General features: G+C 51.1%; 1 protein-coding gene, 1 long non-coding RNA gene and 1 pseudogene across 7 annotated transcripts in view; 1 reads left to right on the top strand and 2 right to left on the bottom strand.

Annotated features, from left to right (window-relative positions):
• The first annotated feature begins 6,028 nt into the window (after nt 1-6,028).
• LOC115302337 lies at nt 6,029-13,545 on the top strand (annotated as a pseudogene).
• A 10,483-nt stretch (nt 13,546-24,028) lies between these two features.
• On the bottom strand, nt 24,029-64,851 carry NOX5 (NADPH oxidase 5). Of its 6 annotated transcripts, none has more exons than XM_029952396.1 (17): nt 64,545-64,851; nt 59,476-59,599; nt 57,659-57,809; nt 53,607-53,817; nt 51,956-52,190; nt 50,145-50,298; nt 49,767-49,945; nt 48,650-48,834; nt 46,958-47,046; nt 43,308-43,450; nt 40,934-41,131; nt 38,832-38,876; nt 38,333-38,457; nt 37,978-38,062; nt 37,211-37,310; nt 32,076-32,242; nt 24,029-25,163 (listed from the first exon to the last, which is right to left on the bottom strand). In XM_029952396.1, exons 1-17 carry the CDS (start codon nt 64,577-64,579, stop codon nt 24,945-24,947), a joined length of 2,445 nt encoding a protein of 814 aa, XP_029808256.1. In that variant the 5' UTR covers nt 64,580-64,851; the 3' UTR covers nt 24,029-24,944. The 6 variants fall into 6 exon arrangements, with proteins under 6 accessions (XP_029808256.1, XP_029808255.1, XP_029808258.1 ...); XM_029952395.1 differs by having other exon boundaries at nt 46,958-47,090; nt 48,652-48,834; XM_029952397.1 differs by lacking the exon at nt 24,029-25,163 and adding an exon at nt 30,482-31,073 and having other exon boundaries at nt 46,958-47,090; nt 48,652-48,834.
• A 4,288-nt stretch (nt 64,852-69,139) lies between these two features.
• The window catches only part of LOC115302087, a 5,911-nt gene continuing 4,744 nt past the window's right edge, over nt 69,140-70,306 (bottom strand). Inside the window, exon 3 of the long non-coding RNA XR_003913412.1 lies at nt 69,140-69,507. This is a non-coding gene — a long non-coding RNA (uncharacterized LOC115302087). The remainder of the gene's footprint in view (nt 69,508-70,306) is intronic.

The raw sequence follows: 70,306 nt of genomic DNA, 5'->3' as shown, positions 1-70,306 counted from the left end.
CAAATCTGGTGGCTTAAAACCAATGGAATTTACTGTCTGAGGTTGGCAGTCTATAAAGTGGGTGGGCGGGGCTGTGTTCCTATGGGAGTCTCTGGGGGAAAACCTATCTCTTTGCCTCTTCCAGCTTCTGGCCCCGCCCCTTGATTTGTGGCCCCTCCCACAAGCCAGCCTCTTAGAGTCTTCTCTCCTCCCTGGCTGTTTCCATCCTTTTATCTTTTCTCTCTATTTGAGCTTCCCGATTGCTCTTACAAGGATCCCTGTGATTACACTGTGCCCATCCAGATAATCCAGGATAATCTCCCCATCTCACAATCTCTAATCACATTGGCAAAGGTCCCTTTGCCGTGTAAACTGTGATGATGTCCAGGGATTAGGACGTGGGCATTTTTCGGCAGGCGGAGGAGGGGTGGGGTGGAAGGGGTGGTAATATTGCTCTAAATACTCTTCTAGCCACCCTTTCTCCATCTCTGGCATGCTGGAACTTTCTACATGTAAGGCTTGGTGCAGACTTCTTCCAACCCCACCTAAAAGGGGACACCCCGCTCTTCAAGGGCTGGCACAACCCCATGTCTGTTTCTCACTCAGCTCTGCAAACTTCCCTCCTATCGGCACAGGGACAACTTCTGGAAATCAAGCTCTTCTGCTAAGAGGTTAACTCTCCCAGCTGGGCCTTCCTACCTCACCAGGCTGTGAGCTCCTAGAAGCCAAGGGCCAAGGCTTCAGCTTTTGTGGTCATCATTTTGTACCCAATAGGCCTGGCATGGCACCGCCTGCCATCAGAGAGAAAAAGATGGATGGGGAGCTGGAAGCAAGGGAGGTGGCTGTTTCTCTGCAGCCCAGCAGGCCTCCCTCTCTCTTCCCTGAGGGGCCTCCACGCATCTGGGGCTCAGCCTGGGTCCTCACTCCCCTTGGGTGACTAAGTTTTCTAAAGGCCACCTGGGAGCAGAGACTTTGCAGGAGGGTCTCACCCTATTTTTCATCGAGCCATCCGTGCCCTCGTTTCTACTCAGCACGATGCTGGGGTCACCACAAGAGGAAGCCCAACGTCTTTCGGGATTCCGCTGTGGGTGGAAGAGGGGAGGGCAAGGGTGGTTTCTGGTGCAGGGAAGGAGTTCAGATACTGCACTTCATCTCAGAGACAGAGGGGTGGACTGGATGGCCTCTCAGGGTGTCCACACCACCACATCCCCACCCCCACAAATCTGCTGCTTCCTGCCTCTTTCTCTGAAACCTCCAGACCTGAAACCCCCCTGGGCAAGTGGCCATGGAATTGTTGTGCCTTCTGATTATAAAAATAGCACCTGTCTCTTCTTATTAAAAAATTGTAAGTCTCGGAAAAACATAAAGAAGCAGGAAGCTATGATACCCATAATCCAGATGCCCAGAAGGAACCATGGTTGACATTTTAGCCTATTTCCTTCTAGTCTTCTTTCTACACACATATATATTTGTAACTCCTGTGAGAGGCTTCCTTCTGGGATCCTCAGGGAGGAGGCGGCTGGAGATTCACTTAGGACCTCCAGGTGTCCCCAGTGGGGGGATGTTGGCCACGCCCCATGCTGCTTTGGCCCACGCCACTGGGGAAGAGGTCGAACAACCTTTCTCAGAAGTGGTCCTGGGACCTTAAGGAACATTTCAGGGATGCCTGGGTGGCTCAGTTAGTTGAACATCCGGCTTCGGCTCAGGTCATGATCTTGCAGTTTGTGGGTTCAAGCCCTGCGTTGGGCTCTGTGCTAACAGCTAGCTCAGAGCCTGGAGCCTGCTTCAAATTCTGTGTCTCCCTCTCTCTCTGACCCTCCCCTGCTCATGCTCTCTCTCTCTCTCTCAAAAAATAAATAAAACATTAGAAAAAAATTTAAAAATAAAGGAACATTTCAGTTGTGTGTTGGATGAGAGCAAAAGGCCGTCTCCAAGTCTTACAGAATGAGAGTCCTATTTTGAGGGGGTGGGAAGAGGGTGTAGGTGTCTTACAATATTCCATGCCCCCCTCCCCCCCCAGCCATCCTGCTTGGATGTCTTTCTCCTCCTCTCTTTCCTGTTGCCCCTCTGATGCCTCACCTCTTCCTGCTCAAGAATTCAGCTCATTCCCTTCCAGAACTACCTCTCTTCCTGAAACAAGCGAGAAACTCTTGAATCTACTCCTGTGCCTCCCACATCCCCAGCTTCTGGCTCTGAATGACCATGGCTTTTCTCCATGGCTTTTCTCCATGGCTACCAGCTGCTCCTCTCTGGGAGACAAGTGGGTCTCCACAGGAGGGGTGCAGGGGATGAGGGAGGAGCCCTGTTCCCTGAAGTGCAGGGATAGAGGGAGGTGGGCGGAGGGTCCCAACCAGAGCTGCCTCACCCAACAATGGATCTATACAACAACTCAAGACGAATTTCTCCCAGGAACAAAAACACCCACAACCGTACAAATAATATTTGACACACATAAGAAATTAACATTCTTCCTATTACTAAACTCGCAACTCTATTTCCGGTGAGCAAACAGCCTGACCTTACTGGCTGGAGAGAACATTTACCACCTCTCTGTCAAGGTTAGATGACAAAGATAGCCTTCATTAACTTGACAAAAAAGCATATTGCTTTAATTGCTTGGAAAGGAAACTGGGGTGGGTGTGGGGTGGAGGCACGGTGTGGTGGAAAGTCTCTTTTCAGTCCATCACACACATATTTTTAACAGGCTTGAAAATACACAATTTTGTGTCTTGCTTTTTTCACACGATAAACACCATCCTAACTTTTTAAAAAAGTCCCTAAACACCCCGTCTTACATAAGCACCATTTAAAATTATTGTGTAACAGTCCATTGTAGAGCACAGCCTGGGATGTTTAGGGGCAGAGAGTCAACATCCAGGATCATTCTTGCTAAAGTCAATCCTTAAGAGGCCTACGAACTAGCTTGGGAATTGCTGGAGACTTTCCAAAGAGATCACTAATAGGAAACAGCTTACATTAAATTGGAAAGGCTGTCCTCGGACATCAGAGTTGGGTCCAGAGAGCGCTGAGGCCAGAGCTGCTGTGACCATGTGAGCTGGGGCAAGCCTCATATCCTGGGAGGAGCCAAGGTCAAAATAGTTTAAAAAAACAAAACAAAACAGATACAAAAGGTACTCTAGCCGGGTGATTGTGTTCAGAGCCATCAATCTGTTTCCAGGGAGTAATACCAATGGCCATTTCATCTCGGACAAGGGCAGACAGCTGTATTCCTGGATGGGTATGAACAGGTGTAGGAGCAGCAAATTCCTAATTTTAAGCTCTGACCATCTCAGAGACTAGGTAGCCCTCAGTCCTCAACCCTGACTGAACATTAAGGGGGGAGAAAAAGCCCAAAGGAAATGCCCAGGACTTAATCACATTCTGATTAAAGAATATAAATCAGGAGCACCTGGGTGGCTCAATTGGTAAAATGTCCTGACATCAGCTCAGGCCATGATCCGTGGGTTCAAGCCCCGTGTCAGGCTCTGTGCACTGATGGCTCAGAGCCTGGAGCCTGGTTCGGGTTCTGTGTCTCCCTCTCTCTCTGCTCCGCCCCTACTCGCACTCTCTTTCTCTCTCTCAAAAATAAACATTAAAACATTTAAAAGAAAGAAAGAATAAAATCAGATTTGCTTTTTGCTCTGGAGAACCCTCGGGAAAGACAAAGCTCTCTGTTCAGTCTGTGCAGCTTACACAGCCTAGAATGACTTTCTGAAGGCAGGGGGTGGACTATATGGCCTCCAGTATGTGTCACATCCACCCTCACCAACTCTTGGCAGCAAATCCTTGGATGTCAACAATTTTACAGAGTATTTTATGCCTTTTTTTTTTTAATTTTGCAAACCTATTTTCAGGTCTCATCATCAGGGAGCCTTGGTTAATAGGGCAGAAATCTGGGGTTATGACAAGGAACTCTGCCTTAGGTCTTTTCAGAGGTGTCTAGCAGTCCTGAGTTTCATCCAGATGTCTGCATGGGACCTTCCAGGGCAGGGCCGGGCTCACTGCCCCATTAAGATTCCTCTGTTGTCTTCCTGTGGAGGCCCAGCCCGACCAGATGTGGCCTGGAACTGGGCAGGAAGCCACGGAAGAGGAAGCTAGCTCCGTGCTACATCACAAGAAGCTTTTGGTAGCCAGCCCTGAAATGGTCCTCCTCCCCAAGTCATGTCCCCCACCCCCACTCAAACATGCAGTCAGCCAGTTAGAGGCCTCCACACTACCTCCCAAGTCTGTCTTGGATCCACTTCTCTTTCTCCCCAATACCAGCGTCCCGATTTCAGAATGATCTACTCACTGGTCTACCAACCTCCAGTCTTTCTGCCTTGGGTCGATTCCTCATGCCCCAGCCCACATGATCTTTGTCATCTGAGAACTTCTGTTTCCAAGATGGTGTCAAGTGAATAATGCCCCCTTCTGTTACTGGAAATAATTTCTTTAATAATCCCTAAGACACAAAACAGGTGGAACAGTGGCCCCCAAAGGATGGGTCTTCAGCAGAGGCGCTCATAGGAGGAAGCAGAATGAGGACACCAGGGTGCAAAGTCTTCAGGATGGCATACAAAACACACATCTGGAAGGGAAGGGACACACCCGGACAAGCAGCCCATAGAGCCCTCGTTTGCCGCAGCAGGGAGCAGGTGCCCGTGCTGGTGGCCTGGGCTCTGCTGGACCGGGACTAGCCATACTTGAGGGATGTAGTTTGTCTCCATAGCAACAGGGGAAGAGACTTTGCACTGGGAAGAGCCTCACTATCAGCAAAGAGAATTCAAAGCTAGGTGCCCTTCTATCGCCCCTGGGTCATAAGGAAAATTTAGCTCACCTGTAAGACAACCTCGGCCACTCTCATACAAGACACCCAATGGGAAGTTAAAAAAAAGCCACCTGCTTCAGTGACGAGTAATCTATACAAAACAGTGACAAGAATAAAAGGAGGGGTGGGACAGAAAAAACAAACAGCAGGCAAAGAAGATGCACGAAAAAATGTTGCCATAGAGCAGATGAAAAATCTAACCAGAAAAGTAAGAGAACACGGGGAAGCAATCGCCTCCACGAAGAAAGTACAGACATTAGAGATCCTGCAAGGGGTCATGAAACAGTAGGAGGAAACGGATCCTGAGCCGGAATGCTCAGAAAAAAAAAGACAGCCACCCAAACTTCATTCTTAAAATAAGCCTAAAATGTGAAGGAGTAAAAGGGACCATAAATTCTGTTAAAACTTCAGTGAGAAATCCCAAGAGGAGTAAAAAAAAATATATAGAAAGGATCAGTGGGGAAACAGTAGCTACGAAGGACAAAGAAGAGCTGTGTGTAGGCACAAACCACTTCTGAAAGGGCACACGAGAAATTGATCGGATGGCTTGCCTCCAGGGAGGGGATGGGAGCGTTGGAGCAGGGCAGGGATGGAAGGGGGAATTTCCACTTTTCCGTCTTTTAAAAACATTGACTTGCATGAACCTAGTGGCTCTTCAAAAAATATTCTAATCAGGCAAATCCCCAAAGCCCCTGGCACGCATACACATTTACCAGTCTGATTATGTTATTTACTCGGCTCCCTGGAAACCTTGGAATGGCTCTCCTTGGCCGTGAGGATAACGAGGACACATCCATCTCCAGACGCTTTAGCGGTAGGGGGACCACAGAATCTCTTGTGCAACAGGGCAGGGTGGAGGCTGGATGGGGTGGAGTGCTAACGCGTGTAACCTGAGACTCAGGTCACCCACCTGTGTGGGTGCTCCTGACCTGACCCTTGCTGCCCTCTCCTGCCTCCCCGCTCAGCCCCCAGCTCTGGGGCTCTGCGCCCAGCCACGCTCCAGACTGCTCCCTGGGGCTGCTCCTCCGGCCCAGTCTTCTCCTCCTCCCTACCCCCCATGCTCCTCTAGGTCTTATTCTGCCCAATGCCCTTTGGATCTGATGCACCTCTGAACACTTAATGTATTTTACTAATTCTAAACTGCACGCTTCCCTCTCTACATTTGCACGTCTGAAATTAGAACAGGCCTTAGAGTCCGCGGCGTGTCCTAGTTTCACTGGCAGCAAACTTGGTGGGCCCTAAATGAGTGGCATGTCCCACAACAGAAGGCATCTGAGATTTGACGACACGCACTATCACTTTGAACTAGAACTGTCTCGTTCCACGGCAGGCTTCCGGTCAGTAACTGGGGGTATCGTCAAGGACAGCACCAGGGGTGATTTTCCGTGGGATTCCCAGCAGCGCTTCCAGGGAAACAGTAGTTCCGGGGTAAATAAATTCTACCACGAAGCAGAAATTTTCAGGAAAAAAAAAAAATCGCGTCGGGTTAGGGGATTTTTCTCTTGACAACTTCTAAAAGTAATTTCCCCCCCTGAACGTGTCTCTCGGTCTTTCAGGTCTCCAAAGAACCCAAACTTGATTATGGAATGAAATCAAGTTCCGTATCAAATACATCTTTATGTTTCTAACAGCAGGACTTCAGATCTATAAAGGAAAGTGAAATAAAAGTGAAAGAATATATATATTTGTATTTGAGAATTTCCATCTCAGCCTTGACTTGGGTCACAAGGTAGAAGGGACAAAGTGTAAAAGAACGTGCTCACTCACTCAACAAACGTCCACGGGGCCCCCATGAATGTCTGCTGCCCTGGTCCCATGCTGAAATATAACACCAAGTCTCTCCCCGCGGAGCCGACAATCTAGGGATGGGTTCGAAACAAGAGCATAGGCACAAGCAAAAATACGACATGTCAGAAGTGGTGATGATAATGAGGCTAATCCGAGAATATAGCATTTCACTACATCTGTGGGTCCCCAAGCTTCTCTAATCATAATGAGCACCAGGAAGCTCATTAAAAACTGATCCGTGGGCCCATGCCAGGCCCACTGATGGGAGATCTCCAGGGCAGAGACCTGGCAAAATTATCTGAAAGAATGCTTCAGTTGATTCTTGCAATCACCGGCTGCCTAGGCTGCATCTGAGGTTTTGAAGTTGGGCTGCATGATGGAATTACATGGAAAGTTTTAATGTGTAGGACATCTGGGTCCCTCCCCTACAGACTGTGACTTAGTCTATCTGGGTGAGTCCTGAGCGTTTGTATTTATTTAAAAGCTCACCAGGTAATGTGAGTGAACTGCGGAGGTTGAGAATGGAGGGCTGTGCAGTCTCAGTGATGTTTGGAGATGGGAAATAGGAGCCCGCTGCCCTCACTATCCACCCCTGCCCAAGAGTCATGAGGCTCTGGCACCCGCCTGCCTGCCTGCGCCCAAGGCTAAATGTCTTCAGAGCTACACCTGGGGACAGTCTGACGGCCTGTGCTTTGCATCTGCTTTTATACTTTTGCGTCGGCTATGCTTCCTGGACAAAGTCAAGTCTGGGAGATGACCCCTACGGTCATTTCAGCAGGTCCTAATAATGCCTGTGCACAGCTGTGACTACCCAAAGGACACTTCCAGTCACTGAGCACAGACTGCTTTCCATTAGCAATTTCTCTGCAAAGCCCCCAGTGAATAATTTCCATTAGTAACACTATTTTGAAAGCCTATCAAGTCTACCAAGTGCTATGCCAGGAACCCAGTATGTAAATGTCCTAACTGGTCCCTCTTAAAAAAAAAAAAGAAAAGAAAAGAAATGAAAATGTTTTCCTTTTCAGCTCAAAATTTCCAAAATGATTACATCCCTATACCTGGCTCTGAGGGGGACTGAAGGAGAAGATTGGGGTCCTACGGACATTCAGGGGAGGAGCTTTGGTATTCTCTTTTCTTAATGACTAGCCTCTGAAATCACTCCCACTCTGACATGAACTTGAAGGGAGGCTCCCCAGCTGGCCTTGGTTGGAGCTGGGTGACATCTGTGAGCCTCAGTTACTCCATCTGTCAGTGTTATTGTAACAATCAGGAGTGCGGGGTCCCTGGGTGGGGGGCTCAGTTGGTTGAGCATCTGACTTCTGGGGCTGTGATCTCAATCGGTTCGTGGGTTTGAGCCCCGCATCAGGCTCGCTGCCGTCAGCCTGGAGCCTGCTTCATATCTTCTGTAGCCCCCCTCTCTCTGCACCTCCCCTGCTTTCTCTCTCTCTCTCTTTCTCAAAAGTAAACAAAACATTAAAAAAAAAAGATTCAGGGGTGCCGGGACCGAAGCACCAAGTACCAAACCTCGCACGTAGTAGGCAGTTCTGGTTGGTGCCACCTCCCTCCGCCTTCCAGTGTTTTGCTCCTAAAGAACTGATTGCGTCGGGACATTTTTATGTCATTGCTCAACGAGCTGGAAACGGCAGCGTGCTGATTATAACGCTGGTTTGCAGGGAATAAGCAATGGTGTTGACATTTGCAGAAAGCTTTCTCGCTAAACTTTAAACACTTTGCAGATCTCATCCCGCCGGCATTGCCTGTTAGTGATATTCCTATGGCTATGATGGACGCGCGGAGTTCAATCAGACACCCAAGGAAAGGGCAGGATAATTGGTTTCCTTTAGGGTTCCAGCAAAGTTAGGTGGACACCAAGTTCATTTTAGCATGAAGGAGGCTAACTTGTATTGAGCGTTACCTGTCTGGTGTATAGGAGGAGCTCAATAAATGTTGACAAGCGGAATAATGTGAGGGAATGATTAATTAATTGCATAGGCCAGAATGAACTCTGCATTTTTATTGGGTACCGTTTGTTTTGCTATGCACAAAAGGCTAATTTCAAATATTGATGTATTTATTTGAGCACAAAACGGCCACCTTCTCACTGTGTTCTCATACGGCCTCTCTTTGGGGCATGTAAGAAAAAGAAAGTCCTCTGGAGTCTCCTCTTTATTTTTAATTTTTGGTTTATTGACATATTTTGAGAGAGGGAGTGAGTGAGCAGGGGAGGGACAGAGATAGGGAGAGAAAAATCCCAAACAGGCGCCACGCTCAGCACAGAGCCTGATGTGGGGCTTGATCCCACGAGCCTGAGATCATGATCTGCGCTGAAATCAAGAGTCCTGGATGTTTAACTGACTGAGCTGCCAGGTGCCCTGGTGCCTCTGCTTGTAAGGACACTAGTCCTGTTGCATCAGGGGCCACCCTAAGGCCTCACTTAACAAGAATTAACTTCTTATGCTGATTACATGACCACTGGGAGGCAGGGAGAGGGGACACATATGTGGGGACCACGATATTACCCTACAGTGCAGGAAGCCCTGTCATTGAAAAAGCTCCTTAAGGGGAACTGGAGCTTTTGAAGGGTTCATGGGGGGCGCGGGGGAGTAAAACACAACAGCCCAGCTTTCTCTCTGTTTCATCTCAGGTGCACAGGGAAGTTGGCTCAGTATGGCTGCTGAGATGGGGGGCCCAGCCTGCAGGGGAGAGGGAGGCAGAGGAGGAACCCCGTACTTGGTCGGTCTGACGTTCGCCGGTGCCTCAGGTCTGCAGTCCCCTGTCCGACACCAAGTCCAGAGCCCCCTCTGTGTCCCCTTCTCTTGCAGAGGCCTAAACGGGGTGGGGACAAGCACAGTGACCAAGAGGCCAGATCCCAGAACTGGAGGGCAGCTCCCTCCCTCGCACCCTTATGGTGCCCCCTCCTCCAGTCTCTGGCTTGTGCCCAAGGCCCCGACTGATTCTTCCCTAGGCTTTTAGGCAGAATCTTCGTGGACTAACTGAGCCTGGGGACGCTGGAGTGGTCGCTGTCCCCGCAGGGCAAGCAGAGCATCACGCCCAGGGAGAGTGCCCCATACCCCACCCTGCTCCAGGCTCACCACCGCACCCCCTTCCCCCCCTAATGTCCCTCAGCCACTCTGCCTGGCCTGCACCCTGCCCCTTGAGTGTAGACCCTTCCCCTGCCCTTGCACCCCCTCTGTACCTCAAACCCCACAAGGGGACCACAGGGTCCAGGGAAAAAGAGGGATCGAATCAGGTAATTGCCATCCTCTTGCTCAACAGACCACCCTGAGCACCACTGATGACAGCACTCAGCAAGTGCAAGGCCACAGAGAGGCTTCCGTATTTTGTAACATTTTTTTAATGTTTATTTTTGAGAGAGAGTGAGAGAGAGAGAGACAGAGAGACAGAGAGACAGAGCATGACTGGGGAAAGGGCAGAGAGAGAGTGGGGCACAGAATCAGAAGCAGGCTTCAGGCTCCAAGCTGGCAACACAGAACCCAGTGTGGGGCTCAAACTCATGAACTGGGAGATCCTGACTGGAGTCAAAGTCAGGTACTTAACCAACTGAGCCGCCCAGGCACCCTTTCCGTATTATTCTTAAGTCAGGTGCCTGTAGTTAAGACTCAACGTGGGGGGGGGAACACCTGGGTGGCTTAGTCCTTTAAATGGCTGACTTCAGCTCAGGCCATGATCTCACGGTTTGTAGGTCCAAGCTCCGCATTGGGCTCTGCGCTGACAGCTCAGACCCTGGAACATGCTTCAGATTCTGTGTTTCTGTCCCCCGCCCCCACCCCCCACCCCCGCTCATGCTCTGTCTTTCTTGCTCTCAAAAATAAATTAAAAAACATAAAAAAAAAAAAAAAAGGCTCAGCGGGCCATGAACGTCCTGCCTGCCTGCCTCCTTCTCAGTCCAGGACTTCCCTTGTTCCATCACCCAGGGAATACACAAGCACATTTTCATGAAGATGCTGAAGCAGTACATGACTGGGGTTACAAAGCAAAGTGTCAGTATCGTACGGTGCCTCCTCCCTGGTAGAATCACGGCTTCGGGTTTGTATGCACCATCTCATCCCTGTGGCTTGGGGAAGTTCCTGCATTTACACATATCGGAATACACACACCTGAGTAGACACAAACACGGCTTTCTTACATAGATGCCTCTGTGTACATGTACATACGTATAATTTTTGTGATGTTTCGAAATAGTCGAGGTCATACCAGGGTGCTCTGCAAATTGCTATTTGCACGCAATGTGTTTGGGGGACTGTCATCACATACACACAGGTCTCCGTCGAGTCCTGTCTCACGCCAACAGCCCCACGTTCCAATCTGCAGATTTCTAAGGGTTTTTTTATCCTCTCAGTACTGACACCTCTGGCGTTTCAGATTTGTGTTTTGGGCTCACAAACAAGGAAGTGACTGTTATATTAGTTATCTGCTGCCGCTTAGCACATCACCCCAAAACTTGGTGACTTAAAACCATAATGAATACTTATTATCACTCACCGGTTTTGCCAGGCAGGAATCTGGGAGCTGCTTGGGGGGGTGGCTTCTGGATCTGCATTTTTCACGAGGCTGCAGTTGCTGGGTGTCAAGGAGGGCTGGAGGGTCCCCTCACTCACGGGGCTGGCGAGTGGGTGAAGGCGGATGGTGGTGAGCCTTAGTTTCTCCCCATGCGGGCCGGGCCGTTCCATGAGGCTGCCTGAGCGTCCCCACAACATGGCGGCTGGCTTCCCCCGAGGGAGTTATTCAGGAGGGAACAAAGCGGAAGCAGCAATGCCTGTTAAACCTAAGCTCAAAAGAGGCACCTGGGTGGCTCAGTTGATCAAGTATCTGACTTGGGCTCAGGTCAGGATCTCACAGTTCATGAGTTCAAGCCCCATACTGGGCTCTGTGCTGACAGCTCAGAACCTGGAGTCTGCTTCTGTTTCTGTGTCTCCCTTTCTCTCTGCCCCTCCCCTGCTCACGCTTTGTCTCTGTCTCTCTCAAAAATACATAAACATTAAAAAATATTTAAAAACTAAGTTCAAAGATCACATGTGATCAGTAGCATGTATTTTCCATTCCTGTGGGGGCTGGGGGAGGGAGCTGGGGTGGGGGGTACAGGCGGTCTGGAGGAAGAGACTGCCCTCCATTGGAGGGGACTGGACCAGACCATCGGACAAGCTGGTGGTCCCTCAGTGACCTCTCTGCGCCTGCGCCTTCTGGGCCCGTCTGGGACCACAGGTGCCCCTGTTTGAGGGCCGCCCCGTGTGCCGGGACAGAGCTCATAATCAACAGATTAAGTGGGGAAAATGGGGATTAACTTCAAGTGCAGGTGTCAGAATCTCTTGTTGTGAGAGAGGAAGCCCCAGTGAATATGTGGACATGACCGCCCACAGGTATCTGTCTGTTAAGGAGAACATCAGTGCAGGCGACTCAGCTCCTCAACAACAAACCAGTCCCTTAAGAGAAATAGGACTGGCAAGAAGAGATTCCTACACTGGGCATGCTCCATGGAGTGGACAGAAAAAACCTTCCTGTCTCCAAAGACTCAGACTTCCTTGGATACTGATAAGAAATTTGGTAGAATTCGAATTGGATTTCAAAGAAGAGAGGTGTGGCGTAAACCCCGTGCACAATAAGGATCGCGTGTCCAGCAAAACTATAGGAAGTCGCTCTCTGACACAGAGGTGGTAGGAAACTGTGGGCCTGCGTTTTCCCATGAGGACTTACAGCAAGCAGTCAAAATCCTTCTCTTCTAATAAAGGAAAAATATATCTTTCTGAATTAATGCTTGAGAAATGCCCTTTTTCTGCTGGTTCAGGTCTAGCACCAAATGACACGTATTAAACAGCAATATAGCCTCTGTGAGCCCACACTCAACGTTTTTTGATACATTTGATCCATCCTTGGTTTCAATACAAGAGGAAGATCAGCTTTGAGAAAGAAGTCAGCAAAGTATTGAAGAGGGGGTTGACCCCTCTCCCAATGCACAAATATATACATCTGAAGCTAACCACACAGGTTAATGCTTTTTATTTTATTTATTTTTATTGTTAATGCTTATTTTTGAGGGAGAGACAGCACGAGCAGGGGACGGGCAGAGGAAGAGGGGGACCCAGAATCTAAAGCAGGCTCCAGGCTCCGAGCTGTCAGCACAGAGCCCGACGCCAGGCTTGAACCTACGGACCACTAAATTATGACCTGAGCTGAAGTCAGATGCTCAACCTACTGAGCCACCCAGGCACCCCATGTTAATCCTTTTTATACTGGGACCAAAGTGAGCTCCTGAAATGACTGAAGTAAGTGGGGCTGATCCTGCCATTCCGCACGCTAATGTGACTCAGCAGGGGAGACACTACCACCCTGTGTCTGAAGTCACGTAGGCAGAAGCAGCACCGGGTGTCTGGAGACAGTCCATGCTCACGGCAGCAGACAAGGAGCTTGGAGAGTCCATACCCAGATTGATTACATACACTACTTCGTGCCTGATTTGCTGCAGATTACAGAGAATCCCTGTTGCTGGGGAGTGACGGACCGTTACAAAGCATAAGCCTCCTTGAAGGGGAACCTGAAGGCACATTCTCACTCAGGGACTCTGAGCCAAAGGTCTGCCTCTTCTCCCCGAGCCTCCTCCGGTGCTGCAGCAGATCCCTGTGCGCCTGGATTGTACAGCGGAACCACAACATCAGTTTTGATGCCCACCCCCCATGTGTATTTCACTCCTCCGGGGTAACAGGACTTTTGGAACATTATAAAGATCCCAGTTCTGGCATGTTTTTGAACCATCGCTTACTATCTCACTACACAGGACTTTGTCTTTTAATCTGCATCATCTCTGCCGCAGAGTAATACGTAGATGCATTACATATGATGGAATTGATGGGCTCCCTTTACCATCAATGTTGCAGGAGTTTTGTTTGAAAGAGTATCATTATAAGCAAAAAGTTAGAATTCGCTGGTTAGAATGAGAACGAGTCAAGGCAAAGTAAACTCTCATGCCCTTAAAGGGCATTAACTAGATCTGCTTTTATGCGCATCAGACGATATAGACCTATAGCCAGTACTATATGTATCAGTGTTTGATTTTTTTCAGTACAGTATATAGGCTTATTATTAGTATCCGTCAGATGTGATCTGCTGTTACTCAGATAAATGTGGTGCATATTGAGACAACAGAGGACAGGGTGACAGGTGTTCTGTGAGGCCACCGAAACTTTTTGTCCATTGAGCTAACAGTTTGGTTTTTAAAGACTGTAATAATTGAGTGAAGCAACTCTGAGGCATGTGCTGTGAAGAAGTCTATTTATTATGGAAGAACAAATTGTTACTATTGGATGAGTATTTCAACAGTGTGACTAATGTTTGAAATTGTTATTTTTTTCTAAAACTTTTTCTATGACTTTCCAAAGGTAATGATGTTTGTAGTTACTATAAATCAAGTTCGGAAGTCCAAAAAATAAAGACTGCCTTCCTTTGAGAAAAAAAGTGCAGTTTTCTGGCCACCAGGGCATAGTGTGGTTCACTTAAGTATTGGTATAGTTTGTAGTCAGTCCCCTGTCTCTTCTGCAAAAGATACTGTTAAGTAAACCAGGTTTTCTAAGTAGTTGTTCTTAAATTTTCAGGCTTTGAAAGTTGGCAGTAGAATTTTATTTAAGGGCCCTAGGTATTAACATTTTTTTAAATGAATGCTTTCACTTAACGCATTGGGAAAAGCTGCAATGTAGCCCTGTGTGTGATTTAAAAAAAAATTAATGTTTTTATTTTAGTTTTGAGAGAGAGACAGAGTGGAAGCTTGGAGAGGGGTTGGGAGGGAGAGAGATACACACAGACTCCAAAGCAAACTCCAGGCTCTGAGTTGTCAGCACAAAGCCTGACACAGGGCTTGAACCCACAGACTGTGAGATTATTACCTGAGCAGAAGACAGACCGCTGGCTTAATGGACTGAGCCTCCCAGGCACCCCTGATTTTTTAGGTTAACACATGCAGTCTGTTGATTAGTTAAAGTTGCATCTTTTCATGGACCCGCGATGAGTTTGTGAACCATGAAGGAAACGAGCCTAGAACATGTCCAACCAAGTCCGATAAACAGTAACTGCAGAGATTGCTGATGTTGAGATTACTGGTAAACCACAACAAACAATTTGGATTTATCTCTTTGTTGTAAACTCTTATAGCTGAATTGCTTATGTGCAATTTAAAGAATTTCAGTGCAGTTAATTTCTACTGGAAAATCTGAAACCTACATTGTAGATTTAAAAGGTCCTGCACAGGCGCGCCTGGGCGGCTCAGTCAGTTGAGTGTCAGGTCATGATCTCACAGATGGTAGATTTGAGCTCCACATCAGGCTGTGTGCCAACAGCTTAGAGCCTGGAGCCTGCTTTGAATTCTGCATCTCCCTCTCTCTCTGTTCCTCCCCTGCTCAAGCCCTGTCTCTCTCTCTCTTTCTCAAAAATAAATAAACACTTAAAAATATTTTTTAAAAAAAGGTACTGGGCAACCATTGTATCTGTAAATTATCTAGCACCTTTTTGTCACCTAGAATAGCGTGCTATACTACTCAAGTGATATTTTGCAAGTAATACCAAGTTCCGGTGTTTGCTTCTTAGTGCTGAACTGCATTTACAATTCTGTCCTGGGCATGTCACACTCGTCCAATCCATGCTTGTGTCTGTTTGTTCATGTGCTCCATACCCCTAGCGAGTGCTCCTTGCTTTCCTTACCTGCTGCTACCGGAAGTTCTTTTACATCCTGATGGCCATTGCCAAGGCTACAAAAAAGAAAGGCTCTATTTGTACGCTACACTAACTCTTTGTCTGCTAACCTACATTCCTGCTTGCTGTGCCTTGTTCTGCTGCATTCTTATGCTCATAAAGTATGTTTGGTGTTCTTGTGAACAACAGCAACAACAAACAAGTCACATGTCACTTTGGCCACATTCTGTTCATCAGAAACAAGTCACGAAGTCCGACACTCAAAAGTGCAAAGGGGTGCAAAGGATTTGGGAACATACTGTAACACCATCAGTGCTGCCCTTATGCGTGATCTTTATGGACTTGTGCGATGGTATCCTTAGAATAGATTTCTAGAACTAGAAGGACTGGATCAAGTGGTATATGCACTTTTAATTTCCATCGTTCCTGTTTGAGGCAGAAACTGTTCATCCTCCTCCAATATCCATCATCTCTCTTTGTCCATTTAGCACCGGACCTCCTGGCATTTAGCTGGCACGGCTCCAGTATGTACTGCCCAGCCTCGGTTGCTGCTATGTGGACACGTGTCACTAAGTTCTGCCCAATGAGAGGTAGTGTGTGAAACTTCTGGTCATGCCCTTAAATTAAAGGATGCTACTAGCATACTTCCTTCCTTCCCTGGGGAGGTCGTGGGGTGACCCAGAGAAAGAACCCATCCCCGCCTCACCTCATGGAGCTGCCCTTCTTCCCAGGACTTCCTACCAGTGACACTGCCTGCCTGTGTGTCCCATCTTGGCCACCTGTCTGTGGTCACAAGTACGTGAGTGCCCATTAAGTGCTAGGCGTTGTGCTGGCAGTCCCATGAAAACCTGCTGTATCCGGAGCTCAGCTTTGGAGGGCCACGAGGGACAACATGTCAGGCTGGGCTGCAGTCCCCTCACCTGGAGAGCGGGGACAAGTCCCAGGGCCACTGCAAAGACCGAATGAAGTTGCATGAGTATCGGATTGTGCCCACAGCCCGTGGAGGCAGCAAAGCCTCAGTGTGGGCAACTGTTATAAGAAAAGCTATACAGACGCCAGGGTGGCTCAGTCAGTTAAGCATCCGACTCTTGATCTTGGCTCAGGTCATGATCTCCCGCTTCATGAATTCAAGCCGCGTGTCGGAGTCTGCGCTGATGGCCATGGAACAGAGCCTGCTTGGGATGCTGTCTTTTTCTCCGCCTCTCCCCTGCTTATGTGTTCTCTCTCTCTCCAAAAAAAATTGTAAAAAAATCAAGAAAAGCTCTAAAAGAAAGCCTCCAGCACCCTATCCCATTTCCTCTCTGTGCCTTTCTGTCCCCTGTCTGTGGGGAAGTCTGTGACTTCCATAGACTTTAATACCCATTTCCCCAGGGAAAACCAAACCAAACCAAACCCTGTTTTCATAAAAGATCTCATAAGTTCTTTCTCACTGAGGTAAGAATGATTGGTATCCTTTCATGCACATCTCCTGCTACATGTGCACTCGAGCAGGGGACCTACGGTGACACGGTGACTAGACCAGAGGCATGAAAAGTCTAACTACGAAATTTCAGGCAGCAGCCAACCTAGATGGGGGCCCTTGGGCCACCTGAAGGGCCTCTGTTGAGGCTGCTGCCAAAATCATGATTTTTAGGGAGCCGGCCCCGACCTCCTCTCCACCTCTCCCCTCCCTCCTAGTATCTGCTTCCCTCTCTTCTGTCTTCTGCTCCCTCTGTGTCTTTTCCTTGCCTAACTGGCCATCTGAGTCCCTGATGATTCAATGTGATTACATTTCCACAGACAGGTGTGCGTCTTGTTTAGTCAAATTAAAAATAAATCACTTTGCCCCACATAGTCAACGCGTCAATCTGTTGCTCTCCTCTGCTTTCCAGGAACGGATTGCTCCAAAAGCGAATGGCTTAGGGGTCACGTGAGTGGGGAAGGCTGAGATGCAGTGACAGAGCCCTTCCAGCTCCCCCACCAGCTTCCCTCCCAAGCAGACAGGGAGTCCGTCATGCCCGCAACCATGCCCATCACGGAGTGCATGCTGTGTCCTTGGGGCCGGTGACAGTTAGCTGTGGCAGAGATAAGGCTTGGGGAGGGCGGTGCTCGAATTTACTGACACTTCCTATGTGCGAAGACTGTGTCTTCTTTCTCATCTGTTCTCTTCTTCCACCGGAAAATCAGGATTCTGGTCGAGGGAGCCTGGGCACTTTGGTCATTCAGGGCGTAGTTTCTTCAGACTAGAAGCCTCACATCTTTTTCTAGTCATTCCTTTTGATAGGACGAAAGGGTCTAGGGGTTAGGCAGACCTGGCTCACCACCATGGGCACATTGCTGAGCCCGTTTCTTCAGCTCAAACATAGGGCCAGAAATTGGGATCAAACTAGATAATATATTTAAGACACATTGTAAGTAGGCAGCTAAAAAAGGATGGTGGGTAATTCCTCCTTTGTAAGACACATACACTTCACCGTCTTAGAGATTTGGTCATCTTTACAGGTTGGGGAAGCAGTGTTCCAGGGGGGGAGTGTGTGTGTGTGTGTGTGTTTCTTGATGCAAACAATGTCGTGGAGACCTGAGTCTTGGTAGAAATCTCAGCACGTGAGAGAACCAGACTCCATCGGATGCTGTCAGGGGGCAGATCAAAGACAGTCCGCTTCGCGCGGTGTGGCCTCCCTCCACATCCCATCTGGGCTGGTCTGTGATTTGCTTTAACAGATAAAATGTGGTGAAAGTGATACGGAGACAGTTCTGGGCCTACCCCTTAAGAAGCCCTGGAAACTAACAATTTTGTGTTTTGGGGGCGGGGGATCTTGAGCCCATATGTAAGAAATGTGGTCTCTCTGTGCGGGAGAGACCACATAGAAAGAACATGTGGAAAAGGAGAAATGCTAAGAATATATGAAGAGAGGGAGAGACAGACCGTGGGACAGAGGCTCAGCCACCACCGTGTCCCACTGAGCCCAGCCTTCCAGTCATGGCTCTGAGGCACCAGCCCTTTAAGTGACCCATCCCGGACCCTCCAGCCCAGTCCAGCCCCCACGTGACTGTGGTCCTGGGCGACATCATGCGCAGCAGAACTGCCGAGCAGAACCCAATCGCCCTATGGTCTCATGAGAGATAATAGCACGGTTGTCTTAAACCCTTAAATGTGTATCATACGGCAATAGATAAATACGCAGTTACCGGGATTTTGGAGTTATCATTATGGGACAAACCCTGGACGCTCATCAAGAGAGGTGCACAGGCGCTGCCCTTGGGAGCTTAGTTTGGGCAAGGAGGTTGCACACAGGGAAACATGAAGACAGGCGACATTTATCAATCCACATTCAAGTGTGTGCTTAGAAGCGGGCGCACGGACTGCAGATGATGGCATTGGGAGCAGGAGGCAGGAAGCTTCCTAGAGGAAAGGAGTTTTGAGCTGGGCTTGAAGGAAAGAGCGAAAGGCAAGAGATGAAAGGCCTGAGGATTGCAAGCAGCGTGGTAGGAGAGTTAGGTGCATGGGGAGAAGGAGCTGAGAAACTTGAAGTTTGGTGGTGGCTGGATATGAAAATAAGGGGGCTGGGGCGCCTGGGGGGCTCAGTCAGTTGAGCATCTGACTTCAGCTCAGGTCATGATCTTGAAGTTCGTGAGATCGGGGCCGCGTTGGGCTCTGTGCTGACAGCTCGGAGCCTGGAGCTGCTTCAGATTCTGTGTCTCCCCCCTCCTGTTCACACTCTGTCTCTTTGTCTCACTCTCAAAAATAAATAAACGTTAAAAAAATATAAAAGAACTGAAAGGAGATCTTGTCAGGTCAGGCCTGTGCGAACCTCAGAAAAGCTGGTTATTTCCTAATCTTTACTTCCTCCAGCCCATTTGGCTTGCCACTGCTATCTCTTGTGGGCTCTTTAGCACCCACTGGAGGAGGCTGGGGGGTAGGCGGGTCTCCCCCCAGGATGGCCTGTGGGGGTGAGAAGTGAGGCTGGGGGAAGGTGGGGGGCTCTGTGTGGTTGAGGAGGGGAAGACTTAAATCTGTGGAAGCAGCAGCCCCCGGGGCTAATTGGTTGGTAATTAGCAGGTTAATGGCTCACTTCAGGGCTAATTCAAGGCTGAAATCACAGCAGGAAAGGACTTTAAAATCCCCACCTCCCCTCCCTGTTTGGTGGGGTTTTGACCTCCCCTACCTGGGAAGATCTCAGTTATGTTTGCCTCCTCGGCTCTGGGGGGTCAGGGCCAGAAGGTGATGGCAGGCACCAAGAAATGTCACCTCCTAAGAAAACGAGCGGTTCTGCCCTTCCCTTGAAGAAAGAGGGGCCCAAGTGCCAGTTGTAGGGGAGTGGGGTACAGGGTCCCTGCTCTGGGCACGGAAGGACTGACAGTGCCGGGGGTCCGGTTGCTTACCACGCCATCTCTTTTCAAATTTTAGGCTGGGCCCTGAATTTGTGAGTCCACCCAGCTTACTCCATTTATAATTTTAGCATGCACTATTATTAATTTTTATAGGTATTGAGTGGATCGGTTAGGAATCGGCTCAGTTGTAAGGAACACAGCACCCAATGAACTGTGCCCTAAGCAATAAATACATTCCCCCAATCCACAGAGAACTACTGAGGTGACCGCGCGCGTCTGGCACAGTTGTAGGAGCTGGAGATAGAGCAGGGAATCTCCAACTTCCTGTCCTGGAGCAGGAAGGCAGCCCTGGGGGTGGGGGCAGGGGCTGGATGCTGCCTTGAATACCCTGGGCACTTTTCTCCTCCTGTCCTCCCTGCCCCCCACCCCCAGGTGTTGGCTTCGGCCTCGTGGTCAATGGATGGCTCAGGATGTCCAGGAATCTCGGTGGAGACAGGAAGCAGGAGACGGAGGTGACCAGCCATTCCTGCTCCCCCTACCGGAAGAACCAAAGCTTTCCTGGAACTCACATCAGATTCTTGCTCAGCATCATCACCGGGGAGACCCCGTGCGGCTACATCAGAATTTTCACGACCAGTGAATCTGGTGGTGATTTATCACCTGGGGTTGCGCAGCACGAAGTTGAGCTTTGTTTGCAAAGGAAGAGGGGAAACGAATACTAGGGTCAGGCTGTCCTGTTTCTGCACTGTTCATGGGGTCGGCAGACACCCACCAGGTAAAAACACTCCCTCATCAAATAGACTCTCGAGCATCTGAAGTAAACGGAGCAACAGTTTAAAAATGACATGAGATGCAACCCAGATTAAGCAAAAAGGCTTTGCTCATTTCCTGCTGTTTACTGAGCTCTTTGGCAAGGGCTCTGCAGGATGCTGGGACGGGGACGAGAGGCTCCAGCCCTGGGAACGTGGAGCAGCTGGCGGTGACGCCCGCAGGAAACGGCCCAGGCCCGGGAGAGCAGGACAAGGCTCGGGTGGAATACGAATGTGAAGATATCGGAACAGAGGCACAGGGAAAGGCCCTCACTGCCTGAGCCCCCCTCCGCCCCTCCCCGCCCACACCCCTGCTGGAGAACACACTCTGCTCACAGCTCTGAATGGCAGCCCTGGGACGCGCAGGCCCCACCCCACCCCTGCAAGGGGGCGAGGCCAGCTACTCAGACCCTCTCTCTCTGTCTCATCTGAGGTAAGGGACACAGAGATTACAGCCCCTGTGTGAGAGGTCCTGAAACCAGAGAGGGCCAGTGAAGGGACCCAGCAGGGAGCCTGCAGGGAGCAGGGCTGAGGGCTCTCACTCCTGACTTGGGTGCATCCTCTCCTGTTCCATCTGGACCATCAACTTCTCTTTTTAAAAAAAAAAAAAATTTAATATTTTATTTATTTTTGAGAGAGAGAGAGAGAGAGAGAGAGAGACAGCGCAAGCAAGGGAGGGACAGAGAGAGGAAGACACAGACTCCAAAGCAGCCTCCAGGCTCTGAGTTAGCCATCAGCACGGAGCCCAACGTGGGGCTCGAACTCACAAATGGTGAGATCATGACCTGAGCCGAAGTCAGACGTTCAACGGACTGAGCCACCCAGGCACCCCCATCAACTTCCCTTTTACTAGGGCTGGTTTGAGTGGGTTTTGTGTCTCAGCTTGAATGGTGTTGGTGTGGGAAGACTTTGCCGCCACCCCTTACCCTTCACCCCTAACCCCGGCATCCACCCCTTACCTGCCTCCCAATCTGTCCCCACCTCCACCTTGCTCAGGGTTCTCTTCTCCCAGTTGGCCTCCCTGCATTTGCTATCCTGCCTCCATTTCATTTTCACCTGTGGACAGTGATCTTTCTAACAGGACCCTGTCATACCCTTGCTTTAGATCTCTGGGTGGCTCCTCACAGCTCGGCCTCGGGGCCCAGGTCCATTGCAGCACTCCTGCCCTGCCCAACCCCCACCGACCTGCCTCCTCCACCCAGGGACACACAGTCCCACGTGTGAGCCTGTGCACACGCCGGGACTTGTATGCATGCAGATCTCCTTGCCTCCACCGCCCCCCCTTCCCCACTCCTCCTTTGAGACCCAGGCCGGGGTTCATTCATCTCATCCCACCCTGACCTTGGCTCCCTCCTCCGGCCATCACAGCACTTTACGAGGCCCTCTGCCGGCATCTGGGTCATTGTATTGGCCCCACACTTGCTGTCCTTGTTGCCTGGCACAAGGCAGGCATTCAACAAATGCTTGTAGAATGGATGAATGAATGAACGAGGGATTTTCAAATGGACTAGCAGGTCTCAGCTGATTTGATAGGGTTTTGAGGGGGGAAGGGGACAAAGGCGGCTTAGCCTCAGTGTAGCCTGGGTGGAGAGCCAGGTTCTTTTTCTGTTTTTTTTTTTTTTTAAGTTTATTTATTTATTTTTGAGAGAGGGAGGGGGAGGGAGAGAGGGAGAGAGAGAGAGAGCGCGAGCACAAGTGAGGGAGGGTCAGAGAGAGGGAGAGAGAGGATCCCAAGCAGGCTCTGCATTGTCAGCACAGAGCCCGACACAGGCGAACTGTGAGATCATGACCTGAGCTGACGTCAAGAGGCGGACACGTAACTGACTGAGCCCCCCCAGGTGCCCCTTGCCAAGTTCTTTCTGAGGCCCTCTTGCCTCTTAAAGCTGACCCCATCACCCTGTTCGCCTGGGGACATGGGGACAGGCTATTTGAAGCTGGCCTTCTTGTCCTCAAAACGGAATTGGAATCCCCAGGAGAATTTTGCTGTTTTCCTCTTCTGGAGAAGAGGAGCGCAGAGCTGAGGAGCAGAGGCGGCGAAGCGTGGCTCAGATTTGATAAACAGGCAGGAGATTTCAGAAGCAATCAGGGGAGAAAAGAACATACATTATTCCTGGAATTCACAATGCACTGCTAATGAGCTGAAGAAGCTATGATCTGATCTTGTCCTGCCTCCTACAACCCACGATTGGGGGGTCGGGGGGGGGCGCTGTCTGCTGCACCGGTGTCCCCGTGGCCTGGCCAGGGGTCCCCCCAGGAAGTGAGGGGATGGGGGGTGGAGTTGGCTGAGCCCTGGGAGCCTGGTGGCGCTCCCTGGGATGGGAGGATGTTTATTAGCCCTCCAGATGTGGCTGGTCATAAAGGACCTAAAGACAAGGACTATAGGTATCTCCTGATGGCAGCGCTGGAAGAGCGTCCTCCTAGAACCCAACTGTGCTGTCACCCGTTCTTGGACCCCCCAACCTCCGGAACTGTGAGAAATAAATCGTATGGTTTATAAGCACCCATCTGTGCTGTTTTGTTAAAGCAGCTCAAACGACCAACAGTTATTGGAACATGCTACATGCTGAGCACTGTTTGAAGGAGCCCTCACACATTAGCTCAATGAATCTTTGCCATTGTCCTATCTGATAGGTACCATTATTATTATTGTACCCATTTTACAGACGAGGAAACTGAGAGCAGAGACCTTGACCGTTCTGTCCACTGTTGAACTCCAGCACCCAGAAAGGTAAGGATTCAACAAAGGCGTCTGTTTCATGGCACAAAAATGTGCTCTAATGGGGAGTGCGGGGGCCAACCACCTCCTGGATGATGGCCCAGTGGGACCTGAGAAATGGACTTGAGGCTCTGATGCCATTCAAGACGTCTGTCTTTTAATCCACGCTTATTTTTCAAGGCCACCTACATGCAGAGTTTTTGCATAGAGAGAAATCAGATTTAGGTTTGCTCCCGAGTAGATGATAATTACGGTTTAATAGCAGGGATAACCTATGCATAAAAACTATGGCAAAGTAGCAAAAAGCACAAAGAGAAGCAAACGACGTGCTGTAAAAATTTTCTCATTCATCCATTCATTCATTCACTCACTCAAGGAGCATTCAGTGGGCTCAGCCCTGGGATGCCGGGAAGAGAGTGACTTAGACCCCACTTCTGGAAGGAGGAGGCAGTGACAGGTAGCAAAGGCCTGGGGCCAGCAGCTGAGAAGATCAGGCTCCAGGCCAGAGGCCTGTCCCCCACATCTCTCTCCTCTCTGCTCTGAGGGGAGCGTTCCTCAGAGCTGGCCTAGCCTAGAGTGCAGCCTGAAGGACTCTGGTCTGCTGAGGAAAGCAAGTCAGTGCACTTTGACCCAGGCTTTGGGGTTGGCTGACCCCTTTCAGTGTCCCTCTGGCCTCCCCCCACCCCATGTAATGGTTAGGAGAGGGCTCTGGGCCCGTGGCCTGGTTGCACCCTTCTGCACCTGCTCACTCCTGTGGACCATCCACAGACAGCCCAGCCACTTCCCCCACCTGCCCACGCAGCTCTGCAGGGTGACTGATGGGGCTCCTGTCGCTCCGGGTCCAAGAGAGCTCCTTTTGAATAATAACTTGGAAAAATTACTCTCTCTCTCTCTCTCTCTTTTTTTTTTTTTTTTTGCTCTATTTCTGATTCATTTGCTCTTTCTAAGTCATTCATCTCTTTTGAGTTAGAGGAAAGAAGAAAGAGGAAGAAGAGGAGGAGGTGTCACAGGTGCGAGGGGCCGTGAGCCCCACCTCCGCCTCGGGGACAGGGGGCACCTCTCCCACTGGGACTTCTCTATTACACCTGACCTCTGCCCATGGGGAGAAAAGCCAGCGTGGGAGGGAGGGGAGGTGGGGGAAGCAGGGGCCCTTCCGGGACCGCTGAGCCGCATCTGAAAGCAACCGCCTGCTCTAGTCACATGCAAGGTCGTGTGACCTGCTTGCAGGGGTGTTAGGGCTTTCCCACCCTCCAAGAGGAGCAGCAAAGAAGACAGCATGGAGAGACGGGGGTTCAAGTGGGTCTCATCAGCTAACCAACACCTTCACCAACCACCTGCCGTGTGCCAAGTGCCAGAAAGACAAACAGATTCGATTCCTGTCCTCAAGGGGTTCATGGGCTAGAAAATACATAAAAACACTGCCTGCGGCACGTGGTCTAGTGGAAGCAGGTCCCGTGCAAGCATATGGGGGAGACTATTTATTCTGTGACAAGAGGGACCAGCAAGGCAGTCCACAGATGGGCGGGTGATGAGCTGTTCTGAGCCTCAATCTAGAGGTGGGGGAGGATGCTGCAAATATCAGGCGCTACAGAGCACGGAGGCTTGAAGGTGCTCCAGGAGGACCTCCGGTTCATGGTATTTTTCGAGCATGAAGAGTGAGATGGGCCTTGGCAAGACACGAAAGGAAGGGAAGACCAGAAATAACATGGTTGTAGATTTAACTGAATGCTTAGCTTCTGGGGTTGAGGGGGAGGCCTGGGTGCCAGTCTCAGGGATTGGATGACCACCACCGGACAGGTGTGTGACCAGGTGTGCAAAGTGCGGGGGGTGGAGGGGTGCGTTAGCTGGGAGAGGCTAGAGGCAGGGAGGCCGGCCAGGAGGCTGCTGCTGCTGGAGTCTGGGCAACAGGTGGTTTAAGGACTGAACCAGGGTAGGGCCAGTGGGGGAGGGAGATGGAGGGGAGACCTTTGTTGACGGGGTTCGGCGATTGGCGGAGGGAGGAGGGTGGGCAGGATAGAAGAGTCCGTGGTTCCTCCCGGTGCCACCCCTGAAGCAGGGCCTGCAGTGGCAGAAACATGCATGAAACATGGCTATTTTAGGCACAGAGACAAATAACTCATTTCTCTCGAATGCTCTTCAGGGATTCAGCTGTTCAGCTTAATCTATCTATCTATCTATCTATCATTTATCAACTCATATCCAGCCAAATTTGGGTGCATCTCAGAACTTTTCTTTAAAAAAATTTTTTTTAATGTCTATTTATTTTTGAGACAGAGAGAGACAGAGCATGAACAGGGGAGGGTCAGAGGGAAAGAGGGAGACACAGAATCTGAAGCAGGCTCCAGACTCTGAGCTGTCAGTACAGAGCCCGATGTGGGGCTCAAACTCACAAACTGTGAGATCATGACCAGAGCTGAAGTCGGACGCTTATCCAACTGAGCCACCCAGGTGTTCCAGAACTTTTTTCTTTTGCCAAAAAATGTGCCCTTTGCTCCCCTGCCACACAGAAACTCACTGCCTATTCCTCCTATTTCTCTTTGTTTTGTTTTCTCCAGCAGGCTACACTCACACAACCAGGATGATTCAAGGTGGCCCCATTTGTCCGCCGGCAGGATCAGGGGGCCCATGCGGGGCCATGTGCCGCATGGCTCTGGTTTGGAGGCTGGAAGGTTCCTTGAGAATCGAGCCTTCTTCCACCCATCTCTGCCCTTCAGCTTGAGCGTTTTCCCCTGGGATGGATTTTCCCCATAAAATAAATGTCTTGTCTGAATTAATCTTATTTTTAAAAGGAGGGAGTCATCATATTGTAAAGACAGATCATAAAAAGATGCATCAATCTGTCAGGAAGGCAGGTTACTATGAATATTTGTTTAGCAGAAACAGTGGGCCCCACCCCCACCCCAGACATCTGCCCACACGGGCCACTTCTCCTGAGTGCCCAAGGCCTCCATAGTCTCGGGGACCAGCCTCAGGGGGAAGGGGCCTGGCTAGGGCGCCCTGGCTGGCAAACAGTGGCAGCCTGACTTTTCAGAACAGGCCCGGGAGCGCCCCCCACTGGACGGGCCAGTCCTACATCGTCTTCAGGATCTTAAGGACATGTCAATCTCTCCATTTTGTTTATTCTTGAAAAAAGATTATAGAGGCCTTCACCTCAGGACATAGATGAAAAAGTGAAACAGCTAGGGGCGCCTGGGTGGCTCAGCTGGTTAAGCATCTGACTTCGGCTCAGGTCCTGATCTCACAGTGGGTTCGAGCCCCGTGTGGGGCTCTCTGCTGCCAGCACAGAGCCTGGAGCCTGCCTCCGATTCTGTGTCCCCTCTCTCTCTGCCCCTCCTCCACCCGCATTCTGTCTCTGTCTCCCAAAAATAAACATTGAAAAAAGTATATATATTTTTTACCATAATGTAAAATGGTACATGGAAAATACACGAAAATATAACATATGAGAGAGAAAAATGCAGAAGTCCTCTTTCGCCTCCACCACCGTCGGCCACTGTGAGTGTGGTGTGTCTCCTAACTCTCCTGACGAGTTTCTACCGGGGTATCCCCCGCTCCCTGCACACACACAATGTATTCTGGGTTACACGAAGTTGTTCTTTTTTCTTTTATTTAATATTCTTTCATAAAAAATAAAGGAACAAAACCTACAGACAGTTATTATAGAAACTTCAAACTTTATGGAGGGTAAAAGATTTTTTAAAAAGATAAAAAGAAAAAAGAGATAAAAAGTTAAAAAAATCATAAAAAGTAAAAAACACAAAAACAAAAAAAAACCCAAACCCAAAACAAAATCCTTTCCTTCCCGTCCCTCCAGTCCTACTCCCCAAAGCAAACAGACACATATATATCTTTGGCATATCCTTTAAGAAATGTATATACTAGTATTTAAAAATATTCATACTCATCTTGGGGCGCCTAGATGGCTCTGTCAGTCCGATTCGATTTCGGCTCAGGTCATGATCTCAGGGCCATGGGATTAGTCTCATGTCGGGCTCAGTGCTGAGTGCAAAGCCTACTTGATACTCTCTCCCTCTGGCCCTCTCCCCTGCTCAAGCTCTCTCTCTCAAAATAATTTGTAAAAATATATTCATCCTTAATCTGTGCATTTTACAGATGAGGAAGTGACTGCTCAGAGAGGTCACAGGGCTTATCCAAGGTCACAGAGCCGACTGGCCAGAGCCAAATGAGGAAACCAACATCCTGACTGTGGAGGGCGAAGGCCCTTTGACGTCTCCAAGGTGTTTGCCCACAGCCAGTCTCGCCTGGTATCTCCAGTCCCTCCCTAATCTTGACTTTGTGTGCAAGGCTGGGGACACCTCTCCATACTGCCCGTGCACCCTCCCCTCCCGCGAGAGCCTGTTGGCGCTCAGTGTTATTAATAGACTGCACTTGTGCCTCTCGCCTGGGTGGGCCTAACTGCTGCACCAACGCCTGCTGACTCTGTCAGAGCTGTCCTCAGGGCAGGGCGGCTGCGCGGAGCCTGGCAAAGTGAGTCACTCAGCAGGCTTTGGTTTCCCAGATTACAAGTGACAGTTGTAGGCAGAGGACCCTTCTTCCCGAGGATAATTCCAGTTCGGGAAGCCCTTGGCCTCGCGGGAGCCGACACTAGAATCTGGGGCCATGGGCCCGCCCTGGGGGAGCTCCCAGGTTGATGGAGGAGGACAGCACACACCTATATAATCCACCCTTTAGCCGCAGTTAGGCTGTGTTCCCTCTGCTGTGTGTGTGTGTGTGTGTGTCTGCCTTAGCCCTCTTAGACCCAGATGTGTCTTCGGAGGAGAGTCAGCCCGCCATATGGACGGCAGGATGGCCCCCATCTGACATCCAGCAACATCCAGATGGACACCTCACATATCTGATCCTGCCACCTACAGGGTTAGAAGGTGGCAGAGCTTCGGGGCAGAGCCTGGACCTCCAAGCTCTCTCCACTTACAAATGTAAAGGTGGGAAGCCCAGAACCGGGACAGCGGGGACCAGGAAGGGAGGGGTACATGGTGGGTATGGCAGGGGAAGGGTCTGTGTGTGCATTTGTGTGTTGGGGTTACAGGCTAGCAGCTAGAGGAACTCTGATCTTGAAAACGAATTCTCTTGACCTCACAGATCTGCTCCAGTCTGGGTCTGGAGGTGTCACCTGGAGCCCCAGCCCCTGGGCGGGGCGCTGTCCCCTCTGGCCGGTCTGGTTCACTGTCACTCCTGAACGGGTCTCCTTCCCGGGAAACAAAACCGCTGCGATCTCTGATTCTGCAGCGCCCTCCAGTGGGTAACTGGAGTATGTCTGCAGAGAGAGCCTCAGGACTCGATGTGGTGGGTCAAGTCAAACATGTGGGCCCTTATGGGATTTTAGAATCTATATACAAGTTCTTCCAGCTGCTCCACATCGTCTGCGTGATACAATATTCTAAATGGACAGCTGGCTGTTTGTATGTAGGTGTGGAGACTGGTGGAAATCTGTCATGACAGCAAAGGCCTGAGGACTGGGGCTCTAGTGTTTGATGGCAGTGTGGACAGAGATGGGTCAAAGTTAAAATGGTGAGTGAGAGTGAGAGACAGAGAGAGAGAGGGAGACAGAGAGGGGGAGGGAGAGGGGGAGAGGGACAGAGGGGGGAGGGAGGGGAAGGGGAGGGAGGGAGAGAGAGAGAGAGAGAGAGAGAGACCGACCCATGCTAAACAGACTCTGCTCTGCCAACTTTCCAAATGACTTTGGTCCATTCTTATCCCCTCCTGCAGACTTAGGACACCCTCTTAGTTAACTTCTAACTCCAGACAGTGGCAGTTTCCCCCGCAAGCCTTCACAAGTTTGATGAAACTTGGGGGCAAAACCCCAAACCAGCAGGGGAGGCCACGTGGCCTCAGGCTGATAACTTGACTTCTCCAGGCTCTAGTTTCTCTGTGTGAGCTGCGTGTGTATCCCCAGGCTGGTTGGAAATTAAACCTGGAGGGTCCCCAGCACCCCGTCTCCCAGCCGTCTGGGCTCCCAGCCAGAGAGGGGCTCAGTGAGGCTCCCTCCTCCCCGCCTTCCCTCCCTTCCCTGCAGGTGCTTGGTCCCTCCTCCTCTTCCTCCTGCTCCTCCTGCATCCGGGGTCCTGTCCCCCACCTCCTGTCTGCCCCAGTCCTCACGGGGCACTCTGCCCTCTCCCCCAGCAGGCCCTTCAACCCCTTCAGCCCCCATCCCCTTCTCATCCCCTTCTCTCGATGCTGCTTTGTGAAGAGAACTCCCCTCCCCCCCTTTCCTGCCCAGGCCCGTGAGGCTTCCCTCTCCTCTCCACTCCGCCTCTGCCCTTCAGAGGGCACCCCCCATGTCCCAGCTCCCTCCCTGGATGCTCAGACCTTTGTAAGGGGCGCTACCATCATGGGTGTCACCCAGCTTCTTTACCTGTTCCCCCTTGAGGTCTTCCGACCCACACAAAAGAAAGGCACTTTCTATGGGAAGGTGCCTGACTCGGACCCCTGGAAGGCAGTTTTGGGGAGGAGGATTTCAGGCTCTCACGGAAGAGAGAGAACTAGCAGGACAGGCTGCAAAGGGGGGATGCCCAGGAACTGTGGGGTTCACAGGGGCTTACGGTGTGGGGCAGGCGGAAAACAGCTCAGATCCAAGGGGGTGAGGCCAGCCCGCCCACCCCTGCCCCCAGCCCAGGGCCTCCTTTCCACAAAGTCTCCTGGGGGAACTTTGGCTTTCGCTGTCTCTGCCAGGTACCCTGGCCACACAGTGACAGATGCGACAGAGGCTGGCCCACAGACAGAAGGGGCCGCGGCACCGGTAGGGAAGATGTGTGTCCTGAGCACGGACGGTAATGTCTCCCCTTACTCTCATGACTGTGACTGGGGGATGTCATCAATGCCATTTGTCAGATGAAGAATCCAACTCAGAGGGGTTCCCAGCGCTGCACCACTGGGTGGTGGCTGAACTGAGCTTCTGGGAGCCACCAGCCCAGTTTCCAGGCACACCACCTTGCGACGTGGCCCTCGGAGGGACACATACACAGACTGCCTCCTGCCCATTTCTCTGAACACTCCGTGCACGGAGAGAAGGGAGAAACTGACATGCGGAACAAAGGAGGGGCACTGAGGGACACCCGCAGGGGAGAGGCGAACAGAGGCAGGGAGAGAGAGGGCGGGACAGCAAAGGGACACAGATGGGGAAACAGCGACCTACAGAGAAGTGGAAATAAGCTGCTTATCTTTTCCTAAGGGAATGGATTTGGGGTAAAATACACCTTCCAGGTCTCATCCCCAGAACTTCACAATCAGATTTTCTGGGAGTGGCGCCCAGGAGTCTGCATGGAAAGAAAGCTCCTCTGAGCAGCAAAGATTGCTTTGAAATGCATCCAAAAAACAAGATGCATTGACGGATGGAGAGAGAGAGTGGGACAGATGGATAAAGTGCAGTAAAGCAAATATAGCGGAAAAATAACAGAAGAATTCAGCAAGTGGGTAACCCTGCTCACTGTACAATCCGTTTTGCTGTCCGTATGGTTAAATTGTCATAACGAAATGTTGGGATAAAATCCTGAATGACTGGGATTAGGCGGGTTGTAGGGGGAGACTTCCTCTGAGGATTTTGGGAGGAGCAGTCGCCTGCAAGCCCCCTCTGCACCCCGGTCCCCAGCACCCCTGGTTTGATCAGTTTCCTGGCAATCCCAGAATGCACAGCAGCCCCATGCAGGCCACTGCACTGTTCCCTGGGTCCTGTAGGAAGTCCATCTGCCCTTGGGCCCTCCTGTTCCGGGTGTGGAGCCCAGACCAGGCAGGCCCTCTGAGGCTGGCCCCTGTGGGGCACGGAAGCAATGGGATCCAGTCGGCTGGCAGTGTGGGCTTGGCAGAGGTTGGAGAGATGAGGCTAGAAGTTCTCTTGGAAGAATCTGAAGCTGAACTGCTCACAGTGGCCCTTCAGCACCTTGGCCAGAGCTGGGGACCCACAGAAGAAGACCTGCACCTTGCCCTTCTTCTCAGTAGCCACTTTCTGGAACACCTGGAGCCCACACGGGTTAGGAGAGACAAGTGGGGAGGGGAGTGGGGCTGTGGACCCGCTCAGGACCCACCCTCCTGGCACCAACGGCATAATGGGGGGACAGATATGGCCTTCTGTTCCCAGGAGGAAATCCAAGGCACAGCTATTTGGCTTCGAGCAGAGACCAACATGCACCCATTCATTTAGGGGCCACTGCTCACCCCCTAACCTGAGCCCAGACCCCAGGAAGGGGCTGGTCCACGCCCAGAGCGGGTCTGCAGGGAGACTGCAGGCTGGTGGGCAGCCACCGGGCATGCTGAACCCCGACCGCTCAGACCCCACACACATCCCTTCCGGCCGCATGCCTCCACTGAAATGTCTCTTTCCAAAAGTCCAGCTTTTCCCCTAGGGAGGGCCCTTTCCCACCCCAGATTCCACTCCAGGAGGCCACTGCTTCCTGTCTCCTCTGGTGGCCAAGCAGCAGAGGCATCCTGTCCCCTCACTGGGGACAATTTTCTTGTTCTCCCCAGTGCCTTGGAAAGCAGTCCCTTCTGGACCCTCATGCAAACTCTGCATCCAGACTGGGAAGTATTCGGCAGGAAAAATAATTTAAAAACCAATCTGAGAAGTCAAATAGAAAGACCCGGAAACTTTTTGCGCCTCCAGGTCTCAGTGTTTACATTTGTAAGACATGGTGCTGCTGCTTCCCCCAAGGCCCTGTCTGATCCTCGTTCATAGGGAGTCAGGCCTGGGTTGGGGAGAGGGGGGGCGTTGGCTAAGAAGTCACAGAGGCTAGCTGCTCAGAGCATATGGGGAAAGTGAGGCTAATGATGGGTCAAGGTAAGCTAGTGCGATACCAGAACAGCGGTCCCCTGCCTCCCGTTCTGGCCTCGAGACCCTTGTTGGCCTCTGAAGGCTGGCCTCATGCTTGGTCCCTAGCTGCTGGCCCTAACCTCCCGAGCCACTATCAGGCTCTCAGCCCCACTGGGCCCTGCAGGCTGTGAAGCTCTAGCTGGCCTTTACCTTCCTCCAGTCAGGCCGTCCGGGCTGGGTGCGTGTCTGGAGGCCCGTGATCGAGTCCTTGTTCTCCTTCTTGGCCAGGAGGTCCAGGGCCATCTGCAGGCCAATGGCCTTCATGTCATTCTTGCCCAGTGCAGAGGTCATGTACATATGTAGCTCCAGGAAGGGGCCTGTGTGGCGGGGGAGGGGGGAGAAGGTGGCACTGAGGGGCTCGCACCTGTGACGAAGACAGGGCAGAACGTCAGCCCCTAGTCCCGGGGCTTGGGTAGAGACCAAGAGTGCTCAGAACTCACACCTTCAGCCCACTGGGCGCCCATGACCTCCAAGTGGGCAGCACTTTAGAAAGGAAAGATGGTCCACTGCTGGAGGGCCCACTCTGTGCATGGTGTACAGGAGGGACGGTGCACCCACTCTCTGATGTGCACCCCACAACCACCCAGGGAGTAGGAGGGGAAATGAATCCCAGGACAGCACAGCTGTCCCTGGGCTCTGAAGCTCACGCCCTCTACTGCCGTATGAGGTCTGCTCAGTTTTGGGGACACAGCGCAGGCACACCTGAGGGTAACTGAGAACAAAGGGTCAAGGGTGGAGTGAGTGGCGATTGCTACTGACCTCCAGGAAACGGGCTGATGGAGCTGCTTCCTGGGAGGGTAGGGGATGAGATCGGTCTTGAAAGAGGACCAAGATTCCAAGGCAGGGGGTGAAGGGGATGAACGGAGGCCATCGAAAGAAGGGGGGACAGGTGAGCCGAGGATGAGAGGCTCGAACAGATGTGGTGTTTGTGGCGCCCGATGTGACTGTCTGCTTGGAACACAGGATCCTTTAATGGGAGCCATGGAGAGGAGACCCGAATGTGAAGGGCCGTGGGTTCCCAGCTAGCAAAAGGGGCAGGGAGTGAGTACTGGAGCAGGGCATGATGGGATGAGAACAGCACCCCGGAAATGGCAGCGAGAGGACAGGAGGGACAGGGCAGAGTTTGGTCTGGCTCTGCCTGGACACAGGCTTGGGTACTGGCTAGTGCCCACAGCTTAGTACCTGCAACAGGGTAGGTTTGCCGAGACACTGGTCCCTTCAGCTCTCAGGACAACTGGGCTCAAGCACCTTCCTCTGTTTCCCCCAACATGGTGTACAGATGTTCCCGTTCCCATGTGTGCTATGATGGGGAAAAGGCTGGCCAGTGCTGCCTTCCACCTGTACATTAATCCAAGCTAATGACAGCCCTGATCTAGGATGTTGGGTCGACAAGCCGATGACCATTTCATCCTTTCCTCCCAAGACTAAAGGGTTCACGCCATCCTGGCTGGCTCTCTACTGTATCGTATGCCACCATTAGCCCACTCGTCCTTTGGCTTAAGCTTGCTGTCACTGTTAAAACGCAAATGGCCCTAGAAGAGATACCACATTTTATTTCATATCTCACTCAAGTTGAGTAGGGCTGGGTGGTGTGGGAGGGGAGGAGATGTACCAATGGGGACGCCCATCTGAGAGAGCCCCGACCCTTCTTCCCGCTCCCCCAGAGTCCCCAGCCCCCTGCGAGGGGTAAGGGGGAGCAACACCATGGTGGGAGGGGGCAGAAGGAGCTCTGGAGAATCACCTGACATGGTTTTCACCCTCCCCAGACACTTGTGTGGGAGACAGCCATTCCGTGTCCTCTGGGACACTCTCTTAAGGAAATCTTAAGGAAGGACTTGAACTATGTGCACATACATATTAATTGCAGCTTTATATACATATAGTGGAGAACCAAGAATAACTAAAATGTCCAGTAGCAGGAGCGTGGCATTCCCAGTACCAACGATGCCGCTAACCATGTCATTCATTACACAGCCATTAATCACTCCTCCTCCTATGGCTTCTACAAGTACCATGGCTACTACTGTTACGGCAGCAGGATTCTTGCACAGAGAGTCGTGACACTGAGGCTTTTCTTTCCAGGAAGTGACTGTATGCGTGCCGACGCTGCCCAGTTGGGTTTGTACCCAAAGAGCTGAACCCCGAATGCCACGTGGTGCAATGTTTTATGTATCGCTTACATATTTGTCTCCCATATATGGGAACATCCAAACGTTCAGTCGGATTAAGTGGTCCCCTGTCACAAGGTCGTGAGGGACGTCACGTATGCATGTAGCCAGGTTGCCTTGAGTTTGTTACTTTTCATTCCTTAGGGAGAGAACCCTACCACGCTACTGTCACTACTGCTCCTCTTACTATTACGACTGCTGCTGCTCAACGTATTGAGCAGTTGTTAGCACGACCACTTCTACGACTACTAAATTTATGGAGGGGTTCGCAAGCTCTGGTCGCTGTCCTAAGCGCTGTGCAGATGACCTCGCTGAATCTTCACAGCAACCCTGTGGGGTAGGTACTAGTTGTATCCCTGTTTTTCTCATGAGAAAATAGAAGCAAAGCAATGAAATGCCATGCCCAAGTTTCTACAGCTATGACGGGATAGAAAAAAATTCAAACTCAAACAGAATATTTGAGGCTGAAGCTATAGAAACTAAACACGATGAACCACAAAGTCTTGAACTCAAAGCTTGGTAAATAATTAAAGTTGAAGTCAGAAGTCACGGGCTTCAGCTGCCGTTAATGAGAAGCCCTGGAAGAAATGTGAGGTAATAAAGTTGTTGACTCAAGGGGCTTCGAGAACGCAAAGCACCAGGTTGGCTGTTAGCCTTTGTTTACCCAGATTACGAAAAAGCAAATGGCAAATATTTATACGCCAGTAACCAGGAAACTTAAATGAAATCTAAACTTTCCCCCTAGCTTGTCATCATAAAAGTGAGTTTCTAATGAATTAATATACATAAAAGCATTTAGAGCAAAGTCGAGGCTTTATAAATATTTGCTATAATTGTTATTTACGAGAAAGGGCAAAGAGCTTTAGTGTAACATTCTCAAGTTTGCCAATTCCATGGCAAACACTGTTGAGTTGTGCTTATGGTTTTGAATATTTGTTATAGTAAGCTTCAGCTGTTTACACATTTCTTGTAGAAAACTGCATCTGAGTACTTGAACTTATAACCTGTTTTTCATAGGCATTTGAATTCGCTCATGGCAGCCTTGGGATAATTAAACCACCAAATAAGATCTGGTTCCACTGAACTCAAGCAGTATAAGAAAAACCCACCAATTCTCTAAAGTTAAAAACATATCTAAAGATTTTCCTCCTTGTGTTAGGTATTCCATAAGTAAAACACAGAAAAACAATGATTCTAACAGATTAACTTTAAGACTCAGTACAACTTCCATAAAGCTGTCCCATAAAGACAATTATGGAACCCATCTGTTAGTGTACAGACTAGGCATTGGCTTAGCACAAAACGTAGGCAGCAACGCGTAGAGGTTGGGGGGTAGAGACCGCAGGGCTGGCGGGGGACGTTGAAAACATTCATTTTTGATGAAAGTATAAAAGGAGGGACCACACAGTAAAATAATTGGTACATATTGAGGTTTTCAGAGCATTCTCCACACTTTTTGATTACCACCTCATCGGGAAAAATAGTAAGCATTCACCCTCAATCAACGCCTATGCTTATTTACCTGTACATCTCTACTGGAAGACTATGTACATTAAAAATTTATGTTGGTGGCACAAAAACAGACACTCAGATCAATGGAACAGAACAGAGAACCCAGAAATGGACCCACAAACAGATGGCCAACTAATCTCTGACAAAGCAGGAAAGAGCATCCAAAGGAATAAAGACAGTCTCTTCAGTAAGTGGTGTTGGGAAAACTGAACAGTGACATGCAGAAAAATGAACCTGGACCACTTTCTTACACTGTACACTAAACTCAAAATGGATTGAAGACCTAAATGTAAGACAGGAAGCCATCAAAATCCTCTAGGAGAAAGCAGGCAAAAACCTCCTTGGCCTCGGGCCGCAGCAACTTCTTACTCAACATGTCTCCAGAAGAAATGGAAACAAAAGCAGAAGTGAACTAGTGGGCCCTCATCAAGATAAAAAGCTTCTGCACAACAAAGCAACCAATCAGCAAAACTAAAAGGCAACCAATGAAATGGGAGAAGATACTTGCAAACGACCTATCAGATAAAGGGCTAGTATCTAAAATCTATAAAGAACTTATCAAACTCAACACCCCAAAAAACAAATAATCCAGTGAAGAAATGGGCAAAACACATGAACAGACACTTCTCCAAAGAAGACATCCAGATGCTCAACTGACACATGAAAAAATGCTCAACGTCACTCATCATCAGGCAAATACAAATCAAAACCACAATGAAATACCACCTCATACCCATCAGAATGACTAACATTAACAACTCAGGCAACAACAGATGTTGGCAAGGATGCAGAGAAAGAGGATTGCTTTTGCACTGCTGGTGAGCATGCAAACTGGCGCACCCACTCTGGAACCAGTATGGAGATTCCTCAAAAAATTAAAAATAGAACTACCCTATGACTCAGCAAAAAAAAAAAAAAAAAAAAATGTTGGATGGGGCACCTGGGTGGCTCAGTTGGTTAAGCTTCGACTTCGGCTCAGGTCATGGTCTTGCTGTTGATCAGTTTCAGCCCTATGTCAAGGCTTTGCACTGACAGTGTGGAGCCTGCTTGGGATTCTCTCTCTCTCCCTCTCTGCCCCTACCCTGCTCATGCTCTCTCTCTTTCTCAAAACAAACATTTTTTTAAAATGTGAATAAGAAAAAATATCAGGAGGTTCTTTTTAAAAATTTTAATATATTTTTTAATATTTATTTTTGACAAAGGGAGACAGACAGACAGACAGTGCAAGGTGGGGAGCGACAGAGAGAGAGGGAGACACAGAATCTGAAGCAGGCTCCAGGCTCCGAGCTGTCAGCACAGAACCTGACACAGGCCTCGAACCCATGAACCATGAGATCATGACCTGAGCTGAAGTCTGATGCTTAATGACTGAGCCACCCAGGCACCCCAGGAGGTCCTTTTTTAAAGATAGTTTGGATAGCTGGATGGGACTATGAATACATTTTTCTCCTCTTTTTCTGGTTTCACAAATGTTACATTTCAGTGGGGGCGGGGGAGCGATCGTCTTTCCCCACATTTTGCATGTTAATGGAATAATCTACACACCCTGTTAAAAAGACCCTGCCGCACCACCCCGCGCTGCCCTCCTCAGTCCCGTCCTCCTACCCTCCTGCGTCTCCTCGGCCTGGTCCAGCTCCAGTTTGGTCAGCAGGCTCACAAACCACTCGAACGACCGCTGGTCTCGGTTGATCCAGATGAAATCCACCTGCGGGAGGGGCCCTCCTGCTCAGAGTTGGCGCTGCCTCGCTCACAGCACGCTCACGTCGGTGATCCCCAGTGCGGGAATGACCACCCGGGGGTCCGCACGGCGCACGCTGTCACCCCCATTTAATGGAGGGGGAAACTGAGGCTCGCAGAGGTAGGAACCCTGCCCAGGTCATGTAGCAGCACGGGAGCAGGACCCAGGTTCCTGACTGCCGGCTCCGGATTTGCTGTGATAATCTACTGTTTATAGCAAGCAGTCACTTCTGAAATAGTAAGCTTAGGAAGAAGCCAGCAGAATATTACTTATTTCTCAGAAGCTCTTTCAAGGGGCCTATAGAAAATAAGGGATTTCTAAAAGGCAAACATTTTCGTTTTTAAAACAACCACCAGGCAATGGCTAATACCCATCTCAGCTGTAACTGGATCCCAGGGGCCTGACTTTCGGGTTCCCAGGTCTTTAGTGGGATTCCATCTTCAGGGCCTGGAATGCTTCTCAGAAGTGACAGGGGGAGGCCTGGACACTTGGGAGGCACCACAGGGACCAGCGAGATCCAAGCATGGAGAGAGCCATCTGTCCCTTCCCCGCATCTGTGGCAGGGAACCCACTGGGGTTCAGGGAGGTTTCTGGGAGAGAGCCCAGAGGCCTGCCTGCAGGAGGTGGCGCTCACCTTGCGGAGCTTCATGTCCTCATCCTGGACGTCATCCCTCCAGGAGTGCTGGCAGCTGGGGCAGATGTGCTTCCTCTTCTGGTGCCTGGGGGGAGGCGATGGGGGGCTTTGGATTTGGGGCAAGTAGAAGACTTCTCAGGACTGCAAAGAACAGTGCAGGGAAGGGAAAGGGATGAGAGCCAAAAGAGAGGAGGAGGAAGAACAGGGGAGGAGAGAGAAAAAAAAGGTGAAAGGAGAGCAGGGAAGAGCAAGGGGGAGGGAAGAGCGTAGAGAGGAAAGGGTCTCCAGGCTCTGTCCCAGGGTGCGGGCGGGGGCGGGGGCGGGGGCGGGGGCGGGGGCCCCCCCACCCTCCCACCTGTACATGATGCTCTGCAGGATGGAAGCAAAGGGGGTGATGCCAATTCCGGCTCCGATGAGCACCGCGTGCTCGGAGGCAAAGATCCTGCGGGTGGGGGTTCCGTAAGGGCCGTCGACATAGCACTGTGAGCAAACAGGAGGGCACTGGAGGAGAGGGCTGAGGGTGTGGGGGGAGCTGGACCCCAAGGCCTCTGCCTCTCCTACGCTGGAGCCCAGATCTAAGTGGCCCCTACTGCAGCGCCCGGAGCACATGTCTGGGAGAGCCTTGCGATGCTAGAAGGCAGAACTGGGGAGAGTGGGACCCAGCCAGCGTCCTTGTGTGCACCTGCAAGGGGACGGGTTCGGTGCCCTTCTCTGGATCCCAGGAGGTCAGGCCCTGGGGACTTGAGGGACTGGGGCACCCAGGGCCGCGGTAAGCCCTCCCTGCAGGCAGAGGCTTCATATCCTCTGGCTGCAGTGGGGATGCTTGGTCCTGTCCACCTGCTGGAGCCTCTTACCTTGATGTTGCAAAACAGATGGTTCTCGGAGGACATCCCGGAGACCTGCAGAGAGCAGAGAGGTGTGGGGCTCTGGAAGTGGAGGGGTGAGGCAGTTCTCAAAGGTGTCCTGGCCCCCACTGGTCTGAGAGCCTTTACAAAAAGGCAATTGTTTTTTCTGCCCTGACCATTGCAGGGAGCCTGGAGTATGCTGGTAAACAGACTCTTTGGAAAGAGACAACAACAAACAGCACACTCCTGACTGGTAGTGTCCGGAGATTTCTGGTATAAACACTGCCATCGTGGTGGCCACCATAATGACTGTGTCTAAGAACTAGCTCTCAAAGCTCCTGAAAAATCTAACAGTTGGGGCCCCTGGGTGGCTCAGTTGGTTGAACATCCAACTTCAGCTCAGGTCATGATCTCATAGTTCGTGGGTTCAAGCCCCACATTGGCTCTGTGCTGACAGCTTGGAACCTGGAGCCTGCTTTGGATTCTATGTCTCCCTCCCTCTCTGCCCCTCCCCTGCTTGCATTCTGTCTCTCTCTCCCTCTCTCTCTAAGCTAAATAAACAGTAAAAAAGGAAAAATCTAACAGTTGGTTCTTGTGGTCCAAACAAGTCGGCTCCAGTGGGTGATTGGAGAACAACCCCCCCTCCAGCCACCACCATAACGCACACACCCTGGCCTTAAACATTCTTTTCCCTCGGCCGAGAACACCCGTTCCTCTTCCCCAGCTGGCACATTTCTATGCAGCTTCCAGGGTCCAACTCACTGGAAATACCTGCTTCTCCTCAAAGCTCTGCCTGGGGAAGCCAGAGAGAAAAGCCAGTGGCTGGCCTGGCTCACAGCTCCACTCTGCCCTTGGGACCCTGTCCTGGGCTTGCTGACGGGAGCCACTGAGGGCAGGGAGCAGGCCTCCGCTGTCTGCTCTGCTTCCTCCAGGCCCGACCATGTGACAGACCAGCTTTGGGAGGTCAGCGCACTTCCTTCCACAAGGTAAAGGAAACAGACCCCCCCCCACACACACACCCCAAACCCCAAAACAGGCTCTAGGGGCCTGTGATGGTTCCCTGCCTGGGGCTGGAGGGCAGAGCTGGGAGTGACCTTCACAATCACCCAGGGCAATCCCTCACTGGATAGGGAGGAACTCAGTCTACGAGTGGGAACAACTCAACAAGCTCAGGGCGGGTCTCCTGCTGACCGTCCAGTGCCCGTCACATTTGTCTGGGGGCCGCTGACTGCTGTGTCCCCCACAGTGTCAGACTCGAACTACCTGTGTACGAGGTACCCCGGGCAAGGCCTACTCTCCTCTCCATTTTCTTTAATCCTTCCAATCACAAGGAGGAAGCCCACGTTTTGGGTCAGAAGCTTTAACGCGTCACCTCTTTCTTTTTCTTGTGCCAAAGCGAGAAAGAGAGAGCACACAGGAGAGAGTCAGAGAGAGAAGGAAAGGGAGCAGCGGAGTGCGGCTTCAGGCTCAGAGCGTCAGCACGCAGGAGCATCTGACAAGACTTGATTAGGATTGGTTTATGGATTTTACTTTGAGGGTTCCCTTCTGATTGTGGCACATGAAACTAGTTTGCCATTCGAGAGAGCAGCGCACACCGTCCTTTTAAATACAAGTAAGTTTATAGGGGCGCCTGGGGGGCTCAGTCGGTTAAGCGTCCAGCTTTGGCTCAGGGCATGATCTCACGGTTCGTGGGTTCAAGCCCCGCATCAGGCTCTGTGTGACAGCTCTGAGCCCGAAGACTGCTTCAGATTCTGTGTCTCCCCCTCTCTGCCCCTCCCCTGCTCACACTGGGTTTCTCTCTCTCTCTCAAAACTAAATAAATATTAAAAAAAAAATTTTTTTTAAATACAAGTTTAAAGTCATGTTGGGGTGTGAGGAGAGAGGCCAGAAAGGAAATGTTCCCAGTAAGGAGCGAATACAGCAGAAGTTAGCAAGGCAGTGTGCACGTGTCTGGCTGTAGGACGACCACATAATAGGCAGTGCTTCATGCCTGTGGCCGTCCTTAAGGACCTCTCTTCTGAGTCCCACGGATCCACCCCTCCACCCCACCCCCACCCCCACCCCGGGGAGACAAAAGCCGGTTCTCTGGCCTCCAGCTTCCTAAGCCTTACCAGGTCCCACTTAGCCGTGGCTCCCCGCTGTGCCTGAGCCCCTTCCTCTGTCCCTGTGGGCACCAGGCCTGGGGCCCCATGCTGTGGAGTCCCCTCAAGCGTGTAGGCTGTCAGCTCCACGGTGACGTCCTTGCTGGAGGTCACAGCCCCCAGTGCTTTGGCTCTGGCTCCGCAACAGATGGGCTGGCACTGCATGCTCTGTGTGGTTTCAAAGTGGACATGGCTTTATCATTTAAATCCTGGAACTCAGTCGGTTGAGCATCTGACTCTTGGTTTCTGCTCAGGTCATGATCTCGCCGGCTTGTGAGTTCGCGCCCCGGCATCGGGCTCTGGGCCGACGGTGCAGAGCCTGCTTGGGATGCTCTCTCTGCCCCTCCCCTGCTCAAGCTCTTTCTCTCTCACAATAAATAAACATCAGGCAAATTTTAATCATGAAATCAATACGCGTTAGTTTTTAAAGATTCACATGTTACAGAACTATAAAGAACAAAGTAAAAAGCACTCTGAATAAAGTGGAATCACTTCTGTAAACACTTCTTTCTATGTCCTTCCAGACTTTGACTCTCTCTCTCTCCCTCTCTCTTTTATTTACATAAACGAAGCATACTGCTTTGTAACCTCCCTTTTCCGCTCACTACATCTGGACTAGCTTTCCATGCTAAGGCATATACGTCTACAAAACCTTTTTTTAGGGACTTACAATTCCGTGATAAGGGTGATCAGTAACTTATGTAGCTACATCCTACATCCCTAGGACAATTTTGATTATCCCCATTTTCTCATTAGTGTTAGTTAACAGTCACCATCTAGAAGAGAGCAGTGTTGGGGCACCCGGGTGGCTCAGTCAGTTGAGCGTCCGACTTCAGCTCAGGTCATGATCTCACGGTTCCTGGGTTCAAGCCCCACATTGGGCTCTGTGCTGACAGATAGCTCAGAGCCTGGAGCCTGCTTCAGATTCTGTGTCTGTCCCTCCCCTACTCATGCTTTGTGTCTCTGTCTCAATAAATAAACATTAAAATAAAAATAAAATAGAAGAGAGCAGTGTTCTCATCTCTGTCCCTTTACCCCGATTTATTTTTCTTCATGGCAGGTATGATCACGTGACACATTACATCTGTATTTTGTTTGTTTATTGTCTATCTCTCCCTCCAGAAGGTAAGCAGGAACTGCATCACTTTCGCTTATGGATTTATCTCTGGCATCTAGAACAGTACTTGCAAAACAGTAGGTGCTGTGCCCAATAAATATTTGCTAAATGAATGAACAAGGTGATGAACGCACTTCCTGTGTAACTACCCAATTAGCTTTTTGGGACAAATCCCTAAAACTGGAGTGGCTGGGCCTGTGGGAACACATATTTAAAATGCTGACCCATGTGGCCAGACCGCCTGCCAGAAAGATTATGCCAGTTTATTCTCTGGCAGTGGTGCCTCATGGTCCTAAAGAAACACAGCCTTTAATATATCTACCCGCAGATTCCTGGTGGGCATGGACTCCCCTGGTTTTCAAAGCCAGCTCCCTCCTTCAGAAAGGGTCCCCTGATTAAGAGCAGAGAACCCTCTGGTTGTTTCTACCGACCCCTTCCTTTCCCAAAGCTTTGCTCTCGGCATCTTTCTAGAGAAGTTCTCTGGTCTGGCCTGGCAGGATTCCCCCTGGTTTTTTCTCCCTCGGACTTGAAATTCCGCAGGGCGTGGCAGGGCTGAGCCAGGCCTGGGGCTGCTCTTCCTTTGACCTGCAGCAGAGGATTCCCCATTTTAACAGGCTCCCGACGGAGCGGTGTGTCCAGGCACGGCAGCCTCTGTCTGGTCTCACTCTCATTGTGCTGCACTCCCCCCAAAACCTCCCCGAGTCCGTATTCACTCCAGACACTGGCAACTTGTCAGCTTTGTGGGCGTCACTGGCGGTGACGATGGACAGTCCACGTGGACCGTGCTGTCCTGTCAGCTCAGTGCTTTACCTGCACGTGTCCCATCACTGGCCCTTTAAAAGAATCATGTGACAAAGGGAGGCTGAGGTTGGGAACCACCTGCAGCTAGTTCATTGATGACTAAGCTAAAGCTCAGTTAGGCCTAGGGACGTGCAAGACCATACAGTTAGAAGGTGCTAGAGCAGGGGCCTGGAGGTGGGTTTTTCTGATCTCAGTTTTCCCCTCTCTTTCCATCATCCCCCTGGCTTCTAATGGAGGACATGGGACTAGGGAGGCCCTGGGGATGGGCGGGCTGTTGGATCACACTGTCCACGGTTACCTCACCCTCTGTGGTGCTGTCCAGCCAGTGTATACAGCCGGCGCTCAATGATTGAGCTGAGAAGATAGCAACTTGGTCCCTATTGGGTTTGCCTCCACAGTGGACCCTTCCTCCCCGGAGTCACCTACCTGGGGCTTCCTCTGGCTCCTTCTCATCCTCAGACTCCTTGAGAGCCGTTTGGACCCAGAGTCCACAGGGGCTGATGTCTTGAAGGACTCATACAGCCTGTTCGTCCACTGCCCTTGGGACCGGATGTGGAGCCAGATAGTGTCTGAGCAAGAGACAGGGCAGGGGGCGAGGGGTCAGTGCTGGCCTCCTGTGGGGAGGGGGCCTGTCTCACCTCAGGGACTGGGGCTGGGCACCCACGGCTCCAGGTCCAGACTGACTGGGCTTCCTCGGGCCCAAACCGGCAGTCACAGCCAGGGGACTCGGAAATCTGAGCTCTCTGGTGCAGATACTGTAGTATTTCTCTGTGAGGTCAACTTGAGCCGTCTCCTCTGCCAAGACGAGGGTCAGAGTGGCCCTGAGCTCTGTCAGGGTGGGGGCCCCGCCTCCTCCCTCAGGCCAGGGTCTCACCAAGGTGGGGACCACTCCCTCCACATTCACCCAGGTGCTTGTCAACGGCTCTGCACACAGTAGGTGTTCAGTCTGCACAGTCGCTTTCGTGGTGCTCGTACCTAGCATGTAGCAGCTGCTTATTAGGGTGCTCGGCTGAGTGGGTGACTGGTAGGAAGGTGAGTGAGTATCCAGAGAGAATCCACAACATTCGAGCTAGGAGGCCCCCCAAGAGATCTGCCGAGTCATTCTTAACCCTTTTCAAAGAAGTTTAAAACCATGGGGGCACCTGGGTGGCTCAGTGGGTTAAGCATCCGATTTGATTTCAACCCAGGTCATGATCTCACTGTTCATGAGTCTGAGCTCCACATTGGGCTCCATGCTGAGCCTGCTGAGCCTGCCTGGGATTCTTTCTCTTACTCTTTCTCTCTCTCTTTCTCTGTCCCTCCCCTGCTTGTGCTCTCTCTGTCTCTCTCAAAATAAATAAATAAACTTAAAAAACATGATAAACCAGTGGACTGTTTTGGCAGTCCTGTGAATACCATGGAGAGACTCCTTCTCAGAGCAAGGTTTTTTAAATATACAAAGAGACACACACACATGGAAATCACAAATGAAACAACATACATTTGTTTGTAAAACAAAAACAAAAACACACACACAAAACCAAAACAAACAAAAAACTACCAAACGTGTGATTTGAGGATACATCGCTTCTTTGCCAAACAGGAAACTCTGAGATCCAGCCCGAATTGTGCGGCCGCTGCACATGAATGCCATAAATGGCACCCCGAGGTACTGGCACCCACGACAGCGCAGTATCAAAGAATCTGGGACTTTTATTTTGAAAAAGTCACAGGTATTGTGACTGCTACTGTGGTTGGCTGTTCACAGTTGAAGATGCTAAGGTTCAGTTAATTCTGAGGCTCCCTCCCCCTTGACGGTACAAGTGCGCAGGGCTGGGGGATGGGGGAGCTGTACCCTCTGAAGTGGCCGCACAGTCACTGCAGACAGGAGGCCTCCCCAAACACTGGGAGAATGCGATCGGCCACCACTGTCAACTTGAGTCCACTTCCGATTTCTGTAAACCGAGTCAGAGTAGGTACCAGCCCTCAGACAGACTCAGCCCACGGCAGGAGACGCAGTGGCCTTTCTTGAGCGAAGGCCCTCAAGAAATCCCATTCAAGAATCGGCCAAATCAGGGGCGCCTGGGTGGCTCAGTTGGTTAAGCCTCTGGCTTCGGCTCAGGTCAGATCTCATGTTCGTGGGTTCGAGCCCCGTGTCAGGCTCTGTGCTTACAGCTAGCTCAGAGCCTGGAGCCTGCTTCCAGTTCTGTGTCTCCTTCTCTTTCTTCCCCTCGCCCTCTCATGCTCTGTCTCTGTATCAAAAATAAATAAAACATTTAAAAAAAAAAAAAAAAGAATCGGCCAAATCAGTGACACATCCGTCTAGTATATGTGGTCATTGTAATCATACGGGTGTCACTATACCGGAATACTATGCAGCCACACAAAGGGAAGGTCCTTTTGATTTTTTTACATATTTTTAAAGATGGTTATTTATTTGTTAAAAATTTTTTGAACGTTTATTCATTTTTGAGAGACAGAATCAGAGCACGAGTGGGGGAGGGACAGAGAGAGAGGGAGACAGAATCCGAAGCAGGCTTCAGGCTCTGAGCTGTCAGTCCAGAGGCCAATGTGGGGCGTTCTGAACCCATGAACCATGAGATCATGACCTGAGCTGAAGTCAGACACTCAACTGAATGAGCCATTCAGGCGCCCCCCCCAAAATGGTTATTTATTAAAAAAAATTTTTTAACATTTATTCATTTTTGAGAGACAGAAACAGAGCATGAGCGGGGGAGGGGCAGAGAGCAAGGGAGACACAGTATCGAAAGCAGGTTCCAGGCTCTGAGCTGTCGGCACAGAGCCCGATGTGGGGCGTGAACTCACAAACTGTGAGATTATGACCTGAGCCAAAGTTGGACACTCAACTGCCTGAGCCACCCAGGCGCCCCTCTCCTGTACATAATTCTATACTGTTTGAATTTCCTGAGAGCCTATTTCTTTTTGAGAAACAGAACAGAAAATAAAAATAGGAAGAAAAGAAGCTTCCCCCTCCCGCCTCTACCCCCCACCTCAGTCCCGGTGTACATCCAAGGCACCACGCAGGTGACTCTAGGCCAGGGGGTACGCAGCCTTGCATGGGGAACCCTCGCCTTGGGTCTGAACTGTGGGGGCTGGGCCAGGGGTCGGCGCTGGGAGGCACCTAAATGCAGCTAAAGTTTTGAACAGGGACAGGTCAGAGAAAATAGGCAACCAGGACCCTGCATCCGTCGTGAAGCTGAGCAAGGGTCAGGTGAGGCATTTGCTGCCAGAATGACCACTTAAGGTGGAAAGGCCCATCTCTGGCCCAGGAAGAGGGCACAGGTCCGGGTGCTGGCTCAACCATAGCCCAGGACCAGAAGGATAGCACGCGTGTGGGTGGAGGCCAGCGGTCCCCTGGGTGAAGGGAGGGTGAGCTGAGCAGTTCCATGGGTGCCCGTGACCCAGAGAGAGATGGAAGTGGTCCAGGGACAGGGAAGGAGGGTTTGAGGGATTCTGTGGCCTTGGGGTTCCACAGGGATGGGGGAAGCCTGGCTTTCTGCCATGGCCCCCTGGAGAACACCCTAGATCTTCTGAGCTGGCTACTCCTCTGCCTCAGACCCCTGCATGCCACCCCAAGGGCCTGCACCAACCATCCCCATTCAAAGTCCCCCTCGGCCGTACCCTGGCTCTAGCCAGCTTTGCCAGCCATCTTGTCTGCCTTTTACCTCTTGTCTGACCCTCTCTCCTGCCTCCCCACCCTGTCCTTCCCTTCTCCCCCAACCCATGTAGTGCTGACTACATTAAATTGCCCTCTGTTCCCAGCTTTCCATGCTGTTCCTTATGCCTTTTGCTCTGTCTCCTCCCCAATCTCCTTCTCTGTCTAGTAGATTCCTACTGACCCTTCAAAGGTCAGCTGCAATGCTGCCGTGACTCCAGAGCCACACCCACCTATCCTCTCCGGCCGCCCCCCCCATCTGCCCATTTGCCCATCTGTATCCTGGTCACAGAGGGAGCATTTGGAGGTTGACTTCATGTCCCCGGCCTTGCTCGCTTCCGGGCTCCGGGTTCCCAGCTCATGCTGGCACCAGCCAGAACTCGGTAAAACACCTGCCAAGCGAGCAGCGGGGCTGGCCTACCTTTCTGCTCTGGAGCGCTGCTGATGGTGAATGGGTGCCACTCATAACGTGCGATGGTGGGGACGTTCAGATACAGGTAGTCACCCGGCCTATAGTGGAACAGAGGGGGCCGCTTGATAAGGAGATGGGTGACCTGGGGAGAGAGGAGGATGAGGGTCATGTGTGCAGGGCTGAAGTCGCCAGGGACCCCCCACCCCCACCCCGGGGCGAGAGGGTTGGGCTATCCCCCTCCACCACACACCAGGCCAGCCCCGGACAGGAGACCTTCCGGCCTGTGAGCGGGGCTCAGCCAACAGCACATGTGCTGGCCAAGGGGTGCGAGGTGATCAGAAAAAGCGACAGAATGTGTCTGAAGTGGGGCTCGTGGTTTGATCCCACTTCTTGTGGGGTAAACACTGCTGGTAGTGTCCCTTCTCAGTGAGGCCCCCTGACGGCTGTCGCCCATTTCCTGGAACTTCGGTAGTACTTGGCTGGTATCCCAGCCACTCCTGGGTAGCTCCCTCAGGAGGACAATACCCTCTTGGACAACAGCTTCTGTTTATTGAGCACCCACCGCACCAGAGCTGTGCGAGCCACTTAAAGTGTCATCTCTGGTCCTTAACAGCAGTTCTCTGAGGCGGATGCCGTCCTTCCTCTACAGATGAGAGGCTCAGGCTCAGGATGGTTAAGGAGCTGGCTCAAGGCCACCAGCTAGGAGGCCACGGGCTCTGCAGCTAATCACAGCTGTCTGCCTCTATATGAATTATAGCCTCGTGATTTAGCTTCCTTGTCCTCATACTCAACTGTCCAGAGCTGAGCACCTCCCCCAGCCCCGAACCGCCTTCCCTTTCTCCACAGATAGTCTGGTCACACAGACACCAGGGAATGTCCTAGGCTCCTTCCTCTCCCCACCCCCAAATGCAGCCGGTCACCTCTTTGAGTCTTTCTGTGATACGCCACCCCCTCCCCATCCCACGGCCACTGCCCCGGTTTAGGGCCAAGGCGCTCATGAGCTCTCATCTGCATATTGTACAACAGCCCCAAATGGTCCTCACCGGGCCATCTTTCACAGAGCCACTGCAGAAATCTAGCTAGAAAACAAACCGCGTACTCCCTCCCCTCCCCCCGATCAGGGGGTCCACCAGGCCCTGCCCACCCCTCTCCCTGGCACCTTGGCCCTAGCCATGCTAAATTACCCATAGTCCCCGAGTACAGCGTCCCTTCCACAGCTCAGTGCCTCTGCCCGGGCTGTTCCTTCTCCCAAGAGTACCCTCTGTATCTTGTCTCTGCAACAAGCTCCTACTCATCTCTCAAAACCCTGATGTGGCCTCCGCTTTCCCATTCTCAATCTTTCTCTGATCTCTCAAAGATGGTTTCCTACCTCCCGACACTCTGCTCTCACCCAGACAGCCCTGCACTGTAACTAAAGGGCAAAGCAGGACAGCGCCCGAGCCTTCTGTGCGTCTCTGTGACCTGGGCCAGGGCCTGGAAGCTTGCAGGCTCTTACAGACATGCTCAGTGGTGTCCTGCCTACCTACCGCTTCCTGAACCGTCCCTCCTGAAGGCTGGACCAGACCCCGTTCTTGGCTCGTCTCCTCTGCTGTGAAGGGGCCATAGCGACGCCATTCTCTACTTCCTTGCAGGTCCAGCAGGGTCCCCACCTACACGCCCTACCACCTGCAACTCCCCCGCGGAACCTCAGGCCCCCCTCACACCTTGGAGGGAAGGAGATTGACTTCCACGATGCACAGGGCGGCCATGCGGGACACCACGAGCCCGGTGGCCTTCTCCAGGAAGAACAAGAGGCCGGGGACCAGCAGCCACTTCCAGAAGTTGGGCCCGTGCAGAATGAGCAGGACCCACATGGGGAGGTAGGATAGATGAGTCCAGTAGAACACCTGTGAGGGGAGGGGGCAGGAAGCTTCCAGAGCCGAAGGCCTGGGGGTGGAACAGGGCAGCCCCCAGAGCCTTGGTCACACACTGCTCTCCTGGGGACAGGGCCGGGTAGGAGGCTGAGGATGGGAAGCTTTGGTGCTTATCCATCCTGGGGCCTGGCCCAGGGCTCAGAGAAGGGTTCATGAAGCTCACGTCAAAAGCTGAAATGCCTGCCCAGGGATGTTCTGGGCAGAGTGGAGTGCCCCCAAAGGGCTCATGAGCATCGAGGTCCCATCACACTGACCCTTTCTCAGGGGGCAGTAAAGACAGCAGTGTCCTGAGCCCGGAGAAGAAAGAGCAGAGCATGGAGATAGAAGCCAGCTCTTCCACTAGCTGCAGGAGCTCATTCTAGAACACTCCTGGTCTGAGCGTCAGACTGCTTGTTGCTCAAGCGAACGTGTAGATTCCTACTTCAAAGGATCGCCGCTGGGCTCCGTATACATCTCCCTGATGTGACCAGCTCGGTCCAGGGGTCTCCGAACCAAATCTGTGGGCTGCGTGGAACTAACGCCCCTGGGTTGGAGCGTCTCCATGCCAGGGTGTCTAGTTAGCGGCTTTGCATAGATCATCTCATTTAATTCCGAACATAAATTCATAGGGAGAGAATTACAGGTCCATTTCATAGATGAGGAAGCTGACTGAGCTCGTGTCCCCTCCCCTTCCCGAATCTAGTTGAATTCCCTTAGGGCAGGGGGCAGGCCAGCCAAAAGGCAGAAGCTTCCAGAGCAAAACACCTTTCACTTTGCAGTCATACATGACAGACAGCCCAGCGGAAGGACCCAAGTCACACGCACGGAATGTGCAGAGCGGCCAGGGCACTTCCTGGGCTGTGGGGTAAATGAGGGGACATGACATGACACGAAGTTGGGAGAGCAAAGGGGCAAGGGCAGGGCACCTCAAAGTGGCCGCTCCTTCGGATGCAGGAGCTGGAGCAGGTGAACATAAGGAGCAGCAGCAGCAGCAGTGCCACCCCAGTCGGGGACGCCACGCCGTGGACCCAGCCAATGCCCGGCCTCGCGGTGAGCAGCAGTTCCCAAAACCAGAAGGGGCTGGCCTCGGACTGAGCCTGGAGCGCTGGAGAAAGCACAGGATAAGCTCTTCCCTCTCTGACTTTCCTCTGGGGTCCTCGCCCTTCCCCATCGGGTACCCCCCCCCACCCAGGCAGAGACTTCCATCCCCTTCTTCACCTATTAGGCACTCAGGATGCACAGGGCTGAGAACAGAGTGGTCTGTGGCAGGCCCCTCGGCCCCACCCCAGCCCCAGGCAACTCACCAAAGTTCACAACGTGGGCCACGGTGTGCACAAGGGACAGCCCGACCACCACATAGCCCATGAGCTGGTGGAACTGGATGTTCTGGTCCAGCGGCAGGACCTGAGCCAGCCACGTGGCCCGCAACCACGTGAGGCAGCGTCTGAGCATCAGCACCTGGCCGGGCAGAGCAGCCAAGAACCTCACCTGGCTTGCTTTCTCGCCCCCATTCTCCTTTCCCCGGCAGCCACCCCCCAGCCTCCCTCTGAGCTGCCTGTGGAAGGTCACCCTCCCCCCTGCCCCTGAGCATTCACTGCTCCCCTCGGTCCACAGCTGAGCTGTCCAAAGCAGGGTCTCCATAATGGGGGTAGGAACAGAAAATGTTGCAGAATGACTGCTGGTATCTCTTTGATCTAAACACGGGAGGACGAAGTGCCTAAGCTTTTTCCTGATATTTAGGATCTGTGTCGACCTGAGGTCTTCATTCAGTCTTTGCATCAGACAGGCACACGTTTCATGTAGTTCTCAAGGTGTCCTGGAGGTGGAAGACTGGCTTTTCCAAGGAGCTTTTGACAAGGCTCCCTCCTGGCTCATTTGCTCTCAATATACGTGTGCCGAGGAGGCGGACTTGCAGCCTAGGTGGTCTGATTCTAACCAAGCTAAAGTACGTCTCACAGAAAGGACAAGGAGCTTAAAAATCCCCTGCAGAGAAAGTGCTGATTGAAAGCACCCTTGATAACACAAGAGCCAGTGACCAAGTAAATGAGTCCTGGTGTCCAACTCCGGTACACAGCCGGTCCTGAGGGCTGAGCACCTGGGTGGCTCGGTCAGTTGAGATCTCGCCTCTCGATTTCAGCTCAGGTCATAATCTCAACTGTTCACTTTGGGGGTTCGAGCACCTAGTTGGGCTCTGCACGCGTAGCTTGGAATCTGCCTGGGACTCTCTCTCTTCCTCTCTCTCTGCCCCTCCCCTGCTCACATTCTCTCAAAATAAGTAAACATTTAAAAAGAAAAATGTAAACTGACATTATCAGGAAGAGTATTTGAACTAAAGCTGTACTTCTCCGATCTTCAAGGGTGACTCTTGCCTTATTGTTACACTGTGTGCCTTAAGGCTAATGCTAATAAGGCACGCATATAATTACAAGTAAATGAGCATGAATTGGGTTATTGGAAGCTTTTTTTGCTCTGTTTTAATCGTAGGAGTGCAATCAAAACCGCTTGGAGACCTCACTCCCTGGCCCAGAGTATCATATTCTGACTCATTAGCCTGGCATTCAAGAGCTCTTAAAGCGTTCTCTGCTTGGAGCCCTGAGCAGAGCCAGCCCCGCCTCCTCCAGGTCCACCATATGATTGCTGTGAACACCAAGTGGAAAGTGCTTAGCACGGTGACTGTATCGAGTAAGTAAGTGCACAAAAATGCCAGCTGTGTTGGGCACCCGGGTGGCTCAGCCGGTTTGTGAGTTTGCGCCCCGCCTCCTCTTCCTCCTCGAGCCCTGCTTCACAGCATAGGGCTCTGTGCTGACAGCTCAGAGACTGGAGCCTGCTTCGGATTCTGTGTCTCCCTCTCTCTCAGTCCCCTGCCCTGCTCACACTCTCTTTCTCCCCCTCTCAAAAATAAATAAACTCAAAAAAAATTTTTTTAATAAAAATACCAGCTGTGTTTTACATGCTGTGTGACTGTGGACAAGTCCCTGCCTCTCTCTGGGCCTCGGTGTGACTTCCGACGTGCCATCCTGCCTTGAGGCACCCCAGGTGTCCGCGTGTGGGTCCAGGAGGAGCCCACACGGTCAGTCCCCGTCCGCCTCCCTGCCCTGAGCCCGCGGAGCGTTACCACGATGAAGCTGCAGTCGAAGTTGAGGCACTGGCCGCAGCCCTTGGCCACCATGACGCTGGCGCCCCGGTCCCGGTGCGCGCCGGCAGCCAGGGCGAAGAGCAGCACGTGCAGGCCCGCGTAGGCGGCCAGGAAGAGCAGGTGGCTGCGGTGGTTGTGCCAGTAGGCGGAGGTCAGCGGGCGAGGGCGGCGACGGCGCGGCCGGGCGGCGGGGGGCGTCAGCCAGTGGGCGGCGCTGCGGGAAAGGGGCTTGGCTCAGAGGGACGCGGCCGGCGGGCGGCGGAGGGGAGGAGGCAGCGCGGGCCGTGGGGTGCGACGGGCACCACCGAGCTCGGGACCCAGAGACCGCACCCCAGTAGACCCTTGTAACCGACCAAGTCTCTGGAGCCTCGTCGCAAGTGGGCCGGCTTCCCTCTGCGCCAGGAAACAGAGAGGTCGAGCCACTTGCTCGCAGTCGCACAGCCCGGTGAAGCCCAGAAGCAACTCCCATCTGATGCCGCATCCACCATGGCTATTTTCAATACCTCCCTTACTTGCCAATTGAGGGGTGAGGGGGGAAGGCAATCGCAAAGGATGGAAGAATCTGAGACGTGTGGTAAATAGCCCACAAGTAAGTTAACACACAAAAAGAATGAACTACACAACCGGCACTTTTCAGACCTTGGAGTCAAACTTCGGTGTGTTGTGACACCACGTCTCTTTTATTTTCTCCACAACCCTTACCAATTTAGTAATTCCCTAGCTTATGCATTTGTTTACTGGTATAAATTACATACACATGAACGGAGCCTGCTCGATCACGTCGAATAAATGACTGCCTTTGCTAATTACTTGTGCGACCCTAGGTAAGTTAGGTAAGGTGAGGTAAGTGATTTCCTTTGGGGCGTTGCTATAAAATGCATTAGTATACTTGTAAAAATGTCCAGCCCACAGTAGGTGCTTAATACTGCGAAGTGGACCCTGAAAAGACACTGTAGAAAACGGAGGCAAGACAAGAGCTGCCCTGCAGTACAAGACCATTGTCCCCTGTGAAAAAGCGGGCAGAGGCGTGGCGGGGTGAGGCTGGAAGCGGCTGGGCAGGGCTGGGGCGTGGCGGGGAAGGATGCAGAGGAGCTGCGCGAGGCGGGGGGGGGGGGGGGGGGGGGGGGGGGGGGGGGGGGGGGGGGGGGGGGGGGGGGGGGGGGGGGGGGGGGGGGGGGGGGGGGGGGGGGGGGGGGGGGGGGGGGGGGGGGGGGGGGGGGGGGGGGGGGCTAGGGCCGGCGGGGACTAGACAGGGTGGAGAGTAGTGGGTCTGGGCAGGGTGCCACGAAGTAGGGCTGGAGCTTGGCAGGGCTGGGGCTGGGATGGGAAGGACGCGCCTGGGGCCGGGCTGCGCCGGAGCGAGGTTGAGTGGGGCTGGAGCAGACCACGCGTGGGGCGGGCCTAAGCGGGGTAGGGCGTGGTGGGGCTGGGCTGGAGCGGGATTGGGCGGAGCTGGGCCTAGGCAGGGTAGGGCGGGGTGGGGCGGGGCGAGGCTGGAGCGGGGCGGGGCGGGGCGAGGCTGGAGCGGGCCGGGGGCGGGGCTGAGAGATCCCCCGGGCCTCAGGCCACTCTGCGCACCTGGAGTCTGACCGAGACGCGGGCAGTGCTCACGCTGGAGACAGGGCCGCACCTGATGGTCAGGTTCTCCATGACCCCGGGGAAGCGCTGCAGCTCGTCCCGAAGCTCGTCGAAGGTGATGGCACCGTTGCTGTCCTTGTCGGCCGACTCGAAGAGCGCCAGCGTCAGCTGGTCCAGCTTCTCGTCTGGCAGCGAGATGGCGCTCTCGCGCATGCACGACTGCAGCACGGTGCGCAGCTCGTCCGGGTCTATGGAGCCGCTGCCTGTCTCAAGTCGGGTTGAAGTCGAGTGGGGGCCTGCCCCGGACCCCACTCTGTACCAGCAGACTCCCCCCACGGTCGTACACAACCATTGCATCGAGTGGTGAACTGTCCCTAATCGTCCACCTCCAGTTTTCTGCAAACCAACTCCCTTTCGGGGTACAGACCAAGCAATCAAAATACATAATTATCACCCTCCTCTCAGAAAACTTCTATGGCTCCCTACTGACCAGTTCAGGAGAGAGAAACTCCTCTTAGCCTCAGTGCATGTCTTTCTCGAGAATCTGCAGCCTCCTAAGTACTGAGCTTCTGAGCCCATCTGCACAGAAGATAACGCTTGCTTGCTTAATCTGTAAGGATGACTCTGCCTAGAATATTAATTATCCGGAAGCAAACTGTACTGGGGTGATGGTGAGGGAAAGTTCCCTGTTGCTCTCTAACGTGAAGTCGACCTAGCTCTTCCATGGTGTCCTAAGATCCCACAAATGGGCACCCAAGTCCCGCCACATAGCTTTCCATGAATATGGGTGACTAAGAGTGTGATGGGAAATAGAAGCCAAATCTGCCCGCCAAGATGGGAATTAGAGGCATATATTTTCTGTTTATATTTCCATTCTTCATGAGCTGCAGGGCCGTGATTAATGAGTTCTTGGCCTGTTTGGATGTAGACACACTTGAGGTTGCTTGGTAATTCTGCCCCTTACTCGGAGCCTCGGAGTCATGAAACTTACTTTGCTCGTCTATAAAATGGGGGTCATGATTCCTCCCTTTCAGAGCTGGTTCAAGGATAATAGATCATTATAACACATTTACTACAGTATCTGCAAGAAAGTAGTTGCAAACACATGGAAAGTCTTATTGTTATTGTGAGTGTCAGGAAGACGCAAGCCAATGTCTTGAATCACGGGCCAGGGCAGAGTCTAACAGACCCCTCTCCAGTCACGCTCTTGTCCTCAGCTTTCCTAGACCTCTCCATGTGAGGCCATCAGCAAACCCCAGGAGTGAGCAAAGCTTGGTGGTCAGAAAGCAGTGAGGACTGTCCCATGGAGACGGGGTGGGGGCTGAGGAAGATGTTCAGGAAGTAGGTATGGCCAACTGCCCATGTACTAGGGGAGGGGGTCAATTTGGGGCATGGCTTCCAGGAATGAGGTCTGGCTACCTTGAGTCTGGAGCGACTGGGAGCTAGAGAAACCCCACACGCCAGAGGGCTCGGCTAATCCAGCCCCGAGACTTCCTTGCTCAACAGTCTTCAATGGCTCCCCATTGCTAATTCTACTGAGACCCCAAACTTTGGCCACTGGGGCCTGCACAGTCTGGCCTCCCCCAGCACCCAGTCTCACTGGGTGCCCCTTTCTCACTGCAGTTTCCCTTCCTCTCGTGATCCCAGGCCTCCAGAGATGCTTGATGCCATGGAGTTGCCAAACATTGATAATGTATTTTTTTAAGTTTATTTATTTTTGAGAGAAAGAGAGAAAGAGAGAGCACAAGCAAGGGAGGGAGAGAGAGAGAGAGAGGGAGAGAGAGAATCCCAAGCAGGAGCCCCAGAGTTGCCAAAGATTTAAAAGCAGAACATTCAGGGGGCGCCTGGGTGGCTGAGTCAGTTGAGCATCTGATGCTTGATTTTGGCTCAGGTCATGATCTCACGGTTTCGTGAGTTTGAGTCCCACATCTGTCTCTGTGCTGACAGCATGGAGCTTGCTTGGGAGTCTCTCTCTTTGCTCCTTTCTCTCTCTCTCAAAAATAAATAAGCGTTTAAAAAAAGTGGCAGGAAGAGGGAGACAATCAAATTGTCCATTTTGGTAATGGAGTTTGAGTAAACAGTAAGACGTGCAGCTGACACCTGTGACGGGTGCTTCCTGTGCTGGACAGCTTCTGAGTTACACAAGTTAACTAATTTAATCCTATCAACCTCGTGTTATTATAACCATTATTCTCATGGGATAGGTAAAAAAACCTGAGGCATAAAGAAGTTAAATATCTTGCCCAAGGCTCACCATAATAATTATTTTTTTTAATGTTGATTTATTTTTGAGAAAGAGAGAGATGAACAGGGGAGGGGCAGAGAGAGAGGGGGACAGAGAATTTGAAGGAGGCTCCGTACTGACAGCAGAGAACCTGACGTGGGGCTTGAACCGACAAACCATGAGATCATGACCTGAGCTGAGGTCGGATGCTTAACCAACTGAGCCACCCGGCGCCCCGCCATGATTATTAATGGGTGATGGAGCTGATTGCTGAACTTAGGCAGCCTGACTTCCGAGTCAGAGATCTTAACTCCTGGGTTGTGCTGCATGGGATGCAGGATCAGTATGTACATACAGCCACAGGAAGTGGTGCTGTAACCACACTGAGTTACCACTTCACACCCACTAGGGTGGCTACAATGAAACAACACCAACAATAACAACAACAACAGAAAATACCAAGTATGGGCAAGATGTGGAGAGACTGGAGCCCTCCCTGCAGTGCTGGTGGGAATGTGCAGTGTTACAACCACTGTGGAAGACTGTAGCATTCCTCAAAAGATTAAAAATAGAACTACTATAGGATCCGGCAATTTGGCTTCTGGGTCTATGCCCAAAAGGATGGAAAGCAGGGTCTCAAAGACCTACACTCATGTTCCTAAGAGCATCATTCCCAATAGTCAAGAGGTGGAAGAAATCCAAGGGTCCATTGATGGATGTATGAACACAACGTGGTCTGTCCCTACTATGAAATATTGTCCAGCCTTCAAAAAGAATTAAATCTTGTCACGTGGTCCAACATGGGTGAATCTTGAAGACATTATGCTAAGTGTCATAAGCCAGTCACCAAAGGACAAGTATTCTGTGATTCCACTCATATGAGATACCCTAGAAGAGTCAAGTTCTTACAGATGGAAAGTAAAAGTGGCTGCCAGGAGCTGGGGAGGGAGGAAGAGGAGCTAGTGAGTGTTTTCATGGGCATAGAGTTCAGGATGATGAAAAGTTCTGAAGATGAATGGTGGTGATCGTTGCCCAACAAGGTGAATGCACTTAATGCTATTGAACTGACACTTTAAAAAATGGTGAACGTAGAGGCCCCTGGTGGCTCCGTTGGTTAAGTGTCAGACTTGGGCTCAGGTCATGATCTCGTGGTTCATGGGTTTGAGCCCTGCATCAGGCTCTGTGCTGACAGCTCAGAGCCTGGAACCTGCTTCAGATTCTGTGTCTCCTCCCTCTATCCCTTCTCCGAGAGTACTCTGTCTCTCTCTCTCTCAAAGATAAACAAAAACATTTAAAAAATGGTGAAAGTGACAGATTTATGTTATGTATATTTGGCTACAGTAAAAATGTTACAAAGCAATATATTCTTACATGAACAAATGTTTTATATCGTTTAGTAAGAAAAGGCAGTATTTAGAGTATAATCCCATTTTTTAATTGAAAAATGACTGTGGGGTGTGTGTGTGTGAGAGAAAGATCAATTAGAAGGCAGTATAGAAAAATGTTATGGGTGATTTTTGCTTTCTTCTTAAAACCATTCTGCATTGTCTGAAATGTTCACAGTGGACTTATGTTCTTATTATAATATGGAAAAAGCGATACAGCAATTTCTGTTTTCAAACATAGAAAGGAACAAAGGAAAGTTCCGGCTTCTAGTGAGTTGAATCAGAGGCATTTGTCTCCTGGGCCATAACGGCCCCTTCTCGCCACCTTCCACAAAAGGGGTGCCGTGATCAGACAGAGAGATGGATGGGTGGGAGGTGAGGGGGCTCACACGGAGAGAGAGAGCCGTCAGCCTGGCCTGGAGACACGGACGGGTCACTTCCCTTAGGTCCCTCCCACGGAGACCACGCCCCGCCCCGCCCCTCAGGGGCCCTTACCGTCCACATCGTACACCTGGAAGAGGAACTTGAGTTTGTCCATGGGGTTGCCGTGGATAAGCAGGGTCAGCGCCTCCAGCAGCTCCTGGAGGGTGATGGTGCCGCTCCCGTCGGAGTCAAACAGGGCGAAGAATCTCTCGGCAAAGAAGGACTGCGGCCAGAGAGGGGCGGGAAAAAGCACAGCGTGGACTGGGGGGGCCTGGGCTTTGCAGTGCCCTGTGCGCGCATGCGCTGCGGGAAGGTGGGATTCCCGCGGGACCCCGGTGCTTGGCGTGGGATAGCAGGGTGTGATCTACCCGCTTGGCCACGCCAGTGGGCCGTGTTCGTGGCCCACCCTGCCTGCCCAGAGCAAGTTTCGACTCTGGTGGAGGGAGTATTCAGATCCCAGCAGAGAGGATGGGCTTGTGTCTGGGCCTTAGGCTCCCCTATGCCAACGGCAGCCTGGACGTTCCTACGGGCTCTCTGTCCCCTACATGTCATCACCTGCATCAGTCTTGCAGTCCAGAACCCTCCACCTGCAAAAAGGGTCAGACAGAAGGTCCCCTGCAGGCCCTCCTAGGTCCTATCTTGTCCCCTGGGGGTGAACACAAGGGATGAGTGAGCCAGGACCATTTTAGAGGGAGGATGGCTCTTGAACACCTGTGTCTTTCCTGTACTTACTGTTGAGGCTGCCTGTAGCCTGCACTTAAGGCTTGTTCTTAAGCGCCAATTCACTCACTCTATTCATTCTTTCTTTCGTTCGTTCGTTCGTTCGTTCGTTCATTCATTCATTCATTCTTTCGTTCATTCAGCAATGTGTCCTGCACAGCCCCTGCCTGCCGGACCTGGTGATAGGCGGGCACTCAACACAGAAATTAAGACGCGCTGGGTCAGTGCCCCAGATGTTCTAAGTGCAGACGCTCCCGTCTGGGCAGGGGGAGGGGCCCTAGGGTTCATGTCTCACCTACAGGAACCACGAGGAGCTCACAAGCACCAAGTGGGGGCCGAAGTCAGTTGTAGATAGTCAGCCCTGCCGTGGTTCTCTTTCTTCCCTAGATCCCTGGAATCCCCTGATTCCCTTTATCAGTTTCTACCATCCTGAACGGTGTTTATCTTAAGGCGTTTTGCAGCCTCCTGCTACGAGTGTAGTGTACTGTTAGGCAGAAGGGCTTTTTCTTTCCCCGTGGTCACCACAGAGGGAGGCATGGCGTTTAGAGTTCTTAGCCTGCTACCAGCAGGTCAGGGGCCCTCTGACCCACACGGGGACTTGCAGATGCTCACTGGCTCACCCCTATCAAGGACACAGGCCACCACCAGATGCCAGTCCACAATACAGGTGGGAAGAGGGTGACATCTGCAGGTGCCCTCCCCCTGTGGATGTCTCCGCAGTCTGTCGGGCATGCAGGCCATCCTGGGGATGGGCAGAGACCTTATCAAATGGGACAGGACTGGGGACGGTGTGGGAGTATCATGGATACAACCCATTGAAAAACATATTTCTTGTAAGGAGGCTTAACGTACATCATGGCATCGACTCTGCCCGTGAGGCTGGTGGAAAATCTGAGGCCAAAAATATTTCTTAAGATTTGGCAAGCTACTGACATCAAGTCCACATGTGGTTTTGAAGACCCCAGGAGGCCATGGCTACCGGAGGGGTGGGCCTGGACAGGCATCGATGGCAGACACAAAACGTCCTCCCATCCTGCTTAGAGGTGGGGCCTTAATCCCTGAGGACACCCGGAGAACGCTCTTTCCCTCTTGTGACGGTCTCTGTCCCCGAGGGCCAGAGCGCCCCTCCTTCATGAACACGGGGCCCCACTTCTGGAGTGGACACTTGCCTCCTTCACATTCAAGGCTGTTTTGAATTCTTGCAGGCTGATCTCCCGGTCTTCTCCCGCAATGGTCTCAAACTGGTGTGTCACCCACTGAAGCCACTTGGCGTCCTCCTCCGAACTCATGGTGCTTGAGACAAAGGAGACAGATTTATGCGTTTGTGGTGGCCCAGGGCTCCCAGGGGTTCCAGGCCATGTGCCTTCTTCCAACTAGGGCCTCGGGCCATCCATGGGCTGGATCAACTCCCTCAAGACTGCTTCTTGACTGCCTCAAGTCGCTGTCCCTTCATTCTACCTGGCATCAGCCAGCCTGGGCTCGTGTCTCTTTAGGTTCTGGAATGCTAGGGTCCCAGTGAGACGGAGCCCAGACTGTGAGCCTCCGGTCACAGAATGGCACACTCTGGGAATGCCGTGGACATGATGACAATCCTCACATTTACACAGCTCTTTAGTGTCTTCCAAATACTTCCCACCCACTACTGCATTTGGTCTCTGTCACCATCTGGTGGGGCATGACATTTTATAAGGAGGAGATAGATTCTGAGCAGTTGAGTACTTAAACAAAATTTATTCAGCCAGTAAGAGAGAGAGAGAGAGTTCAAATCCAAGGCCAGCATGTGTCCATCCTGCCCCAGAGCCTCTACGCTCTGCCTGAACACTTCTAGTACCCACCACCGCAGGACTCAGACCTCGGGTCTTGACTTTGGGTCCAGGGCATGCATATTCTATGATGTTCCGAGGGTGTCCATCGGCAGACACCCTCCCAGACGAGCTATGACCTGAACAGAGGTTAGTGATCAATGAGGACACCACTTCCTGTGGCCTCAGAATCCGACAAACCACAGTTGAGGCCGTGAGTGAGGGCATGTCGCATCCTGTTGCTGTCAACTTTCACTGAGAGGATGGATGGCTTTGTCTGTGCCCCTGAGTTCCATCTGTTCAGGGATGTGGCTACAACTGACCCTCATTGTTTGCAGATTCCAAATTTGCGACTCTGCCTGTTTGTTAAACTTTGAGACCCCTAAATCAGTGCCTGCGGCATTTTCACAGACACTGTGGACAGGAGCAGAGCGGTGGTGAACTTGAGCTGCCCCATGAGTGCTGCACGGTTTGAATTTTTGTGCTTTTGTTGGCAATCTTGCTTTTTTTTTTTTTTTTTTGAGAGAGAGAGAGGTGTCAAGTGAGCAAGGACAGAGAGAAAGACAGAAAGAGAGAGAGAAGTGGGGCTCACCCCAAGTGGGGATTGTGTTCACCCGGAGCCAGGCTCATGCTCACCTGAAGAGGGGCTGAAGTTCACCTGATGCAGGACTTGAACTCATGAACCGTGAGATCGTGATCTGAGCCGAAGTTAGATGCTTAACTAAGGCACCCAGGTGCCCCATTTTTTTTTCATTCTTAAAAAGAAAATTTTGGGGGACCGCCTGGGTAGCTCAGTTGATTAAATGTCTGGCTTCAGCTTAGGTCATGATCTTGCAGTTCGTGGGTTCGAGCCCCGTGTTGGACTCTGTACTGATGGCTCAGAGCCTGAAGCCTGCTTTGGATTCTGTGTGTGTGTGTGTGTCTCTCTCTCCCTCTGCCCCTCTCCCATTTGTGCTTTCCTTCTCTCTCAAAAATAAATAGATAAACATTATAATAATAAGTTTTTAGAGGCACCTGGTGGCTCAGTCACTTAAGCGTCTGACTTCAGCTCAGGTCATGATCTCATGATTTGTGAGTTCAAGCCCCGCATTGGGCTCTGTGCTGAGGGCTCAGAGCCTGGAGACTGCTTCGGATTCTGTGTCTCCCTCTCTCTCTCTGCCCCTCCCCCACTTGTGCCACTCTTTCTCTCTCTCTCAAAAATGAACATTAAAAAAATTTTTTTTTCTTTTACTTACAGGGGACACACATGTCACATTTGTTTTCAGGTGTACACTGTATCTCTACATGTTGTGCAGTGCTCACTGCAAGTGTAGCTAGCATCCGACACCATGTAACACGATTACAGTGTCACTCAGTACATTCCCTGTGCTGCACCAGTGCTTTTGCTCTTTAAAATGGCCTGGAGGAGCACCTGGGTGGCTCCGTCGGTTAGGCCTCTGACTTTGGCTCAGGTCAGAGCTCACATTCGTGGGTTCGAGCTACGTGTTGGGCTCTGTGCTGACAGCTAGCTCAGAGCCTGGAGCCTGCTTCCAGTTCTGTGTCTCCTTCTCTCTCTGCCCCTCCCCCTCTCATGCTCTGTCTCTCTCTGTATCAAAAATAAGCAAAATATTTAAAAAATATTATTATTTAAAATGGCCTGGAAAGTGGTGCTGAAATGCTGGCTAGGGTGCTCCTAAGCACAAAAAGGCTGTAATATTGCCTTATGGAAAAAAATCTGTGTATTAGGTAAGCTTTGTGTTCAGACACGTGTTCTAGTGCTGTTGACTGTGAGTTCTATGTTAACAAGTCAACAGCTTACATTCTTTTTTTTTTTTAATTTTTTTAATGTTTTTTATTAATTTTTGATACAGGAGAGATAGAGCATGAGAGGGGGAGGGGCAGAGAGAGAAGGAGACACAGAACAGGAAGCAGGCTCCAGGCTCTGAGCCAGCTGTCAGCACAGAGCCCGACGCGGGGCTTGAACCCAAGAACGTGAGATCTGACCTGAGCCGAAGTCAGAGGCCCAACCGACTGAGCCACCCAGGCACCCCAACAGCTTACATTCTTAAAGGAGCCTTTAACCATAAGCACACATAAAACAAGGTTATACATTGAGGGGTGCCTGGCTGGCTCAGTTGGTGGGGTGTATGACTTTTTTTCCTAGGGTTTTTTTTTTTTTTTTTGAGAGAGAGAGAGAGCAGGGGAGGGGCAGAGAGAGAGGAGGATAAAGGATCTGAAGCAGGGTCCAGGCTCTGAACTATCAGCACAGAGCCTGATGTGAGGCTTAAATCCATGCACCATGTCCAGAGTGGGACTTGAACTCATGAATCACAAGATCATGACCTGAGCTGAAGTCGGACACCTAACTAACTGAGCTACCCAAGCACCCCAGAGTGTGTGACCCTTGACCTAGGGGTCTTGAGTTTGAGACCCATATTGGGTACAGAGATTATAAATAAATAAACTTTAAGAAAACCAAGCCTATATGTTGATTTTTTGATAAAAACATTGCACCCAGATGTTAGCAGGGACCTAGCCCTGTATTTTCCCTACATACAATAGCTCAGAATTCTCTAATTCATTTTTTACAGTGACTTTATAGGATATAACTGCCATGAATAATGAGAATCAACTGTATTTATAAATAAAAATAAAAAATAAACAAGCTAATTTTCACTTAAGGAACTGGGAAAAAATAAAATGCACACAGCCAACAGAAGGATAGACTATTAAATAGGAAGTCTTACATTCAGGAACTAGAACACTGAATAAAGTCAAAATAATAAATTTATTTTGATTAGGGCAATGATTTCACAGATGTATCCATATGCTAAAAACCCATCAAATTGTTCACTTTAAGTATGCAGTTTATTTTTGTCAATTATCCTTCAACTCCGTGAAAAAAGAAGTTGGGTCTCGGGAAAGTCTGACTAGAAAGCATGATTAAAGAAAAAAGTGAAAAAATACATTAATATTGAGAAAGGCAATACAAATGGAGGGGCTGCAGAAATATAAGAGTATTGTGTGCAAATGTTTGTCGAATTCAGGGAAATGAGTCGACTTCAGGAAGAGGTAACAACTTGAACAGACCAAAACTCATTGAAGAAAGGAGAAAGGCAATGAGATGTTAACCCTTTTCAATAACGTCAGGTCCAGCGTGTTGTTACAGCTGGGTCCTAGCCAATCTTCCAAGCATAAGTCCAATGCCAACTCTCTCAGATGATAAAAAAGCAATAGTAAGACTCCCAATTTGTTTTACAAAGCCAGCATTACCCAATCTCAGTGAAAATAGCACACAAAAAAGAAAGATAGGTAGAAAGAAAATTCTAGACAAATGTAACTTGTAGAGATGTGAAAGTCGAACTAAAGTACAACCAAGTTAAACCCTGGAGTTTACTTTCAAAAATAAGAATCCACATTTATCACGAAGGACTTTTCCCAGAAATACAAGGATAGTTCAGGAATAAGAAATCTACGAAGCGCCCTCCACCGGCCGGGGAGCATGATGGGGGCGAGTAGTGATTCCCAAACCGTGATGTGGGCCTGTTGGAAACAGAGAGCTTTGCAAAGATGCCCAATTCCGACTCACCGACTTGGGTGGGGACAGGCCAGGAATCTGCACATGTAACAAACTCCCTGCAAGTTTGTGACCCACCGTGAGCGGTCTAGACTCCCACCCGGAGAACGGCTGCCCCGAAGGCTAAAGCCCCGCTCACTTCGCCTCTTGGGACCCACAGGAAGGCATTCCACAAAGCCGAGAGAACTCCGGACATAGGAGGCATGTAAGTGCTAACCCAGGGAGGGTGGGAAAGGGTTTCTGATGCTCATCTCCCTCTTCTCGGAAGTATGAGTGTCTCAAGCCTGCAGAATGAGAAATTCCGGAAAGCTGGCGGAGAAGAGGCCGGAACAGTTGGTGGGAAGGAGGGAGGGAGGGCACAGGGGAGAGATGAAAGAGCCAGAAGTCCTTGACAAGGAGCATTGAATCTAGATTTCAGAGCTCCGGGGGACCGAAACTCTCCCCAGAGACCAGAATTTTCCTCAGGAGACCAGGAGTGTAGGTCCAGGCTTGCTTTGCCCTAACTAACTGGGCCCGCGCACTCTAGTTTCCTCATCTGTAAAATGTGACAAACGCTGTTTTAACAAGAGCTGCCGAGAGGATCACACGAGATGCTGCTTGGGGACGCACAACCGGCAAGTACTGTACAAATGTCAGATATCGTAGGTAGTCTGCCCTTGCCGATGCTGGATTTGACAGATGCGGAAACAGGCCCAGAGAGGTCTGGTGACTTGCCTGAGATTGCACAGCTTGCTAGTAACCAGGCAAGAGCAGAGTGCGGGTTTCCTCACTTCTGTCCCAGGCAGACGGCCACCCCTGGTAGCTCACCCACCTCCCAAGGCAAAGACCCCTTGCCTTTCCCTGTTGCTGGCATGGAAAGCTAGACGACCGAGCCACTCACCCTCTGCAGCTTTCAAGGTCTTCCTGGGTGCTCATGCTTTCTTCTGTCTTCTAGACCACCGGTCCGAGGGAGGCTGTGCTCTGCACAGCAGCCTGCGTCCCGAAGCCCACAGTGCACTCCTCTCCAGCTCCTCCTCTTCCCGACTCTTCTAAAGCTCTGCTCACACCCACAGCCCCTCAGTCACCCAAGTGCTGGCCAGTGGCCAACTTGGTCCAGAGAAACCAACAAGGAGCCTCTTGTGAGGGCGGGGCAAGGATTTATCTGGAAAGATGTTGGCCGTCTTCCATCTGGCTTGATATCTCCTATTTCCCCTCCCTCAAGGAGACCAGCAGGTAGGAGATCTAGAAATGCACCCTGCAAATAATAATAATAAAATCACCAGCAAGCCGGAGCAGGCTCTGCTCAGCACCTAATGAGCCAAGTGAGACGTCATTGATCCCGATAACACTGATCACCGACAGAAATGTTGGAAGTGCTCACTCTGAGTAGTGCACTGCACTAAGGGCTGTACGGCCCGTGATCAGGCAAAGACACCACACCGTCCTGTCTGGCGGGCATTATCGTCATTAAGCCACCGAAGAGGAAGGTAGGCTCTGACACGTGAAATAATACGTCCTGATGGCTTGGTGGGCAGGCTTTTGACCGTGGTAGGCTGACTCTGAAGACTGTATTTTTAAACTTTATTTTTGAGAGAGAGAGAGACAGAGAGAGGGAGAGGGAGAAAGGGGGAGGGGCAGAGAGCCAGAGACACAGAATACGAAGCAGGGTCCAGGCATTCAGCACAGAGCCCGATGTAATGCGGGGCTCCGACCCTTGAGCTGTGAGATCATGACCTGATTCAAGGTCGGAAGCTGAATCTACTGAGCCACTCAGCGCCCCGGAGACTGCATTTAACTACACAGGGAGCGAAGCTCGGGCCGACGTACTGAGTAAAAACGTACTGGAACAGTCCTGCGAAGAGGTTCCCAGTTCAAGGGACCTGGGAGGGAGGGAGGTCTATGAGCTCTATTTGCCAAAAACCTAAAAGAAATTATACAAACGCTTCAAGCCACACTGCAAGTAAATTTAGAAGTGCTTTTTACCATTGGTCCTACCTGGTGAGCGATCAGCTGAGGCTGAGATCCCAGAGCATCTGAGGCAGATGAGGACTCCTGACCGGCGATTTTAGATGTCTCTGGTTAATTTCCAAAATGAGGGAAAGGATAACTGTTTTGTTTTTAGTTTATGTATTTATTCTGAGAGATGGAGAGAGAGCAGGGGAAGGGCAGAGAGAGAAAGAGAGAGAGAATCCCAGTCAGGTTCCGTGCTGGCAGCCAGATGCTCCGCTAGAACTCACGAACCAGGAGATCATTCATGAGGCTGAAATCAAGAGGCGGATGCGTAACCAACTGAGCCACCCAGGTGCCCCAAGATACATGTCATTTAACTTAAGTCTCCTTACAGCCTGCAGCCCATTGGTAGACACCTGAAACATACAAAGTGTAACCTTCCTCCAGGAACTCATGGCTGGCTTGGTACCTTAATGTTTATGTTTTACTAAAGACTAAAACGAGGCGCCTGGGCGGCTCAGTTGGTTAAGCGCCAACTTGGCCTCAGGTCATGATCTCATGTTGCGTGAGTTCGAGCCCAGTGTTGGGCTCTGTGCTGACAGCTCAGAACCTGGAGCCTGCTTCAGATTCTCTGTCTCCCTCTCTCTCTGTCTCTTCTCCAGTCCCACTCGCACTCTCTCTCTCAAAAATAAATAAACATTAAAAAAATAAATAAAGACTAAAAGCAACTTTGTCTTAACAGCAGCTAGCCTCTCAAGGTCCTGAACGCCTTGCTTCCAAATGCCTTAGAGACTGAAGCTCTCCTAAACCCCCCTAATTAAAAAGTATATAATCAGTCACTCCTACAATCCCAGTGCAGCGTAGCCCCTTCCGCCCCCGGGTCCTGTCCCTGTGCCCTAATAAAATCACCTTTCTGCACCAAAAACGTCTCAAGAGTTCTTTCTCAGCCATTCCCTCATGAACCCCAAGCTTCCAGATTTCATAATTTAATCACCATGGTGTTGGTTTAGGCTTCGTGCGTTTTCCTTCAACTCAGGATCAGGAAGCCCTTCAAGGTCATAGAGCTCAATTAACATTTTTTTTTTTAGCTTAAGTCCCTCTTCTGTCCTTCCCCAACCACAGGGGGTGGTCACCAGCCCTGACTTTGCACACCCCTAGTCACAGGGACTTCACTTGCTTGGGAAGCAGCAAATGCGGGGGGGGGGCTATTTTGAGTATTTAAATAGTATTCCTCCATACTAGAGTGAAGAGAGAAATAGAAACTTCCATTAAGTGACTACATGTAGGAAATGGGAAATTCTTTTGAAGAAATAAGCAATGCAGTTAGTACGAAATATGCTTTCAGGTGGTGACCAGTTGGGGAAGAAAAGGAAGACTAAGAAGAGGTGAGACAGAGGTGGCCCCGCCCTGGTGTCACCGTGATCACCCGTGCATGAGTCTGTCCACCCCCAATACACGGTGAGCTCCTGAAGGCAAGGTCTCTGACTCATTAATTTAGAATTTTTAAGAAATATTTGTTTATTTTTGAGATAGAGACAGAGCATGAGCAGGGGAAGGGCCAGAGAGAGAGGGAGACACAGAATCAGAAGCAGGCTCCAGGCTCTGAGATGTCAGCGCAGAGCTTGATGCAGGGCTTGAACCCACAAACCATGAGAGCATGACCTGAGCCAAAGTCGGATGCTTAACTGACTGAGCCACCCAGACGCCCCTTTGGCTCATTAATTTAAAAAGAAAAAAAATTTTTAATGTTTTTAATTTATTTTTGAGAGACAGAGAGAGACAGCGTGAGCAGGCGAGGGTCAGAGAGAGAGGGAGACACAGAATCCAAAGCAGCCTCCAGACTCTGAGCTAGCTGTTAGCACAGAGCCCGACATGGGGCTCGAACCCACGAACCATGAGATCATGACCTGAGCCGAAGCCGGCCATTCAACCGACTGAGCCACCCAGGTGCCCCCCACTCATTAATTTTGAATCCCAGGAAACTAACACAGTTTTGGGCACTCCATGCATATTTGTATATTTGTGGGATGAATAAACTTGCCTTAATTTGGCAAGTATTTGTGAAATACCATGTGCCATGCACGGCCTGGGTCTCTAGAGATGAGTAGAAGAATCCAGCCTGGTAAAGGCAGATGCAGAAGCGCCAAGAAGAGAGCATCAGGGGGCCTCCCCAGGGGAAGTGACTGACCTGAGATGGGGTTTTGAGCGTGAATAGGAGTTGGCCAGGTGGAGAACAGAAAGGACATTCTGAAGAGCTGGAAGGCGGAACACGAAGGCACGGAGACAGAAATGCATGCAGAAATGTTCCGGAAGCTGAAGCAGCGCAGGTATAACAGCCGCGGGGGGAAGGACAAGCTTGAAAATAGACCCAGAGCCGGGAGCACAAGGCTGATCATGCAGGATCTCGTATGAGGCGAGCTCAAGAGCTAGGAGCCTGCCCTGGGAGCTGGGCAGCCAGTAAAAGATATAACCACAGCGGAGCAGCACGATCAGAGACTTGCCAACATTCTGACACATAAAAGTCTAGTTTCTATCCTAGTATCTGAGCAAAATGCAAATTTTCTAAGCGATGATAATAAACATTGTAAAATATATTTTTAAACATGCTTCCCTTTTCACAAACATTTGGGAAGGACAGACTTTTTTCGCCCGGTAATGTTTTTGCATGATTTCAAAAATGATAAACATTAATTATAGAAGAAAATACATAAAAGCACATGCACACATGAAAAAAAAAAAGATTTAAAAAAATCCACCCATCCAGATAAAATCTCTGCCACAGTGAAGGGTTCCTTTCAGTCCCATTCAGAAGGTAGCCCAGCATGGTATTTAGAGGGGACTAAGTTTCTGATGAACGCATCTGTATGAGCTGGTTTGCCTTTGGAAAGATGGGACAGTATGGGATCATTTATGGCAAGGGGTTTTAAAGTGGAGCCAGGAGGGGGCGCCTGGGTGGCTCAGCCGGTTAAGCAGCTGGCTTCGCCTCAGATCATGATCTCACAGTTTGTGGATTCGAGCCCCACGTCGGGCTCTCTGCTGACAGCTCAGAGCCTGGAGCCTGTCTTCAGATTCTGTATCTCCCTCTCTCATCTGACCCTCCCCTGCTTGTGCTGTCTCTCAAAAATAAATTTTAAAAAATGGGAAAAAAAATTTTAAGTGGAGCGGGGAGGCCATTAAGGAGGTGGGCTATGTCCACGTCACCAAGGAGGACCATGAACTTGACCTGGAGCAAACCACAAGTATTCTGAGCATCCACTCCCAACACCTGCAACTTGCTACACAAAGAGACTTTCCTTAGCAACAGCCTTAGCAACCAATTACATTTGGCCCACACTGGTTTTCTGCCACCAACAAAAAATTCTTTGTAAACAACGTACCCAAGCATTCCCTTTTGTCTTAAAAATCCCTGGACTTTTGCTCCTTGGGAGGGCACCATTTGGGTCACTGCCTACTGTTTCCCTGAACTGAAATCTGAGAGCACCAATATATGCATTTGTTTTGGTTTTTCACTTTAGCTTGTTAGCTCAAATGTTTTATTTGGTATTTTATTTCAGCTCAGCTTCTTTTCTGGGCTGACAGCCTTGCGGGAACGGCTCGGGGTGGCACCTGGGAAGAGGAGGAAGAAAGCACGGGTGTGTTTCCAGCTCTACCCTTGAACTCTGGTCCGAGCTCTCTGACGACAGAGGAGATGCTCTTCCCGCTTTTGCAGGGAATTCAGATGCCTCTGGCACCACGTGGGCTCAGGGAGTCTTGAATTTTCAGAGGACATTGGTGGCTGAGCAGTGGAGGAGATGTCCTCAAATGGCTGGCAGGTGGCACACAGCTCCGGGAGCACCAGGGCGGCGGGATTTGAGCGGGCGGGCGTGTGAGCACAAGTGACAGCAAATGCCCACAGGAGAGATCCCTGGGGGAACCTGGAAGTAGAATAGGGAAGCCAAGATCCGCAGTCTGGAAAAAGGAGGGTGTGAATGCTAACGTTACTTCCTTCACGCCCGCAAGCCAGAGTCTGAAAAGTTGTGGCTTCAGATGGCCCAAAGTCTGCACATTGAGGACCCCTCATCTATACCACACACAAAGCCATGACAGATAAAATGCTCCACAAAATGTAAAAGAACGGCTGCTATCAAAAATAGGATAAACAGCTCTGTCGGCCAGAGATGAAACTGAAACACAGAGTGGCTGTAAAATGGAGTCTCTAGTCCCGCTCAGCTCTGGGTACAAAGACTTCTAAGAACTCTGCGCCTGGGGTAGCGTGTGAGTCTCCCGACTGACAGAGACCCCTTAGTTTTGGGTCAGGACTGAAAACAGCTATGACCAACCATTGCCTGGGACTGACTTATTTTGTACTTACGAGAAAAAGAGGGGTTGACATCATCTCCTCATCCAAAACTGGGCAGGCCAACGCCTGTTTGGTGACTATACTCACAGTGTCCTCAGATCTCCATGGATGGGAGCCCTGGGCCACCAAGGTAAAACCGGTATTGAATTGGGGAGGGCGGGCAGGCAGAAAGTTGGATGGAAGCAACAGTGAAATGTCTAGAAGAAGACACAGCCTGAACACACACACACACACACACACATACTCTCACACACACCATTCAAGATTAGCCAACAAGCAAGGATTCCAAAAGACCTAAAAAGAATGGATGCTAAAAAGACAGCCACTCAAACCAATAATAAGAATTTGTAAGAGTTGCCATGGGAAAGCAACTG

This window comes from Suricata suricatta, chromosome 9 (genome assembly GCF_006229205.1).
Source record: "Suricata suricatta isolate VVHF042 chromosome 9, meerkat_22Aug2017_6uvM2_HiC, whole genome shotgun sequence".
In the NCBI taxonomy this organism is placed as follows: Eukaryota; Metazoa; Chordata; class Mammalia; order Carnivora; family Herpestidae; genus Suricata; species Suricata suricatta.
Note: the sequence above shows the minus strand (reverse complement) of the source record. Positions and strands in the feature narration are given on the sequence as shown.

Bases quoted from the DNA above. Each gene is read 5' to 3' on its own strand.
- NOX5 (XM_029952395.1), bottom strand. From the start codon at position 64,579: ATGAGCACCCAGGAAGACCTTGAAAGCTGCAGAGG. The intron at 32,243-37,210 runs GTAGGAGGACGG...CCCGCCACACAG, and splicing joins GGCCGAGGAGACGCAGGAGG to GCCCCTTCCTGGAGCTACAT. The intron at 25,164-32,075 runs GTAAAGGCCAGC...CTGCCACTGCAG, and splicing joins GACGGCCTGACTGGAGGAAG to GCCCTGCTTCAGGGGTGGCA.